The following is a 72,089-nucleotide window of genomic DNA, read 5'->3' as shown; positions in this document are numbered from 1 at the left end:
GCGGCCCTGATCGCACCATATCAGGAGTTCAACAGACAGAAAATACAACTGCTCAGGCATCGTTCAATAACACATTAAATCAGATGGTACAGCGGTTTCAAGACAATAATGTTCTTCGTTCACAGATACCACCAAATAATGTCGTTCAGCCCGCGTTGCCAGCATACAGCCATAAACAGCAAAGTCTTCAGCCGAATACGCAGAGTCTAACAGACGTACCTCGAGACCATTTCGCTAATAATGTTAGACACGTCAATAACAATACCGGTGTAGCCTTCTTCAAAAGGGTGACACAGCGTAAAATCTTTCAAATTAGTAACAGATTCAAAGCCTACCCTCGTTGTTACTGAAGCAACACGTACTTCGAACGGTCGACAGTGTTATTGAATTTGAATGGGGAGCGTCTTTCAAGCAACATAAAGATCGTCGATAACAAGCGTTTCATCAACAGCCATGTCCTTTATGACGCTACGTACCGTTTAGACGCATCGTCACGTGGGCAAGATTATATTATCTTCAACAGCCACGTACCACGCTGAAATCAATTTTAATGCGTATTGACTGAGTCAACGCTGAATAAAGCTTTTTGAAACACATGATTCGAACCCGGGCACAATGAGCGTGCATACGCAGTGTTAAGATAGAAACATAAGCTGGTTACGTTTTACATTGCTGACAGCGAGTTAAAATGTCCATTTCGACAGGTACGTTGAGACGCCGACAGCCATAACAGCTCAGATGAGCATTACGACACATTTGATAACACTGGCACAACACTGCAGCCAGGTTACGCCGAAGGTACCTTCAAAATCAGCGATCGTCATTCACCGATAGTGCGTTATTAGCTCAGAATGTCGTGGTGCCAGCATTCATGACGCACTATTTCGTCAATTATCAAACATCATGTTTTTTCAGCATGCTTATACCAGTTCAACATTGCTGGCTTAGATGTCGTTGCTCAATACTTCGCTGGCACGAGACGGTTTCGAGTTCGACCAAAATTTCGCCAGATAATATGGGTGATGATTATCAGCAGCATCTGGCGTGTTCATCACGCCGATGTTGCCTTACAATCGGTTGGGCATGAGCATCGAACACAGACGCCATGGAGAAAGCGAACACATTGTTCTTTCAGACTACGGCGAAGCGAATACAGCTATGGCGTATTAGCCCATTGTTATACCAGACAGGCGAAGCGAACACCAAAGGCACCAGACTACGGCGAGCGAACGACCGTTCGAGATTAAAAACACGACAGCTGGCGACCAGTCGTTCGCCGAATACATCGTTAGCCAGAAGTTTCGAACCGAAGTCCAGATTATTTCATGTTCATCACATCGATGGCGAATTTTTCCAGCAGCCGTTGTTAACCAGTCAATTATAAAATAAACAGCTTCGAAGGAGCCGATTACGAGGTAACCGAAGTTTTACGTATGATATTGGCATATATTTGCAGATTACGCCATAATGAATATCAATATCAACATTTATGCGTCCGAACGTTCAAAGTCCGAGCCAAATGTAGATTAGATATAAACCATTCTTACGATCGCGACGAAACAGCGACAACTATTATGTTTATACCCGCACCACGATACAGTCCGTTGTTATCGAACGATCACCTTTTAACGACGGAAGATTCCGCCCATTACCGCCGACCAATTCGTCCGCAGTTCACCGATAGCATATAACTGATGTTCCGACAATTGTTCGAGTATTCGTCGTCTGTTATACAGAAGTTCATCAGTGATTCGAGTTCATTGGTTAACCATCATCAAACAGAAACAGAAGTTAGGCGTTACTAATGAATATCCGTGATTTTCAGAGAGCAACCAACAATACGTTAATATGTTGGCGAAACTGCATCAGACATACACGAACAATAACGAACATACGAGAAACGCCATAATCAGCGGGAAGCTGATCATCAGCGAGTCGAACAAACCATATCACAAACATCGCACAGGTCAGAATGCTGAAAGAAGTCTGTTCTTATCAATAATCGTTATATGTTCAATATGAATGGAGTCATGCCCGACAGGCCGATTTGGTGAGCGTAATCTGCCACAACCATCGTAGCAATAAAGTTCAAAGTCAGAAGGCGGGATCAACCACCAGATTCCAGCCAAATCGCGCGAAGAAGCGCCGAACTTCATCAAAAGCCGACCGTACGCAGATCTTCCCGTTAAAGAAATATCTCAACCACCACCTTCAAATACCCTCCGAAATCGTCAATGACGATCGGCGATCGACTCGGCAAGTTGTCGACAGCCGACGGAGAAGTCGCAACCGCCAATACCGGTGAAATCGCAGCAAAAGTACGAAGCGTCGATAAATAATAAGATTTAGATCGTTGCCGCAAAGTCAACACAGAATGGACGCGGTGCTTTCGTACGCGAGAAGAATCGTTGCTGCAATAACTTCATTAGTAGTTGAACCCCAGCGAAGACGTCGATGAAGTCCTATAAACCGTCACGCCGTCAGGTTTCCGCGGGGCAGTCGCCGGGCGAAGATGCAGACGAGCTGCCAGCAAATGGTGCGATCGTTTATCTCGATTATCGATCGCAACCGCCACCAGATGCAGCGACAAGCAATAGCAACCGTCCGTGTTGGCTGATCATGAGTCATTTATTACCCGTGCCGCTGACGATCGATAAACGCCAGTTATTAGACGTATATTCGCCGTCGGCGGTAATATTAGACGCCATCGTCATTTCAGCGTCCGGCCCAGCCTAAAGTAAAGTTCAACAGTTCAACATCAAATATGAGCGTCGTTAAAAATTCCGTAGAAGTGTTCAAACACTGCGGAAATCAATACCGTTTGCAGCAGCCACCCATTTTCAGATTAAATATCAACCCGCCCCATGTACGCATCACTTCTGCATTGCCAACGCGCATTTAAGCGCAGTCGTTCGCTTCGGGAGTTCAACGTATCTTTGATTAAGCGCAAGCGGCGACTTCATTTCAAAACGTCCGGCGCTTTTGAACATACCACAATGTCAGCGGTTGTTTTTGGTTCGAAACAACATCTATTCATTTACCAAGACCGATTTAAATTATCAATTTCAGTTCCAGAAACGAAGTTGCAGTAAATATATATAGCAACGGCAACAAGTCAATTAAAGAAGCCGCGTCAAAGCACAAAATGTAGTTCGATTCGACGGTTTGTTCGGCAGTCAATCTATCAACCGGTCAGATGACGGAAATTGAAAAGAATGACCGCAAGATATTGAAGCGTTGTCATCAAATGTCCTCCGCCGCCGAGGGTAACCGGTCTTAAATAACGTAATGTCACATTAATGCCCATGTTGTCGTCTTCATAGCGATGGTAAATCGAATCGTCACAATGCCGAATACGCAAAGACCACCGAGGTCGTGAATTTTGTTAAAGATTCATCAACATTAATTAATACGTACCATTAAAATGTCGTAATATTTTCCGACCATCCGGTTAGAATTGACCAGCAACTCTTCGTCAAGAAGACTGGTCGGATCGGTAAACAGGTCACGATTGTCGAGCCTACGTCGCTTCAACGCGCAGATTGCGCCTGCCGTTGATCACCGATTGCTCAACCAGTTCCTCGATTAATACAAACTTCATCATAGCTTCGATGAAGAACAACAATCACATCACCGCTTCCATATTGAATACAACATTTTCACCTCGACTTTCGTATCACGTTTCTTCGTAGCATCGATGACCGGTCGCGTATGTATCATAATTTTTCATTGCCGATGTTAAAGATCACTGCGTTAATGCACGAATTAATGTAACTCAACATGATGCAATGTTAACTACGAATTAACTAAATATTACATCAGTACATCGGTCGCCTGGAAACAATAGCGTACAGCGTGGTATAGATGTGGATGTCGAAAACCGACAACTTATATACCCGTAGCATACCTTACATCATACGCCAGTCATATTCACGATTCAACGGAAGGCATGTCAATTATGACGTCATGTTGCGCTTCACGTCGCAAGAATGTAATAGTTCCGAACAGGTTGCGGAAGACGTTCAATCTGCTTCCGCGCGTTAGGGAGATACGTTGTCTCAGTTTCGTTCTGGCGGTTTAAGACGGGGAAACGAAACAGTTATTCATTGCGTCTTAAATCACAACCATAGCGAATCACAGCGTCTAAATCAATAAGAATAAAGTTTTGAACATAATGCGCCAAGGTCTATAGCATGTTTCGAAACCCGGAGCGGCGAGCAATTTAATAGTGCCAAGATATTCAGCAAAGCATCAGTTCAGCAATATGCCAGGAATGACCAATTTTATTTGTTTAACGTCATCAGTTCAATACCACCGACAAAGGCGCGAAGGAAATATTTTTCCGGCAACCGGTGCGCATCAATATGAACAGGTTAGATAATGAATAAAACAAAACGTTGCAATGGTGCCAACGTTTCGTTTCACAAAATTTCGTACCGAGCTAAATGCAATGAAAAACACATCACTTATCATGTTGGTCGATTGATTCGCACCAGACTTCCAAAGATAAAGTCGATGATCATCAAACAGCCAGTGAATATCCGTTAATGTTTCGGAATGAATAAGATCAGACATGTTTGTTTTAATCGTATCACTTAAATGGAAGCGGAAGCACACGTCGTATACGTGACCAGCAGCCGCCAGACCTGCGCTCAATGCCGGTTCGGAGAATGGCAGATAATGGTACCTTCGTGCTAAAAGAGAATCAGCCGCAAGACTGGAAACCTGATTATTTTTATAATCGAAATTTTCATCACTTCGAAGCCGAACGCTCAAGATGATCATCGAAAGCGTCGATGTACCGATTCCGATCTATCATACCGTATACAATGACAAAGTCCAGCGCTATGTAGTCATGCAGTAAAGGTTCGTAATAAATGCCGATCGCGTCAGTAATCAAGTTGATAGACAGACAGCATATGGCCGTACTTCGTAATTAATAAAGAGCTTTGTTTAGTTATCTATCGATTCTTTATCCTCGTCACAAAAACATAAACACCGGTTGGGCAAAATATTCTAGTTTCAGTCATTTCATGCACATGTGGCGTAAAGAGGTTCATATGCCTAGTATCGCGTACATGTTGTTTCAGATCGTTAGTTTGCGAGAATAAACGAGTTGAAGTTTGTCGGCTACAGCTCGAATAACAACTGGTCAGCCAGTCATCTCTGGCGTATCAGCATTGTTATCGTGTCGCGACGGAAGAATATCTCGCTTCGTACAATTTCATGCGATAAATCGAACGACAATGAAATAGCCGAAACAACACCTGCCGTAACAAAGCGTTCAACGTCAATATTCATATGATGATGGTGCGTATCGACATTTATGAAATATATGCGGAAGTAAACGGGTGATCTACATGACGACCAGCATATTAAAGTCAATATCGTGTTCGGTCGTTGAATACTTTCGTCTCGCATATGCCAGCAATAATTGTTGACTTATCATGTCAACAGCCCCCGCTTACGTTATTACCAGCACGTCATAACAATACTGGATGCCGTCAGTCAGCATCAATATCACTTGTTGCAGGAAACGACGATGCGGTGTTACCTTCCGTCAGCCCAATACGAGAAATTACGCCAATAATCACAGTTGGCGGCGGTTCGTCGAAGACGATCTTCGCGCAGTTAACCGACGAATACGCGTCAGGACGACAATCACGGTTAGCTGATGTCATTTCTACCGACACGCAGGCGTTCCAGATATCAACTTCAGAGCGAGAGCCAGTTCCCAGAACGAGCATTCTCACCGAAATGGTGACAAACTCACCATTCGCACAACATACTCATACGTGCGCAGGTTGGCTTCAATACGCAAAACAATACAACAAAGGTGTCAAATAGGTCGAAAGAATTATCGTCATTGCCATGTGAAATTCAAAGCCAGTTGGAGTACCTGAATATCAATAATAACCGTCGTATTTCTACTACGGAAAAATACAAATTCAGCCCGACAACATAGCGCTTCGTAATAGCATGGCTGGGCGTGCGGATATGCGCGCCATAGCACAACTTGGTCAAAAAAATTACCGGTTGGCCACCTGGCCGAAGTTACGCAGCAGCTTCATATTTCATTGAGGCCGTGCGTCAAGGAAAGATACTGCCGTGTCATACGAGCATGAAGGTGTCTCTCGATGCGATACCAGGCGCCACACCAAACCATTACATCATAAGGCACAACAGTGGAATCCCCGAGCAGTTTGTTCAACCATTATACAGAATACAAAGTTCAATGATGCCGCCAGATTTTCACAAATTACGTATACAGCTCATCGTTCAAGGTGCTAGAGAGAAGCTCGGTTGTTGCATGCATAACATTTTAATGGTGAGTTCGGTTGCGTGCATTTCGACTCTCGGTGACAATATTCGTTGCAGCTCAGCTGATGATTGCGCAGCCAATATTTTAACACGGTCAATTATCACACATGCTTGAGGTAAATATGAACAATATCTATATCGCTGGTGTCGCAAGAGTTCAGTACGAGTTTTAACATCGTTACGATCGTCTTCGTGGCGTATGGTTGATAGTCCATCGGGGATCGAAGGTCGACTTTGATCACCATGTACGCACCGACGAGCCGCCACGCGTCATCAGCGACCGGTCGACCGGGAGTCAGTATATTGTTCGAGCGGTGAATACCAGGTATCGATCACATCATAAAACCAACTTGGTGCCCGTTGGGCATAGCAGCCGCACATTAATATACACATCCACGCACGTCGTCATATGAGCGAAATATTTTCCATCCCAACTTCACCACCACCTTAACCGTCTTCACAATCTGCGCTTATCATGCACAGCAATCTAATCATTTCGCAGCAATACATTTAACGTAACATGGGTTTCGACGCGGGCGTCGGGTACGAAGCGAATGCCATCACCAAGTACGTACTGTAGAATGATGTACGATATCATTCAACCATTCAGGTATATGGTCATCAGCAGTTGTTGAGGTCACCGAGCGCACGCATCTCGATATATCAGCAGCAAAGAAGCTTCTACGCCAACATTGTACGATAACATATTCCAGTTGCTTCGGGTATCGATCGCGTATCGGTTCACGACATTTCAGCCCCCAGTATAAGTCGTTTCCAGCTGCGCATATTTCCTCCTCATTATGTAAGCCCAATCGGTTGGTCGTAAGGTATAATTAATATCACCAAGATAAACGTAAAATAAATTAAATTAACATTTCAGCAGAAAATCAGAATATGAACATGTCATGGGAAAGAATACCACGCTAAAGACAGCCGAATCGAAGCAGTAGTCAATACGACCACGTCTCGTGATCGTCAATTTCGGAGCAGACGTCAGTCATATCGGTTGTGGTGCCTTCCTCTAAATATGCGCTTTCGAAAGTCTTTCTTCAGCCTCCTTGCTGCGCCAGTAATTAAATTATACAGTTTATTACGTTCACGTTTCGTAATAAATACCGATAGCATAAAATATTTTTTCCCAAACAGCGGTTCGTCAGCCCGCTGAGAACGGTTTTCAGTCTTCTGTTCAACTACGGTCATTTCATGATCTGGTCACCGCAGACGGTTTCGCATTTATCATCACGAGAAATGATCGTTATTCCAGAGCCGTATGCGGCATATCGCTACTGTTAAGGCCATTACCGGTTTTTCAAGCAACAGCGAGTAGCGCTCGCACCCCATAGATCTCGCACGACTTCGACAGATTAACAAGATGAAATCAGTAAATTGTTGATATCCCAAGACACGCAGCCAGAACGTTGGTTAATACATTCGACAAAGTTCGCGATCGAAGCCACCGTGACAAAGTCACGACATATATATTGGTACGCGGTCATTAATTAACAACTGTGTCTTCGAGATTTAACACATTTTACAGATAAAACAAGTTCATATCAAACAAAACAAAATATAAAGAAAGGAGTTCGAGCATCTCTTCATTGCGAAAATCTAAACAATACTCTGCATTTCGTATGCCTGATGCATTTGAGTCACGCGTCATACAGTATCAATGCGTCGGGACGCCTGACCGTGATACCAATAAACGCCAAGTAAGAGCTGAGAAAGCGTTATAATTACCTTTCAATCATGAATGAATTGGGGATCTCCGACGGTTGTCAAAGGATAGCATATGCGGCAGCACGATTTGCTCGGGATTGCAGTCATTGATGACGTCGTTGTTCAACAACATTAAACAATTGGTCAACACCTGTAATTACCACGACAACACAATAAAGTTCCGTCAATAACGTCAACAAACACAATCACTGTTCCACCGGTCATTCGTTCAATACGGCCTATCAAGAATAAGTTGTGAATTGTAACTCCGAACATTCATGGTTCCAACGAACCAACGCCTCAAACAAAGTTCTTCAGTCTCCATCTAAATAATGGTTACCGATATTCAAATAAAACAGTCTCTGGTCGTCAGTTCACGTTCAACGTCAGATTCAACCTATCAACAAGTTATTCAACGATAACTTTGTTTGTTCAACAATTTGCCGCAATAACTACGCTCAACATACCCTCAACCAATCAATTCGTCACCATTACAAATCATTCGACATTCAACCGTCAATTGCTGTTCATTTCTAGCTGTTTAGACCATTCAACAGTCACCATCCTCAATAACTACGCCCATGGACGAGCTCAACCAATAATGTTATCTGCGTTCAACATAATAGCTCAAATCATCATATCCAAGCTCCGTCATGTCGATTCACTCGGTCAGTCGACAAATCATTCAACATAATGAAGATAACCAAATCGTCGTCACAATTCATGCCCAATAGCGGAATAGCTCAACGATGTATCATATCCACGCCGAATAGTAGAATTTCCGTCCGTCAGGTCACATGCTCAACAGCGTCGAGATTCACCCGAAGTCGCTGCTCATCCTCAACAGCGGTTTATTCATCATCCATACCATCATCATACTCAATGACTAACACGTTTATTTGTAACGTTATAATACGTACCAAAATAGATTGTCGGTCGGTTTATCAATGCCAAATGTTTCACGAAATTACGTTCATTCAACGAATCACAATCGTTGAATTACGTTCAACATGACGAAGATCAGCGACGAATTACCGTAAACCGTCAGGTTCAAATCACTTTCGCCCGCCACTGTCACGACACGACAACCCGTCGGTACCAGATGTTCAACGCATCGTACCGGTCAATATTGCCGAAAGCGCGACGATACAGCTCGCAAGATTTTATCGCAAGATAGCCATGTTACCGCGTAAACGTTGTTACAGCCGAAATAGTCTTCACTAATTCACCGATTTCGCGCGTGATGAATTGGCGCCCGCTTTGTCAACAGCCTGGTACCGCGTTTTCGGATCTCAAAAAGTCTACTGTTGTTCGTTGATATCTTCAGACGTCGTATGCAGGGAAGGTCGGCTCGCGACGATGCATTGAGACAAAGCTGGACAGGGAAGCGTACTAACATGGGTTCGCGTGCGAGCTCCGGTTACGACGGCAAAATATTGCCGACGACACCGTATGTCAGAGGGAGGGGTGTTATTGAATAGTCCGAAGGTACCGTTATCGTCGCATGCTCGTCTCTGCGAGAGCGCCAGACAGATTTTGAAATCAATGCCTGCGCTCCGTATTAAGCGCGCATGGACATCATTAACTTCACGCGTCAATACCACCTGGTACTGCCATTCGCGTCAATACGGTATACCGACATCTTCGGAGCTGAAGAAGCGAAACATACCAGCGCCAGCAATTCGCTCGATAATACAAATGAAGAAGCATGATGTCATGTCGCGGTTCGACAGTGAGGTTACATTGAAAGGTACCGGACCACCGCATCAATAGTTTTTGGTACAAAGATGCCAAGCAGCGCATACAGTATACAACAATTAAAACAAGCCCGCCGCGTGTGAGATCGGCGTAACGCCGTCGAGAGTTTCGTTACAATGTTAAAATATCAACATGCCGTATTTCATGCAATCGCGAAGTTTATGATAAATATTTCGAGGAAAGGTCAACGCATATTACGACGTCGAACGTTCGGCGGGCGTTCCGACGCAAGTACTGGCAAGATGCCTTAAACAACAACGAACAGACAGCGAATTGTCGAACAGTCCGTCAAACACAAGCAGTACCCGAAAGTCGAGTTATCACTTTCGAAGTTATAAGCGTCGAAAGATATTACACTTCGAATTTTTGATTGCCGCAACAGGTACTGTTGATTACATCGCGTCATACGGCATTGCCAAAACATCTGACCGTTTTCGTGATTTACTCAACTCACCGACATTGTTCGATACTTTTGCCAAATCACGTATGTTATCGAGAATAACACCGTTTTGACAGCCAGCATCAAAGATTAAGATATGATGATGAAATAATTTCACGGCGACTTCATTATTAACAAATGACGCATCATATATCGCCATTACTTCGAATGTCCGTTGCATACACAAAGAACCGCAGAAATATCGCCGATTGGCACACCCGACTACGTAGTAATGCAGTGTCTTCAATCACTGAAAACAGAATGCCAAATATGCAATATTGTCTTTGTCTTCGAAATAGCACGAATTTTAGCAATACAGTCCATAGACTTTCTGCCGATAGCTCATTCGTTTCTGGCATGAATAATATGCTCAACACAAACACGGGTCGTCTTCAGTGACAAACTCCAGCCATATTCTCGATAGTATATCATCAATCACCACATCATCACCAGTACCTACCAAGGTCACCCCACAGACCGTTCCGATATGTTGCCTCAATAACCTTCCGTTCAGCAGTTCAGTTCGGTCGACGTTCGTCAAATGTATGTTCAAACACCGAAGTACACCGTCATTGCAAACACGCCGGAAATCGCGACAGGCGAGGCGAAGCCAGCCAACGTTAGTTTCGTCATGGCGCATTCGATGCGCATGGGTGCGTATGAGGCTGTGTCAACCGAAGCCGTTTTATATGTTATTCACTGAGAGAAGAGCGTATGCAGCAGCGATGAAGTCATCCGCCCGCATTATACGACGAGTTTCACAGTTCCGTTGCGTTCATTACGACAGGCAGCCAACGTGTTCGACGACCGCAATCTTCCGTTTCTCCGGGCGATTTGCTCAATCATCGAAGGCGGCGGTCATAAACCATTTATCACATAGTTTCGGTTCGACGCAGCCAAAGCCGCCCAGCAAACACTATCCGTCATTCGTAGCCCAGTGCGGCTGTCGCGGGTGCTTCCAAAGAAACACTATAACAAAAATATCCACGTTGTTTCAGGTAGCCCAGCGTCAAAGACGTTTTCATGACCCCGTTGAATCCGTTAAAATATCTCCTGCAAAATTCATACTTCGTCAAAATCTCCAGTTCGCGATGTCGTTTATGCGCAAGCCGCGCATATATAAGCCAGAAAGTTCATTTCAACGCCGCAACAGTCAACGCAAGTATCAGCCAGACAAAGAAAAAATGCACGTCGCTCATCGCGCGTTTTGCAGTGCACAGTTGTTGTTCGGCGCAATATCGCCGCTTCTGGCGATAGCGACGGGGCCGTTAAAGCAGCATTACCGATGATGATTATCTCGCATGTAGACAGATCACATTTGTTTTCTACCGGTTAACCACGGTTTGCTGACGAAATTGGTCAATACCAATGCCCATTATAATTACCGCATAAGGCGATTGCGAATTGCTGAAGAAACGTGTCTGGAGAGCCGATTCGCTGCGCGAGCATGAAAGCGCAGTTGTTCTGGTTACCAGTAATAAACGCCGCACCAAAGCGGCATAATACATATACCAGGTACCGATGAAGGTAACCACATCGCTGCTTCGGAAACGCCCCGGCAAGATGATGCTCAAGACATCACTTCGAAAGATTAAAAAATTTCCGTACGAGATTTCAAATGCCTGAAATCACCACTTTTCTGGTACAGCAAACATACCAGTGATTGCCTTTCACCGCGCTATCGCCGGTGATGAAAACCGGAAAATAATCAAAGCACACTGAATTCCTTTATTTGTTTTCATACGATATGATCATGCAACACAATAAATATCAATCAACACCAACAGCGCATCCAGGTGTTGTCGGAATCATCCGAATCACGAAAGGCGAAATTCCGTCGTAACATTATCAGGGTATCAGGAAGTAACTATCGTAGTAACAGGAAGTAACGACAATCAATCACCGGTTCAGCTTCGTGGTCATCAATAATTTCGTTTCGACGTCGATTCCGTTGAATCCATAACGAACAGTTCCAGCAGTATCGTCGTTAATTTATATAGTTCGTAACAGAATATCGCTATCCCCTGATTATTGCGCAGTAATACCAAACACGTAAGCGAAAGAGAATCATAGATAGCCGTTCGCGTTGTTAATTTATCACGCGGTAGTTGGTTTTCATCATCGCGGCGATTTTACGTCGCGGCGATGACGCAAAGACGGTCGATATCTGTCGCAGGATGTCATGAATACCAACCGATATATCATTATCGGCATGAACTGGTCGTTATCGAACAGTCCACGTACCATCGTTCAGTTATTCACGAATCGCAGCAGGGTTTGCCGAACTTTTCATCAATTTGTTATCAATGGAACTCAACGGACAATGGAGACGACGACGTTTTACAGCGATAGCATAATACCAAACAAAATCTGTCGCGATCATGTTGTTACAAAACGATGCCGCTCGTTCGCGATCGGGGAATAATGAATTCGCCTAACGCCCAGCGCATCGTTAATATTGAATCCGGCGACAAGATCAATTCATAAAGCCGTTCGATGTTGGTATTGATTATCTGTCGCCAGCCGCATACGCATAAATACGCATCCGTTTCTCGATGAATATCAGTATTTTTACACCAACAATTATTATTTTCGCGAACACATTTATGAATTACAAATATAGCGTTCGGTATGATCGTTGATAACCGATATTCGCCGCACGACGGGGATTATCTGGTCATCATCACACGCCATTTCAGACACGAAAATGACGAAGCCCAGCTCGAGAAATACGTTCGTTCGTCTCAGTAGCGCATCTACTCGGTATTTATCATATCTTCAAGTTCGACCACGTTCAGCCTGGAGACCAGTCGTCATTGAAGATGGTGACAGTCTCCACGACAAAACGTCGCTTAGATATTTAACGGTTGTCCACCGACAGCGACGACATTTTAATGGGAATAATACGGCGCAATAAGTTGTCTGGTATCCAGTTCGTTAATCATGCGCCAATACTTCAATCAAAGAATACCGAAAACTTCAATACGCCGCAATTCATTGATGATCGTCACGAGTTTCATTGCGCCAGTAAACAAATATACGTTCATTCTTCGTAAAATATGATTCGTAAGAATTCGATGACCGATGTTCTGAAATGTCACGTAGTAACTCGGACATGAAAACGGAATAACATTGAAGGCACGGATATGAATAACGATCATATGTCGTTCGAAGAAGAACAGCGAACCAGATTTCGATCTGACGATCAATAGCATCTATTCATTGAGATTCGTCAGGCAGAACTGATATTTATGATTACGCCCAACAGTGTCGAAACACGTCAGAAAATGTCGGTTTCGTTGTTCAACATCCATTTAGCAATGTTTCCGTTCACAACAGGCACGTCGTCATATCGCTGCAGTTTCATGCGAACAAACATTCGCCACGCAGATTTCGCTCTTTTTATAATTTTAAGAATACCGAGATGTGACATGAATCAAAGGCATCATTCATAGCATAGAATTAAAAATTACACGCCTTTATCCCAACATACGACAACATACGGAAACACCGCTCATAATCTTCATGATCCGTTAGATATCTGAAATATTGCGTCCGTAAATCATTGAATCTTTCCGAAGGCAGTTCATGTTAATAAATTTATTCAGCCGTTTATAACATACAATGATTTGCCGAATACGTTATAGGTGTCGATAGCGACATCCGGCACTTCGTTTCGCGAAAGCCAGACATAACGTTGTTTGCTTTCAGATTATGTTCCAGTTTACGTGCGCCACGCATGGATACCCGCATTTACGCCGAGTTTTTACTGGGGAACACCAGAAATGGCCATTGTAGAATGAACCCGGCATCGTGAGGACGTTAATAGTTCACGATAGAAATGAATCGTTTTCAAGAAACTCCCGATGCGATTTACCAACAGTATATGAGTTCGAAGTTCGTACGTTTCTCGATTCCGCAGAGGTCGTGACGGTTTGAATAAACCAAAACATAACACCAGTCCGATTTAGTGAACACAACCAGCATGGTGAGAAGTTCACAACCGCGTTTATACGCAAAATTTTAATAGTATCCGTACTGGTCTGATAGTTCGTGATTTCGTGAATGGAAGTTGGCGACAGCCCGGCGACCGAACGATTGCAACATGTTGCCGAAATCGTTAACTGATGCGTCGCGACATGTTGTTTTGCTGTGTTGATGATCATTGAAGCGTACGGGATAAGTTACCGTTAGCTCGATGAAAGCGATTAAAGATGAAAGTGAAATTCGTGAAAGGTTGCCAGCAAAGAACATATAGAAGACAGCAGTTTATACCATAAATTGCTGCCGAATAACGTACCGATTACATGACATCAGGAGACTTATTCAGACCTGTGGTCGCTCGGTAACGATGGTTTGTTTGTTGATGCGTGATGAAATCAGCAGAACACCAACACTATTAAAGCCGGTATCGATGATCGCTGAATATCGGTACTCTGGCGATATTATCCGCATTCGAAGTTCAGCGGAAAGAACTATAATTTTGTGTAAAATACGTTCATTTCAGTGACTAGTTGTTAGTCCAGTCTAGATTTTGTGGCAAGTCTAGATTTCCACAGTTTAAGGGTCTGTACCAATCTGCTGAATTCACAAGCAATTTGTTTAGTCTCTGAAAATGAAGAAAGTCTCAGGGCTCCGTTTCCTTACATTTTTTTTATTATTATGAACTGTTTTAAAATATGTTCATTTCAGAGACTAGTTGTTAGTCTATCGCCATTTACAGCGTTATATACGTAATAATAGTATCGTGTAAACTCTCGTTTCCGTGAAATATGAAATACATGTATCTATGGGGCGGTATCATAATCTAGTGGTATTTGTCCATGAACACGACGGCCTGGGCTTGTACTTTGTACGAAAAAGTCGCTTTTGTCTCATTACAGTCATACCAGGTGGGGGAGAGAGTATTGGTTCATACTTGTATGGAATCGACCCCTGGGTCTTCGGCGCGATGGACAAACGGTTTAATTAGTAGACTAATTACACACGGGTGGTGACGGTTGTTATCAATGGTTTATTGCTAAAAGCCGGAAGGTATGGCACACACTGTTCCTTGTACTTATGTATCCGCGTTGAGTCTGACATGAGAAGGGTAATTACGTCTTGTTACTGTACTGAATTCAGTCTACGCCCCACACACACACACACACCCACCCCACACACACTCTCTCTCTCACACACACACACACACACACACACACATTTGCAATCTTGCATACATACGCACATATATATGGCGCACTGAGATGGTCTCAGATGGGTAGACTCTAAGCCCACCACGCCTTGTTTTATCCACATAAATCCGAGCGTCAGGCTAGGTAACGAACTAGCACTACCTACTCTATGACAGGTATGACGCAGACTGGGAAACGAAACGCCAAAGATCTGCTCCCCGGGCTGACGTTCTTTCCACTGGACCTCGGATGCGTTCTGAATATCATAGAATACATCTATTCAACAGTCATGGTGCAGAACCGGCTAAATAGTCATTGGTGTTCCTCTGGTTCATCACACGTAAACAAACAAACCACTCGTTGCAGACTGACCCTAGGTCTGAGGTCAGTCTCTGATTAATCATGCCGAGTCTATTTGGCAGGAACAGTACCAACACACAAGTCACCTAGATTGTTCAGCCTTGAACATGAACCTGCAGGACTTCAGCTGCAGATATTTTGTCTTCTATATGTTCTTACTTTGTAACTACTCACAGATTTCACTTTCAGTCTAATCCTTTTTCAATCAATTTCTTTGAACAACACTATCCGGCAAAGCTCTGTGTCCGTCTTGTAAAATGTATATCGCGACATCAGTTTAAACTTTGATTCTGGCAATTTATCAACTGACATATTTTAATGTTGATTCCATGAGTCGCCTCTTACAATTAGCATTGGACATTGAAGATTAATTTTAATCCGAATCTTCATAGCTCCATTCGCGAAGTCTGAATATCGGATAACTTGGATACAATTAAAATTTTGCGTATATAAACGCGAACGTAGACTTCTCACCATACTGGATTGTGTTTACTAAATCAAGTTTCGTGTATTCCATGTTTTGAGACAGCCTAGATACACAATGTCACGACACACCATATATTTTAGGTCTAGTCGAGAAGCGTATGTGTTTAAAACACCAGACAAAGCAAAACTCAGGCTCATACACTATTCACAATTTGAAGTAGAATCACGCACATCGAGGACAGAAAGGTTACGGAAAGGTTACGGTTCTGCATAATGACAAGTATTTCCTATACTAGATAGGGGCGGTGGGGTAGCCTAATGGTTAAAGCGTCCGCTCATCACGTTAAAAGCCCGGGTTCGATTCCCCACTGCAATGTGTACTTGTAAAGCCCATTTCTGGTGTCCCCCGCGGTGATATTGCTAAAAATGGCGTAAAACTGAACTCAATAACTCACTTTCTGCATTCCCATGTACCGGGGTATGTGCAGTAGCACTTACGTAGAAACAAAGGACTATATAATCTAAAGAAATTTATAAATAACGTTATATCTGAGCTTTTAGAAAGAACTTGAGAGCTATGAAGATTCCCGGATAATCATATCAGCCACCTATAGCCGTAATATTCAACCGTCATTTAGTATATTTATCAGCAACTGAGTCGGCTATTGAGAACACTAAAGTTTTGCCTTGGAGGTTCAATGATTGTTACAGAAGTTTATGGCTAATGGTTTCGTCATATATAACGGATATAGAGATTATGAACCTTGTGTGTTTCCATATCATTAATATCATATATTAGGAATAAAAATTGTATTAAACATAATTTTTAATTCCTAATATATGATATTAATGATACGGAAACACACGAGGTTCATAATCTCTTTATCACATAATGTTGTTCTTAAAATTACTCTAAAAAAAGAAGCAAATCGTACGTGAATTTAAATGACGAGAATCGAGCATTCGCGTAAGAATACTTAGCGGTACATCAAGGTGAAGGTCGTTCATGACGGCGGCATATGGTTGTGACTAGTTGCTAATACAGTGCAAACAAAACTCATGCTTAAAATGAGATCTTACTGTCTAAAAGGAACAACGAAACCGGGCAGGGTTTTCCTGGCAGTGTTTCTATTTTCATTGCGGGTAATCACCTCATCAATATCAGTTTCTGATACCTGACGGAATCTATTAGTCGTCTGTATTGTGATCGATAGATCGAAATCCTTGGTTCGTACCTTTCTTCTCAAGACGATTGCCTTTCAGTCGTGCCTCATAATCCGTACCTTCAATGTGAACGAAGTACTCCGTTTCATGTTTTCCAAAGTCAGCTACTGCAGTAACGACTCCAGAACCTCAGTCATCAATTCTTACAGAATCACCAATTTTGAGAATGGGGGCAGCCATGTTTGTTTACTAACAATGTAAACTCGTGACGACGTCATCAATGAAATGTTAAAACGTTTTAGGATTCGCATGGCGTGTATGGAGTTTTGTGAAAGTAGTTCTTTGATTGAAGTAATTGGCATAGTTATCAGATTTGGATACCAAGTTTATCAGATAGCTTTATTGCACCGATAACAACCCCCATTAGATGATAAATCTCCTTATCAGTTGGACAGCCGTTCATCTCATCCTAAGCTGACGTTTTGTCGACATGGGTTGTCGCCGTCTTGTGACATCACAAACTGAGTGCCAGAGCAGACGTGAAGTCAGGTACAGAGAGTATGATGTCAGCTTCACCAGGTATGACGTCACGCCGTCCAAAAGTGCACTACTTAGAGACAGACAAACAGTGGCTTTTCTCCTTGAGGCCTGTTCGGCTATGTGGGCTAGGCCTTTTTCCTGCTGTCGTTTTCTCGTGATGTGGAGCTGAATGAACGTGTGTGATTGTTGTGAATGAAAACGTTATCCCAGATCGATGTAACGTAGTGAATATCCAGTTACAGCGGGTCAACCCCGTACGACGCAGGTCAACGTGTGTCATACCAGTTTTGTATCTTGCCAAATTTCATATAAAATGTGTCACAGAAACAAATAATTGTTAATTATATACTCTGCCAAAAAGTAGCGATACTGGAAATGCCTGACATTTTGCTGATATTCATAAAAAATGAAAACGAGATGCATGTATGCATGCATCGGGAATAATTTGTGCGGGTAAAGTACGGCTAGAAAATACCGACAAATGTCATGGAAATGAAAAAATGCAACAACATGGGAACGTGGCTGTCAAACACACCAACATGAACTTGCAACATGAATTGATGGGCTTGTTGGAAGTGTAATGCTGTCCGCCGAGACCTCCCATGTCGCTGTACAACTGACTTGGTGTACGCCCAGGCATTAAACGCAAACGCACAACCCTAACAGAAATTCCACGTCCATACGTCCTTCCCATTATGCAACAAGCAAACGTCGTTTTGTAACACAACGCCCGATCTCTCACGACAAGACTGACAATTATTATACTATCTTCACTGCTTACAAGATTTTTAAACAATCGTCGACGTCATCCCATTGTTTGAGACGGGGAAAGTACTTACACTCAATCCCGTTGGGATCCGGGGATGACTTGAAATATACTCGTGGGGAGTGAAAAAGTTCAATTTAAACCCGATCCTGCGCATTCATGGTGCTTAGTATATACTTATGCATACTGGACAATCATGAAACATGGATATTGATAAACAAAACCTCATCGGCTTGTATTTAATATGGAACATGTCAATACTCGTCGTCAAGTAGTTTATACCCGTGCTGATATATCGGTTATTCTCTGTTGCCAACATCTCCTGCAACAGAATATTCATGGTTGTTGTCAGATGACACAGCTGCACATCACTCACCACGGTCTGGGTGAGAAATCACCACGGTAATTGAAAACCAACCTACCGCGCCAATCATGTTTATGTACAGGCAACAGCTGTCTATAGTTCTCTTTTCATACATCAAAGTGGAGTAGTGTTTGGGTAATATATACAATAATGGGGATGCATATTGCAGTGTATACTACCTGTTACAGATATATATCACGAACGTAAACATTTGCTCAAACTGACACGAACGGGAAACCCAACCATACTGCTGAAACTGATATGTTCGGCCATATTGGTGTATCAGCTTGGTGCAAAGAGGTACATGCACCACTGTTTGGTTTTGTTTGGTGTTACCCAGTAAAACACAAGTTATCCCTCCCCTCTCCCGACGTTCTAACCGACACTGAACCTGTATTTCCGAGTGTGCACGTCTCCGCTAACGTTTGTCTGCGCTGAAGTACACATACTTCCGGAGACAGGGTGTTCCTGACTGACTCTTGGCGCTCGTGGTGTAACGAGTGTATACCATGCACAAGCCTCAGTGGGTGTGCAGTTAGACTAACGCTTAGTCTCTGAATATATACTCAACAAGAAAAAGAGTTAAGGACCGCCCCAAGTTTCAATATTAAAGTATTTAATGGTACATATTATGATCCACATAATACTTAAATTGTGTGTGTGTGTGTGTGTGTGTGTGTGTGTGTGTGTGTGTGTGTGTGTGTGTGTGTGTGTGTGTGTGTGTGTGTGTGTGTGTGTGTGTGTGTGTGTGTGTGTGTGTGTGTGTGTGTGTGTTTGTTTAGCCTATTGGTTACAGCGTTTGTTCGTTACGCTGAAAACTCCGGTTCGACTTCCCACATAGGTACTTTGTGTGAAACCCATTTGTGGTGTCCTCCGCTGAAATATTGCTAAAAGCTCACTTAAGTGCTGGTCCTTGGGATATATTCCCAGACTCTGTAGAATATTGCCGAGCGCTCACAATTCATAAATACAAATATCAACATCAAAATACAAAAGTATTAGGACGAGTTTGAACATTCAAACCACAACTAAGCCAGTGAAGTAGTGATTGTGTTACTTCCCTGTTACTACAATAGTTACTTCCCTGTTACTACAATAGTTACTTCCCTGTTACGACAATAGCATCCCGGCTAGAGACACCAGTTAGGGACACACACATTATACTCATGGGGAACCGGGATGTTCCGACTCATGTCCACTAACCTGGATGCATAATTTTGAATGATTGTGCTATTGTATTGCATCACGGGTTTGTGAGTATTATATGTATACCGAGAAAAACAAATAAAGGAATTCAAGTGTACTTTTATTATTTTCCAGTTTTCATCACCAGCTTTGAATAGCGCGGTGGAAGGCAATCTGAGAATAAATAAAGGAACACTGGTATGACATATACACAAGAAAAAAAATGGTGATTTCCAAAAATTTCCAATTTGGAAATCTCATATTTCCAAAATTGGAAATTTTTGGAAACATCATCTTTCCAAAATTGGAAATGTCTTGGAAACATCATCTTTCCAAGACATTTCCAAGCTTGTAAATGTGGATTTTTTTTCCAGTGATATTTGTATGTTACTGGTATATGTAGTATACCACTGGTGCAGCGTTGTACAGAATTAGCCGACGAAATAACTGCACTTAATGGTATACTCGTATGTTTTTATCAAATGAATGACAGTCAACTTCCAAAGATACGTTTTCTTCCAACATTCAACAATCACTATATACAGTAATTATAATAGGCATTGAGTTATTTACACATGGCGGTTATTGAATACGTCAACCGTGGTTATTTGAGTTTAACCGGTAGAAAGTAAATGCCGTTTTCCTGATCTAATTACATGCAGATGAAATCATCTGTATCCAATTGTACTGCTTTATAAACAACAGCCCCATCACGTATATCCATAAACGGTATTTCAGTACGCCAGACAACAAGCTGTTACACTGCAAAATAGACACTTTATTCATTTCCGTCGCGTTCTTCAGTGACTGAGAGTAAATGAATATGACACGTCACAACTATGGTCTATAAGTGCTATTTGACATTTTTTGTATCACAAATATTGAGTGAGTGAGTTTAGTTTTACGTTGATATTTGCAACATTCCAGAAATGGGCTTTCACACTTTGTGCCCAACTACTCTCTCTATAACCCCACACCTCGGCTGTTTCATTGTATCCGTAGGTACGTGCATAATTCTGCCTTGACTTTGGAAGTTTTGGCAAGTATAAGTTTTGTCATGTAGATGTTTTGGGAGATAACCTTGGGATTCAAACCGGGGTCTTCGGCATGAAGAGCGAATGCTTTAACCACTAGGCTACCCCACAAATGTGGATGATGGCGAGATAACTGGATAATTTTTGTGTATAAGTGTTTGCTAGAACACCCCACAGCTTTAACCACTAGGCTACCCCACAAATGTGGATGATGGCGAGATAACTGGGTAATGTTTTTGTATAAGTGTTTGCTAGAAGACCCCACAGCTTTAACCACGTTGATGTCTCTAAGTCTTGGCAAACGAGATAGGGAATATGTGTTGTCATGGATGTTTATGACCACCACCGTGTTGTAGTGGTTAGACCGTCCGCCCGGAGAGCGGAAGGTTGCGGGGTCGATCCCCGACCGCGTCATACCAAAAGACGTTAAAATATGGTACTTGTTGGTCCCTGCCTGGCGCTCGGCATTAATGGGTACAACAAGGACTGGTAGGCTCGGAGTCAGTATAATGTGTCTGAGCGGGGTATTCATGCTTCACTGCGCCATGGTATCTCAGTGGGCTAGCACTATAAAACCAGCTTCAGACTGGGCTAGTACAAGCAGCCGCACATACACATACACACCCATGCACGTCGTCATATGAGCGAAATATTCTCAAGCACGACGTTAAACCCAATTTCACCTCACCTCACCTAATGGCTGTTTATGTCCACGGGCTTCCAGCGGACATGTTGCTGTGACGGGTTATCTCCCAATTGACAGACACCCATTTGACAGACAGTCGATTGACAGACACTGAACTGGAAGGTTAATTAGGGTAACACCTTATTATAATGGTATAATGGAACAGTCCCCTGTCTTGTGAGTAGAGTAGGGTGACCTTGAAACAGGTTCGTTACTGAGAAATTTGATTGAGTGTAAATAGAACTTTGTAGTGATTAAATGATAATCTGTCTTCTCTTCTCGAAATAATTTTCACTATCAATTACTATCGAATATAAAACAGGTTTGTCACTGAGAGGTTTGATTGTGTTTATTGATTGAAACATATTGTATTCATACCAGAAACAGATGGGCACAAGTTATCCAACTTAGAAAAGTCCTATAAAGGATATGTACACTAAAAGTTCATTGAAAAAAACGTTTTGTTTCAGAGATAAAGATATGTACATATTTGAAAGCATTCTGGTTTTCAGTGATTGAGAGACCTGCATTGCCATGTAAGATCAGATTAATACCAATCAGTGTTCTATATTTGACGATATTTTCTACAGAGTTTAACAGTTTATGTCTTTGAATAGTATACAACGGACATTCAAGGAAGTAATGAAAACATTCTCAAATCCATGGCCACATTGACATGATGCGTCATTTATTTAATAATAAATCATAATGAAGTGTACTCATCATATATCTTAATCTTGTGTGCAAAACATTAAAAAAATAATAAAAAGATGGTGTTGACTACCTCAGTCTTATACATGGTTGGCTAAAATTATCGGAGTTTCTTAACTCATAGCTTGTCCGGTTGCCTACTACAGGTTGGAGTAAATCCTGAAGAAAAACGGGTGTTGTACTATTTAGTAGGAACTTTAATTTCTGAAATACTCCTTTTTAGATGTCTTTTTGACAATGTATTCAATATGATGACGCCAACTCTCGTTAGACAAGAAGGTTAAACTGAAATGTTGATGTAAATCAACTGTTTTTATATTGCAGCAATCAAAATTCAAATTAATATCTTTTCGGCCATCTTTCAAAGTGAATAATACAGCTTCAGATTTTTCTTGTGTTTTAATTTGGACTATTCCATTATAATGAGTAGGTAACAGGTAGTAGCTTATCTGTTCGTTGAACCGCAAATGTTGTTGGTTTAAGGCGTCTGCGAACTGCCTTGCGTAATGGGAGGACACCCTGTGACGTTTTGCAGACCATTCTGACGTCATGTGTCACGTTGACCTTTCAGTCAAATGACATCATAAACTACTGGTGCATGAAATTGCAACATGAACTGTTGGAATGGTTGGGAGTGTAATGTTGTGGTCTGAGATCTCCCATGTCGGTAGATCAGACTTTGTCCACGACAAGTGTAAACGCTAACGTACAACGCTAACAGAAACTCCTCGGCCACATGTCCTTCCCATAATGCAACAAGTAAACGCCATTTGCAACACAACGCCCGATCTCACACGGCAAGACTGACAATTGTATATACTATATGCACTGCTTAACAGATCTATCTTTATTTTTAAAAATCATATTGTTACGGGGAAAGTACTTAGACTCAATCCTGCTGAGATCCGAGGCTGAGTTGAATATACTCGTGGGAGGGGGTAATTTCAAATATAACCTCCTCCTGCACGTCATGTGTTACTTTGACTTTTCAATCAAATGACATCATAAAATAATTCCTCTACTACTGCGTCTCTATTTTTTATGACAAACAAAGTCTCATTTTAATATATTGTTGATATATTATATATATCAAAGACACTCAGATAAGATTCTCTATGTATGTAGTATACCATTGGTTAATTGGAGAATATATGTATGATTTCCTTCTCTTCTAAGCTCAAAGATATCAGGAACAATGGAAGAAAACATCATCGGCAAGTCTTGCATATGTGTAACACTATCATCTCGTTTTGATATATTTGATCTTTGCAGACACTGGAGTGAGATTGTGTACGAGAACTGCAAGTTAATGAATAATCCATGCACCTTTCTTACAGACGCAAGGCGATGAGGTATTGAGTTTCAAAATCTCTATCTGGGTATCTCACTAGAGGGACGAGCATGCAGCCCGATGAGACACAACACGGACACACCAATCAGATTCAGTTTAATGTGTAAGCAGATGCTTCCTTCTGCACCCCACCCCAACACACACACCTCCCCTCCCTCTGACATACAGTGTCAGTCAGGGTAACAACATGTACCATCATATAAATACTTGACTCACACACCGAGACCCATGTGGAACTATCAGTATAACGTTCCATTATTTACGCCTGTTTACGGCGGCTGTGCGAGAGTGAATGCTGTTCCCCTGTCAAAGCCTTTATCTCAAATACATCATCGCTGTACATGTTCGAGTCTGGACCAGGCAAACCAGCGTCGACACTCCCCTACCTTGACGTACGACGTCACGCAAGGAATCAACTTTGGATTATTTAGTATAGTAGTAAGGCCACGGGATCAAGAAAACACAGTACAGGTTTGTTGCTGGACGGTTGACAAAAAGCCAGATAATTCGATTTCGAAACGCTTTGATGTTGACACGAATTCCCCTTATACAGAAATCAGGGAATGGATTAAGGGTGAATTAAAATAAGCATAGGATTTTGAAAGATAATCTTTCAGCTGCTCTGCTGAATACATTAACAACGTTTACACGCATTAACGTAATATCTTACAGTCTTTAAGATCACACGGAAATTGTATCGTGCCTTGTCTTTTCAGCAATGTTATTGAGTACGAATGATTACGATACGTTGGGACTGTCTGGGTACTGGTAGGTTGTCAGTGTCGTTGACTGGGGCTGACTGGTTGAAGTGATTGGTTGGGGCTGGTTGGTTTGTGGTGGGTTGTAAGGGGATTGTTGGGTTGGAGCTCGTTATGTTGAGTATGGGTTGTGATTGTTGGTTGGATCTCGTTATGTTGGGCATGGGTGTGATTGTTGGTTGGAGCTCGTTGGGATGGACATGGGTTGTGATTGTTGGTTGGAGCTCGTTATGTTGGGCATGGTTGTGATTGTTGGTTGGGGAACGTTATTTTTGGCATTGGTCGTGATTGTTGGCTGGATCTCTTTATTTTGGGCATGTATTGTGATTGTTGGTTCGAGCTCGCTATGTTGGGCGTGGGTTGTGATTGTTAGTTGGAGCTCGTTATGTTGGGCATGGATTGTGATTGTTGAGTGGATCTCATTATGTTGGGGATGGGTTGTGATTGTTGGGTGGATCTCGATATGTTGGGCATGGATTGTGATTGTTGGTTGGAGCTCGTTATGTTGGGCATGGATTGTGATTGTTGGTTGGAGCTCGTTATATGTTCGGCGTGGATTATGATTGTCAGTTGGAGCTCGTTATGTTGGGCATGGATTGTGATTGTTGGTTGGATCTCATTATGTTGGGGATGGTTTGTGATTGTTGGGTGGATCTCGATATGTTGGGCTTGGATTGTGATTGTTGGTTGGAGCTCGTTATGTTGGGCACGGGATGTGATTGTTAGTTGGAGCTCGTTATGCTGGGCATGGATTGTGATTGTTGGGTGGATCTCATTATGTTGGGGATGGGTTGTGATGGTTGGGTGGATCTCGTTAGCTCGGGGATGGATTGTAGTTGTTGGTTGGATCTAGTTATGTTGGGCATGGTTTGTAATGGTTGTGATTGTTGGTTGGGGATCGTTATGTTGGGCATGGATTGTGACTGTTGGTTGCAGCTCGTTAGTTTGGGCATGGGTAAAGTTGTCGGTTGGATATGTGTTGGGCATGGGTTGTGATTGTCGGTTGGATATGTGTTGGGCATGGGTTGTGATAGAATTAGAGACTGTTTTGGCTGATGTGTTAGTATTGGCTAGATGGGGACTGAAGGGGCTGTTTAGGATGGTGACTGGTTGTGGTCGTTGGTTATGGATGTTCGGGTTACAGATCAATTGTGATTCCTAGCTGGTCTGCTTTTGTCGGCCATGTGAAGATAGTGATGGGTTGTGGAGGATGGATGAAGCCGGTTAGGTTGGTGATGTGTTTGTTGGCGCGGAATAGGTTGGTGATGGGTTGGGTTTGGCGAGTGTTTGATCGTGAAGGTGGGTGGGGTGAATTTTAAGGTGTTGTGATGATTGCTTAGGACTGGCTAGACCGTGTTGTTTAAGGCTGCTTTCAGCGGCGAGTATAAGTAATGAGCTGCAATGCTACGTTGGAGCCATCGTACTTTACACGGTAGTAACGGGCTGCTGCTGTGCTGTGTTGTGTCCCTTTGATGTGTCAGGGTCCCCTGCCTAGGGGTTCGATTCCTTGATTGAAACCGAATTATATCTTGCTTCTCAAGTCTTACTTTGGCGTTTGGTCATGAAACATCTACAGTTAGGCGTCCCCAGAAGACACGCGGTGATGGTATACTGTATATGGCCGTATAGTCCAAATACATCCAAAAAGGCCCATGCAAGTCTAGAATATGTGGAAAGTTTAGATTTTCACGACAATGAAGAAAGTCTCAGGGCTCCTTTTCTTTATATTTTATTTTGTTTATTATGAACTGTTTTATCTGTAAAATATGTTCATCTCAGAGACTAGTTGTTAGTCTAATGGCCACGTATATTATATATATCATGACTTTTAATCACAGTTATTTCGATCCATAGACTGTCGTCTATTATTAACGTTCCCAAATTATAGCTGCACATTGTCGGGATGTCAACAATTTACTTGGTTTCATCTTGTTAATCACAATAAGTCGGCTATGATGCCCGCAGATCACAATACGCGTTGAGCTGGGGTACGAACGCTTCTCCGCGCTGTTTAGCCCCAGGGAAAACCAGTCTTACAATAACATAACTGGTGCCGGTATGCCACGCCAGGTCTGGAGTGCGGTCATTTCTCGGTAGGTGGTCATGCGAAGGCCGAGTCCCCTATAAACACTGTACGAGTGTGATAGATCCCAGGTGCACTACACTGAAGTGGAAATGGCCATGAGGGATTCTGGATAAGAAGGGCCCTGAAAACCACGTTCTCAGCAGATTGATTTGGGATGTATGTTTAGGATGAAAAAAAAATGTACAGAGTGAACCGACCTTATCGGACATTTATTGCAAGAAACAGTGACAATATTATATAAACTATATAAACAGATACACAATAAATCATAAGAATGCACACACTAATCCAAATATATCGAATGATCCAGGATTATATAAAGATATTTCAGATGTGTTTGAAATCGTTTATATGATAGACTAGTTTCTTGCTTCCCGGGTTGTCGTTTGTAAAAGGGAGGCTACTTGATGAGAAGGCTTTCAAAGTACTTATATTTAGAGGAAAGGGAAATACACAAAGAGTGCCTAACATCTGCATATACGCTGTAATATAATTTGACATCTAGAGGTCTTTTTCATCTTCAAGAATTGAGCATTGATCACAGAGACGTTCCTCCAAAGGTGTAGTCAGTATTGTTCTACTTCTCAGTTCAATGTTTAGTCTTTGCTCCTCTAGTCTTTGCTTTGTGAATTGGGCAGGATGATTGTTCTTTTCCCATGATGCAGTGTTCTGGGTATGGTTCACGTGAAATTTCTGATTTTTTTCTATAAGTGTGTTGAATTTAATTTATTTGGTTTATCTTGAAGTGATGTGAATTGTCTATACATTATGATTGGAGGCCCTTAAGTAAGGAGGGGGAAAATGTTAGATCACTTTAATAGATTTGTAAACCCTAAAAGGGCACGTTTATAGGCTGCTAGAGTCGAGGAGGGCGTGGGAATGTCATGGGTGTTGATACAGAATACCTCGAGATGGATACACCCTGAATGTAACGGTCATGCATCACCCGGAAGGCTCACGTCAGAGATGAGGGTGGACAGTGTCTAACTTGGAGATATGGTATCGACACAATGGTTGTTGGTGGCATGCTTTCTACAGGACATGAGGAAATGCTGCCATAACGGTTAACGGCGTCTTTGTTGTCTGTAACGGCGTTTCAAGGATGCTTCTTGTCCCGTTATCGGGTGAATACTCAATAACTGTATTGAGTTAATATATAGATGGACGGACGTCGACCAGGGCTGAACGGGTCGTTATCGGCACATGTTCTACAGATACGTACCCCAGGTACGTTGGAAATAAATGCACCCTAAACAAAATCTAAATACAGAAACGTACCCGGCACCCTAAACGACGCACGAGTCCATATTCCGCAATCCAAAACCGAAACCGTATGTTGTTCCCGTTCAACCGATTGCAAGTGGTGTTGTGTATTGCGAAATATTCGTTACTGTGCATGGTCGTTTAGTACATACACGCAAACAAATGGATTTAATACAACAGTATTGTGAGGTGAGTTAAGGTGAGGTGAGGTGAGATTGGGTTTACGTCGTGCTGGAGAATATTTCGCTCATATGACGACGTGCATGGGTGTGTATGTGTATGTGCGGCTGCTTGTACTAGCCTAGACTTAAGTTGGTTTTATAGTGCTAGTCCACTGAATTACCATGCCGTAGTGAAGCATGAATACCCCACTCAGACACATTATACTGACTCCGAGTCGACCAGTCCTTGTTGTACCCATTAATGCCGAGCGCCAGGCAGGGACCAACAAGTACCATATTTTAACGTCTTTTGGTATGACGCGGTCGGGGATCGAACCCGCGACCTTCCGGTCCCCGGGCGGACGCTCTAACCACTACACCACAGAGGCGGTCTAATACAACGGTCTTTATATATGTTCGACTCGGTACTGGATGCCGACACAAGCTTGACGGGCATCCTCATCTTGTCTGTCGTGTGACTCATGGTACCTCAAACATGTGTGTGATAGTTGTGCAACATATGTGTTATCGATATTCGAAATGTGTACGCAGTCACGTCAAACTGAATACAGCGAGATGTTGTCACGGGAATCGAAGTACACAATGAACTCTGTCATCTACACAATTATGCATACAATAATAGGCTTTCTCTCTAAGCATGTATAGATTTGATGGAAACGTATACATTAATTTATATTGAAAAATCTAGAAGACTGGCATCATTTAGGGCTTTTGTGTTCTGGGGAAATGAAATATAATGGTTAAGGGACTCTAAAACAGGTAAACTGAACTCCGGGGTTCCACTGTGCAGACATATTGTGAACGCCTATGTTCAAGTGTATGTATGAGTTTTAGTGAGCTTAGTTTCATGGCGCCTTTAGTCGTATTCCAGCAATATCACATCGGGGGACACCAGGTATGTACCCATGTGGGTAATCGAACCCGGGTCTTCAGTATGACGAGCGAACGCTTTAACCATTAGGCTACCCCACAGCCTCGTCCTGTTATCATGCAAGCGGGGAATATGTGGTAAAATCTAGATTGATGTACACCAATATACCGTCAACACTGTAACAACTGTAAACATTGTGGGTTATTATTATTATCATTTTTTGATAGGATATTTATATAGCGCACATATCCACGCACTAGTGCATGCTATTGCGCAATGAAGGTCTACAGGTATACTATGTTGTCCGGAACGGATCAAGATTTGTATTTTTCCGTAACATTGGTAAATTCTCTTGACTTTGGGACATTGTGATCTTCAAGACACTCCAACTGAAACTGGTTCACATGTGAGTATTGATAATTCTTTTCCATTATATGTTTGATTTTATCTTGTTGTATTGATTGTTTTGCGTTTGTATTGATTTCGTTTCAGAAAAGAATATACTTTTGCTTGTGTGAAAGGAAATAGGTGAGAGTGTGTTCATTGTTTCATTTTATTATAAGTATATTGTACTGAATGGGGAGTGAGTTTATCCTAGGATCATTTCAGTTGAGAGTGTATCGTTCTAGGATAACCTCACTCTAGAGTTATTCTGTCCTAGGACATACCCGTGAAGGTCCGAGTTAGAATGTGCCTCCAGTAACCCATGATTGTCGTAAGAGGCGACTAACGGGATCGGGTGGTCAGGCTGGCTGGCTTGGTTGACACATGTCATCGGTTCCCAATAACGCAGATCGATGCTCATGCTGTTGATCACTGTATTATACAGACCGCCGCCATATAGCTGGAATATTGCTGAGTGTGGCGTAAAACTAAACTCGCTCACTCACTCACTCACTGTCCTAGGACAAGATCATTCAATATTGGAATTTAGTGGGGAGGGGGTGATTTAACCCCCACCACATCGGTTGACAACCAGATCACGTTTCATACAACAAAGTGAGTGAGTGATCTGTTTGACAGCATCCAGTGCTGGTGACATGATAGTGACACATCGTTGGTGTAATTAATAACATAGAAAACAGGGGCTGGTGACACATGTGCAAGTCAATGAATTGTAAATAACGCATATGAATATTACTGGCATATACAGGACAAAGTGTAACAGCCAGGTTTTGGATGGTGAACGCAATGCTGTGAGGGTTTACTGAAGTCGCTCTACCATCTTCAAACAAATGTAGAATCACCCGTTTTTCCCTTGCTCTCTCCCTCGTCATCCCGACACACACCATCCATCATACTCTGGAGTAATTGTGTTGGAGGAGACGAAAGTGATTCCTCGTCAGACGGCTTTGTGTTTACGAGTAGGTTAATTTGTGTTTCAATTATTTCATTGTGTTCAGTAAGTGGCAAGTTTCTCATTCCGGAAATACGGACAAGTCGCTAAAGGTTTTCCCCCTCATGTTCTCACATGAGGAATTGTAAACGGATCCTAGTCTCGCGTCTAGCATTTTGTCTCTGAAATATGAATACATAAGGATATTTGTATTAAGTTGTTATTCAATTTTAGATATAGCCGACCGGAAACTTCAAACTCGTTTAATTCTCACAAACTAAACAATCTAAAAAACAACATGTACTGATGACGATCTACTAGGTAATTTGACACGAGGTCTCCTCGGTTATCTCCTACACCACATGGCCATGGTGTATAAACAAATTAATAAAAGAAATGACTAAATTCGAATATTTACTAACCGAGTGTTTATGTGTTTTACGACGTGACGAGAGTCAGAATCGATGCGTGCTTCGTAGAAGTGCTTTGATACAATTACAAATTTTATTATATGCTTTAATCTATCAATCTAGCACCACGTTTCTGATTAACTGATTACTGACACGATCGAAGACCCCCAAATTACACAGACCGCTGCACCTGCGTATGAATACATAGCACTCGCTGTCATTTGTATACGAACATGTCGTCAGAATCGGACATCGACGCTTTTCACTTAACACTCGTGTCATGTAGGCGTTGAAGCTAGAGAAATTGTTAAAATTTCCGGTCATAAAAATAATCAAAGTTTCCAGTCTTACAGCCCTGATTCATCTTTAGCACAGAGATTACATTGCTCTGCCATTCTCCAGACCGGCAGTGGAAACACAAATCCTAACCTTTCACCTTTGGTCCGTACTGCGACGTCAGTAGAAACCCCTCCACTTCTACATTTAAAGTGTCCCAGATTAAAACCGACATGTCTGGTCTATTCCAAATTGGAAACAGCGGTGTTGTGATCAATAAGTACTTCCAAGAGCAGAAGTTAGTAAGTTCACTGAAGCGGTTTGACAGTCATCCGACGTCTGGAATCACAGGCGAGTCAATCATTAATATGTCGTAGTGATGTGTTTTTCGATTGCATTTAAATGGTACAAATTGATTTAGGTCTTGTATTTTCATTTTTATTAAAAACAGAAAACGTTGCTTCAGTACAACGTTTTGTTTTATTCATTATCTAACCTGTTCATAATTGATCGATTTCACACCGAATTCTGGAAAAATGTCCCTTCACGCCTTTGTGCTCTTGCGCGGGTGGGGCGGTGGGGTAGCCTTGTGGTTAAAGCGTTCGCTCGTCACGCCGAGAACCCCGGTTCGATTCCTAACATGAGTACAATGTGTGAAGCCCATATCTGCTGTCCCCAGGCCTGTTAGCGCTGGAATATTGCTTAAAGCGGCGCAAAACTAAATTCACTCACTCCCTCCGATTTCAAACGCGTAACTATCGTGCCAGCATTATGATAAAACTATTCTGTGTTCATTTATGTGGTCATATAGGTTGTGATTTAAGACCTGTGAATGTTTATGTTTCGTTTCCCCGTCTTAAACCACAACTTAAGGACCAAACTACAGAATAGCTGTATCTCCTAACAATTACGCACAGGTAGTTAGTGGAGCGTCTTCCATAACCCTGTCCAGATGCTAATTACCGGCTGATTCACACGACGTAGAAATTACACAACATGACGTCATATCTGTACCAAGGTGGCGCTTCTTCCCGTGTTAAGTGTGGAGCTCTATAACTGGCATATGTTGCCAAAATTGCCAGTGCGAAAGATTATATAAGTTATCCCAGTTTCCGACATCCATGCTATACCTTACTCTACACTGTACACTTCTTAAACCAGGTAACCGTGTCTGCAACGAAGTTATGTGAAGTTATGTGAAGTCGCCATGTACAAGTTAATTCATGGATGTAGCCACGTCATGACAAGTTACATTAATTCGACATTAGCACGGTAGATCTTAACATCAGGAAACTGAGTGAAAAGATATGAAGTATACACGTTAATTCATGTCTACAGAAATGTGATACAAAGTCAAGTGAAATCGACATATTCAATATGGAAGCGAGTGAATTTTGGTTGATGTGTTGTTGTTTAACGCCACACTCAGTAATATCCCAGAGCTATAGTGGCAGTTTGTAAATAATCGAGACTGGACAAAACAATCCAGTGATCAACAGCAAGAGCCTTAATCTACGCAATTTGGAAACGACATGCGTCAACCAAGTCAGCGAGCCTGACCACCCGATCCCGTTAGTCGCCTCTTACGACAAGCATGGGTTGCTGAAGATCAATTCTAACCCGGATCTTCAAAGGTCAGCGAGAGAAGAAATGTGAAGTTAAATTACGACAACAATGAAGCATGTGAAGGAATGTGAAGTCGACATATGAACGGTAAATCACCTTTCATAAATTCTGACCTCAATGAACAGGAAGTGAAGTCTTGCATGTACTGTCATCAGTACGTTGTAGTGATTCAGTTTGAACGGCAAAAACGTTATCATTTTCCATCCTTGTAGAGACTGGCCAACATAAAAATACAGGTTGATGGTATGCAGGAACTGATTGACATTAAATATGTAACAGCTACATTTAAGGCCGGATTTGACCCTCGGCAGCATGTAGGGCGGTTGGTTGACTAACGCCTTCAATATGCTGCGGGTCATTTCTTTTCAATTTCCATCATCTAGTTAGTTGTATTCGTTAACTGCCGAACAAAGCCATCGAATACAGTCCATCAGACTTCTATTTTATTCTATATCAGCAGTAGTAGGTTGCTTCAGCACGGTAATTTAGAATTGTACTTGGCTTCTTTTGAATTATTTATTTACCGTTTTCTATATATATTTTCACAACTTCGTTTCTGGAACTAAATTGTCATTTTAAAATCCCAGACAACAGTGTTGTGGGCCCAAATAGACTCTCGTGGTTGACCAGACCAAAATAGCCACCTGGCTGTATGTGAACTGTGACTAAAGCGCCAGGACGTTTTTTAAGTAAGTCACCCCACTTGCACTTAAATCAAAGATACGTTGAACTCCCAGAAATACCGGAAGAACTGACTCACACTTAAATACGCATTTAATGGCAATACAGAAGTGTGCATACATGCGGGCGGGTTGTGGCCTGTTCCAAATCTAAAATAGATTAGCTGCTGCAAACATTGTGAAGGACCCAGCCCGCAGATGGAAAACTGACACTTCTACAAGGAGTACACATTTAAACGACATACTCATGGCCCCGATGTTAAGATTTATTAGACTTTACTTTTAAGTTTGTTGGACGCAAAATGGCCCGTGCGTCTAATAGCCACCACCGGCCAACGAATGCCATCCCTAATAGCTAGCCGGTTTATCCGCAATCAGTCCTAGAATCGGTCAAAAGATGCTAACACGGAAAATGAGAGTAATAAATGAGCGCTCCTTGGAAAATCAATAACACAGACGAGTTGCTGTGCTTGTCCATACATCTGGTGGCGCGTGGTAGATGGAGGGTTGCGGTCGTCGTCAGAAGTCGTGTCCCGCCCTCTGACGCTGTGACATCGTCACCATCCTCCACCCAACGACTACCACCCCACGCGAGAGCACCAGCACCACAGCGGCGTTCGACGTTACCAGATGGCAACAACGTGAGCGGTGGGCCCTGTCAGTCTGCCGCCCAGCTGTTCGTGAAGAGACTGTATCGGCGTGCCAGTACTGTAGGGTTCAACACCTAATGGAACAACTATAGCAACAGTTCTTCTCTCACTGTACAAGCACCACGTGCATTCTGTGATTGGCTGCTGCAGCCAACAGTCTACATCTGTGCTACCTCGACACTTCATAATCACTTTCTGCACAGTTTCTACCAGTAATATTATACACAGGACGGACACACGTATACAGGGGGCTTCTCCGTCCAGCTGTCAATCAACAACGCAGGGGGTTGATCGCCAGTCATTCATTGGCTGTTTCAGGAGGAGTAACAAGGAATTTGGGTAGTTGAGATCTTCTTCTCACGTCCCACCAAGAACTAGCAGGAAGGTCTACCATTCTCTGTAGGAGTACCTGTGTCTTTCCCTCGTGGTACGGATTAATACGAGTCGGCACAATGAAAGTTCCAGCACTCTTCACCTTGGTTGTCGTCCTAGGTAAGTTTGGAATCCCGCCTTCACAACTTTGGAACTTGTTGCTTGCATTGCCTTGGGGAATCTGTGAAGCTGATGAAGTTATTGGCAAAGTTACATAGCTCTACCGGCATCAGCAATACAATGTCCAGACGTAATCCACATTCATAATTGGACCTATAAGCAGTTATTGATAGAACAGGACTTCGCGTTTCGAAAAGCGTTGACATATATCGAAACTGTTACTTTGACCTAGTACGTGGTTTTGTATTGTGAAATAGCATAATGCAGTTTGTTACATCCTTGACTCGTAATTGTTAGCTTCCACTGATTCATAGCTGTAACAAAGACCTCCTCGTAAGTGTTCATTAATTGTTCATGTAAAGAATATGTCCCGGGTATAGTTTCACTAATACTGTACTTATGTGTATGTGTTGAGGAGTTAGCTCTCACAATCAAATCTCAACAGTAGAAAAATCGGATATTCATTGCTAACGCCTAACTTCTGTTTCTGGTTTGATGTGGGTTAACCAATGAAATGAAATCCTTGTGTTGAATTCAGGGGCAGGGCGGTGTATAATGCTTGGAACAGGCCGGAGTGTAATGTCGTGGTCTCAGATTCCACAGATTGTCGGGAGGCGGGGGTTATGTAGGTTATATATATATCTAGTGGAGGCATAACCCACGGGAGGGGGAGGATGGCTTGGGGTGGAGTTGGCAGGAAGTGGAGGATTGAGGGCCAGTGGAGGGAAGAGGCGGGAGGTGAAAGGGGTCTACTCCGTGTTAAAAAGAACAATATTTCAGATATCAGTCTCATTCAGTGTAAGCGGATAGCATCAGTGGTGCAGGATACACCTTGCGACATCACTGATAGTAATTCATAAACACATAATAAGTTGGATTCGTACGTTCGATGTAAATAGCTTTCAGTCTCATGATCATAGAATGGTTTATATCTAATCTATACATTTGGCTCGAGGACAAGCTTTGGAAGACTGACATGGTCTAGGACTAGTTTTAGGACACAGTGTCTATAAATATGTTAAATATATTGTGGTATTTCATTACCCAACATGAGCTCATGATCAATGAGTGAAATCTGTAAATATGCCGCCAATATCGCTACATACACCTACAAGAAACTTCAGTTACACCTCTGATAATCAAGGCTCCTTCAGGAAATATTTTATTTTATAGTGAGCTGGGTTGGCATGGCAGCCTACTTTGGAAAGAAACCCGGAAGTGATGTAGGTCTTACATGTTCACCACTTCAGTGAAAACCACGATCTGAGTATTTTGGTGACATACCCAGAAAAATAATCTGGGCAACCGGGTTCGAACTCGCAACTGTAAATTTCTTGTGTGCCAGAAGTAGGCGAATTTCGGCGCTTTAGACGACTGGTCACCTGTGTCCCCTCATGTTTTAATGAAGACACATAAACCATCGCCATGAAGATCTGGGGTATAATTGGTGTTCAGCTCGCCATGAAGATCTGGGGTATAACTGGTGTTCAGCTCGCCATGAAGATCTGGGGTATAACTGGTGTTCAGCTCGCCATGAAGATCTGGGGTATAATTGGTGTTCAGCTCGCCATGAAGATCTGGGGTATAATTGGTGTTCAGCTCGCCATGAAGATCTGGGGTATAACTGGTGTTCAGGTCGCCATGCTTGTAGTTGTAGGCAACATCGAGAATTTGATGGACTTGGTTGATGCACGTTATCGGATCCCAATACGTAGATCGATACTCTTGATGTCAATCACTATATTATCTGGCCCAGGGTGTTTTAGTTACAGACTCAGAGCCGTCGTGTAACGGAAGTATTGCGGAGTGTAAATTGAAACAGCAAACATGCAAACAAATACATGATGTTGTAAGACTAATTGTCAGCACATGCTCTAGGAAAGAAACATAGATGTTTGATAAGCATTTAGAAGTTGGTAGGGTAATACAAGACACTTGATATGGATGCGCAACTTATTTATTATTTACACACGACGTTTCTGGGCTAATGCTTGCCCCTTCATCAGGTGAATGACAGTCAATAGTTACAGAGGTATATATATAGTATGTACAAACACAGTGTTGATATAGTGTATCAAATGTGTGTGTCAGTGAAATATGCCTATCCCCGAACTGTTATGAAAATATCGGCGTCTCCTACAACGGTGTACTATATCGAAATGGGACCAATTTTGTCATGCTGTTAGCAAATATAAAAACCCGTCCAGAAGAGAAGCACATTAATGTAAATAATACTCTGTCACACAGTACGGTAACTGTCTTATGTTTCCTATCGCCCAACCCTTACTGTTATGCACACTCCCTAAATAGAACAGGTCTATATATTGCCCAGGTTCTGAATCGCCCATCCCACTAGGGCTCCTTTTCAATGTTAGATGTGGATGCTTGTTTCTAAAAAAGCTTTGGTATTTTTAGCGTTAATGTCAATATGTGCAACGGCTGCATTGTGTAGTCTAATTACATTAAAAGGTGTTCTTGTGGGGAATCCGTGTCGGACTGAAACATGTGTGGGGTGGTCTGGATCGTCGTACCCCGATGGCGTTGGTCGTCGTTCATGATATCTGTCTCTGGTCTGATCCCTAAACAGAACATGTATCATAAAAGGACATGAAACATTTGATAGAAGTCGTATTCTGCTGTTATCGATGATCTTTATGTTCGCCCAGAGGGACCTTCCCCATTCACAGGGTCGTGTGTACAATCGATTAAGACCAGAGTACGTGACACTTCAATTAACAATAACGGGAGTGGGTTTAGGGATCTGTTACCTAGTTTGGAAAAGACTTACACATATATAACACGTTGGTAGTTGTGTCACCCTTTCGGCTGAAGACCACACGGAACATTTGATTTAATTGGCAGTGATGATGTATTGTTAGCAAATGAAGTAGTCTCAAGTGCAATCTGTTAGATCTCGTGTATTGATGGCCCCGGAGGAGCACTGTTTATAAGCTGTATACGTAACGCGAAGAACAAGACGGCATTATTTGGGTGAAGTATCTGTGGAACAGAACGTGGTGAAGATCTTGTCTTGGAAATTACGCCACTGGCCATCTTGATTTAGAATAATGATGTAAACAGTGCCAGACAAAGGAACTGATTCTCTGAATGAGTTGTGTACTCACAATCTGTGAACTCCTGGTGTATTTACGTGTTCAGTCTTACATTCAAGGGCCGTAGATAAATGTCTTAACGGACACTCCAAAGCTTCCCACAAGCGAGGTAGTTATTGAATGGTATCGCCATCCAAATGACATAGGAGCATAATGAAATGGATTCCACATTCAACAATTCCCGTGTCCTTTCTGGGATTGTGCTGTGCCCTTCTAGAACACAGTTTCTTCTCAATTGTGAGTGAGTGAGTTGGGGTTTACACCGCTTTTAGCAATATCCCAGCAATATCCCAGCAATATCAAGGCGGGGGAACACCAGAAATGGGCTTCACACATTGTACCAATGTGGGGCATCGAACCCGGCTCTTCGGCGTGACGAGCGAACGCTTTAACCACTAGTCTACCCCACCGCCCCTCTTCTCAATAGACGATAAGCTGCGAGTTAAGTGTCAAGTGACACTTTAACGATATTTGTTACAATATCAACCCTCACTCTCCGAGGGAATCATGCTCCAGCAAACTCTAAATATTCCATCCCAATCCTCTTTAAGAAAATCCCAGAAATGACGGAGTGACATATTTCACCATTCAGATGGCTTCTCCTTTTGAGGGGACTCCTGTTCCGTTAAACTAACGGTTGTGATTCAGGTGATTGAATCAATGTTAATATTGTTTTTAATTCGTGTCTACGGGCCCCTGTTATGTTAGTTGAGCAGTGAAGCCACCCCTGGCTGATGGGTTGATAGACGAAAAGGCCATGTGCATAATTTAAATGCCCAAAATGCATTCATGAGGGACAGATAACTTATCTCAATGTTTCACCAATTCTGGCAACCATTTGATATTTACTTATCGCTCTTATCTGAAATACGTTCATAACGTCGTGTCTTGTGTTTGCAGCTGATGGTTTTGATGTTCTAGCTATGTCTGTTTATAGAAGGGAGATATAGATTTACCGCCCTTATATCACCCTCCTCCCCACCCACTATCCTCACCCCTACCCCTCTCGCTCGCTCTCCCCTCCACCCATTTTCCTCAACAGACCATCGTCTAGCTGATCCGCGTTTATTGGTCGAGATGCATGCATGTATGTACGCCTGATGCTGCAAATATGATACATCTGTGTAATACAATCGTTATGTACAGGTCAATATGTAAAGGGCGGTGATAAATACTGATGGAACTGTAAGGACCTGACGGAAAAGAAAGGTTTGTAGAGCAATGTAATGCTTCGGGTGATTATGATGATGGCTCAAAATGTAGGTGACCTGTACATATAATGTGTGGAGATGATGATGATGATGATGATGATGATGATGATGAATGTATCGATAGTTGTAGTGGTGATTTAATCCTGACGGTATAGAGGATTCTGACGGTGATGGTGGTGGTAGGGATAGAAATATTAATGGTAATGATGATGATGATGATGATGATGATGATGATGATGATGGAGATGATGGTGGTGGTGGTGGTGGTGGTGATCTGTGGTGCTGATGGTGAATGTATCGGTAGTTGGTCTGGTGATTTAATCCTGACGGCGGAGAGGATGCTGACGGTGATGGTGGTAGGGTAGAGATAGAAATATTAATGATGATGATGATGATGATGATGATCTTCAGTACAACCTCGGAGGATTGATGGTCGTACGTGTGACATTATCATGCTGTAAGTAACAGTGACAGTGATTATCTGTCTGACATGTTAGACCGTGTCACTTGACTAGGCAACTCAACAACGACTATTCTCATCTCAACACTACTTAATCACCTGCTCGTTGCCTTTCAAGTTGCCAGTCTTGTAAAGCCGATGTCGACATCAACGAGCCGATATGATTAAGCAACGACGATTCGTAGGCTGCAATTCCGTATAATATGCTTTGTCGTTACTGATTCAGTTAAGATGTTGAATCGTGACTTGCATTAATATGATGCTTAGGATTCATCCAAGCTGAAGATTGTTGATAAATATATGTCGGAAGCAACTTTTTTATATCTTTCAAGTAAAAAAATATTCAGAATATTGTCGTCGTATGGAAAATGATGACTAATAGGCGCACATTATAAAATCATTGATCATATTAGTGTAACATTATAAATCATGTATCATATTAATGTAACATTATAAATCATCGATCATATTAATGTAACATTTTAAATCATGGATCATATTAATGTTACATTATAAATCATGGATCATATTAATGTAACATTATAAATCATGGATCACATTAATGTAACATTATCAATGGCATTTTTGCATTCAATTTAGATTGTTTCGTTATCTTTGTTTGTTTGTTGTTTAAAGCCGCACTCATCAGTGTTAAAGTTTTATACGACGGTGGTCTGTAAAGAATCGAATCTGGGCGTACTTGACAATCCCGTGATTGACATCATGAGCATCGATCTAGGATACGATGACATTCATCGAGCAAATCGGCGAGAATAACAACCCGATTCCGTTTGTCGCCCGGTGGTAATCAGGATACTAAATGTAGAAGTCAATGACAATATGTGTATGTTGAACCATACAGATGCAATGTAAGCTATATGTGAAACATGCGTTATCGAGAATACAGAATACGTTAATTGAATATGCCTGCTCGTTTGGCATACCTCTGTATACAACATATCTGTAAATAAGAAAGTAGTGACGATGGTAGGGTTTTAAACTGACTGACTGAGTTTGGTTTTACGCCGCTTTTAGCAATATTCCAGCAACATCACGGCGGGGGACACCAGAAATGGGCTTCACACATTGTACCCATGTGGGGATTCGAACCCGGGTCTTCGGCGTGACGAGCCAACGCTTTAACCACTAGGCTACCCCACCGCCCAGGGTTTTAAAAATAATAGTAGCACGACATTGTGTGATACTGGATCCTGAAAGCGTTCGGTTTTTAAATTACATTTAGCGGTCTTAAATCAACGATAAAGGACCTCAAAATTGAAAACAGAATAGCTATATCTTCTAATTAACACATGCAGTTGCTTCCCACAATTGTCAAACGTTCTGAAGGATGTGGATTGACACGTACCAACTGCAGCAGTGTTAGTGCTAAGTTAAGTTATATCCGGAACAAAGCTGATGATACGTTGGTATAGAAGAAGCACAAGGGTTCGTCCTGTGCAACACGCCCATGCAGTTGGTACCAGCCTGTCTCGCTGCACTTGTTAAATTTAACAGGACGGAAACAACACTAATTGCTTTCACCATGTACAGTACAGCTATGTGTGAACTGTGGCAACGTATTGTCACAAGCATATCGTTTTTCATACCAAACCACGGCTTACTTTCTTCACTTGACAGAGAACAGAGGCAATGACTGATTGGCCGTGACGGCTCTGCTACGCCGATTGTCCATGTGCTGACGTTGTTCAGCGCCATTAAGCATTGTCGACCAACACACGTAATTAATTACACGCATCTTTTGAAGTCTGTGGTGGGTTTGACTTTACGAGTTCAGTATCCCCCGGGGGGTCAAGCTGGTGGTTGTGTGGGTGATTTACCACCATTGAACGCCGTATTACAATCTGGAATCAGAGTAAAGTGTACGTAATTGGTCCTTAAACGGACCATACTTGTCCAAAGAACAATTATTGATTATATATTCAAAGGGAGAAAGCTGCTTATCAATAACATTTGACATTTAAATGGGCCAGAGAAGTGAAACCGAACACGCTTCATCAGGCATTGGTGTCTGGTTTTGTTTAGATGAGGAAATAAAGAAACGAGGCAAAATGTCTTTCCAGATAACCTTGGATAGTATTAGGTTTCTCTTCATAATTTATAAGAACGGCATCCGTGGGTTAAAATCTATTAACCGAGTTTATCATTAGTATACATGTCATATTTTCCAGGACAAATACTCTTTTAAGATGCCCCTCTCTCATTAGATTGTAGATTTCCGATATTTCACAATTTGACCGCTTGATTATAAGGAAAAAACAACGTACACATGTGTTTATAGAGAGTCCCGCATGGTACTATCATGAACGTTTCACAATCTCTTCCTTCCTCTCCCGTCCCATCCCCATCCCCAACCAACCCTTTCTCCCGTCCCATCCCCATCCCCAACCAACCTCCTCTCCCGTCCCAACTCTATCCCCAACCAACCTCCAGTCTCGTCCCATCCCATCCTCAACCAATCTCCTCTCCTGTCCCATCCCACCCCTATCCCCAACCAACCTCCTCTGCCGTCCCATCCCCACATCACCAACCAACCTCCCTCCCGTCCAATCCCCAACCCCATCTCCAACCAACCTCCTCCCCGTCCCGACCCCACCCCATCCCCAACCAACCTCCTCTCCTGTCCCATCCCACCCCTATCCCCAACCAACCTCCTCTACCGTCCCATCCCCACCATCACAAACCAACCTCCCTCCTGTCCCATCCCCTTCCCATCCCCAACCAACCTCCTCTACCGTCCCATCCCCACCCAATCACCAACCTACCTCCTCTCCCGTCCCACCCCCATCTTGAATTTTCAAGAAAGGATGTTGAATTTTCAAGATGTTAAGTTGAATTGTCAAGATAGGATGTAGAATTATCAAGATACTAAGTTGAATTTTCAAGAAAGGATGTTGAATTTTCAAGATAGCAAGTTGAATTTTAAAGATAAAAGATGCTGAATAATAGCGTAGCGTGGCCCTATTATGCTTCCGTGTAAATGCGAATCACCAGTAAACATAGTACGACGCCAATGTCTGACAGTCAGACCCTTGAGTTGCAAGGTCCATGTTAGTTGTTGGTGCTCGTGATGTTGTCACGACGTTCAAGAGACGCTTCGCTTTCATACTTGCCTCATAGACTGTTTACAAATGTTGATGCTGAAATAAGTCTTCCCGACGTGGTACAAAACGCCTTTTTGTTTTGAGGGACAAATTTGAATCAGCTGATGGCTGCTAACGTGAGTCAATATAATGAGACGCTCAAGATCCAGGGCTGCCACGCACAGGACTGATTTCAATTTCCCCGATGTGACGATACTGGTTACACGTGCGAATAGACGCTTCAGGGTTTGAGGGCATCAGTGCGACCTGTGATACTGACGCCCCGCACTCTAGTTCCCCATTAATTCATAATTTGGTCTTCTGGTCGAGATATTGTCTAACAGACAATTCTTCTCGTTTGCGGACATGAGTTGCATGTGAGAATGTGACTGACTGAGTTTAGTTTTACGCCGCTTTAAGCACTAGGCTACCCAACCGCCCCTGTGAGAATGTGAAGAACATGACGTTAATACTCATTTTGGCCCGCGCGCATACACGTGCGGCATGCTGTTCGTACATCAAAAAGATTGATGTAAGTCAGGTGTCACGTTAGTATGCTACATGCTTGTTTTACACCTGTTTATATCATTTACGCACATAGTAGAATATTTAGTTCCCTTACTTTTTGTCGCTAGTATATATTTCAACTGGGAACACATTTTTGTGGAACAATACAAAAACCCAATACATGTGTTTTCCTCTTGTTCTCTACGCGTTTCTATATCTGAAGACTGCATGGCATATGTTAGCGTGACCGTATATAAACATCACACATGTTACTGTGACCTATTGTTCTCTACGCGTATCTATATCTGAAGACTGCATGCGTCACTATAGTCTGTCATACAGACCCTGAAACAAACATATCCAAGAAAGCCCATGTAAGTCTAGATTATGCGGCAAGTCTATATTTTCAGTCTGAAAATGAAGAAAGTCTCAGGGCTCCTTTTCGTTATATTTTATGCTTATTTATTATGAACTGTTTTTTCTGTAAAATATGTTTATTTCAGAGACTAGTTGTCAGTCTAGCGCCACTACTATGTCATCCGGTCGGTTGTTGCTGCTCGTGTTGCTGAAATCATGACATTGAACCGCTTCCTCACCAGGCTGTGCTTTGGGCGTGGCATGCTACCATGTAGACAATATATCCAGTCGTTTAGCTTCCGAGTGGATATTGATACTTGACTCTGGCGCTGTCAGGCATAATAACTGGCTGGCTTCAATGGATGTTGCTCTCAACAGTTCTCTTTTGATGTCGTAAAACGACTTCATAATACTCCGAATTACGTCGTTCTGATTTGTTTATGAGAAGATATGTACATTTGTTTTCAGAATATATTTGAGATCGGGTTCCGTTCTGAAAAGTCACATGTATTTTTCATATTTTTCAAAGATACGTGTTTGTATAAGATTGACTCGAACAAAATCGATTTTAACAAGGTGTGGCATGGCGATTAGAAACTCGTCTTCAAACGCTGCATAGAGGTATAGATGATACAAGTTGAGTAGGTGAACGGCCTGATATTGTAGAGGACACAAGAGGTGTAGTCGAACAACGGAATGAGTGTGTGGGGTAACTGCTTTCAGTAATATTCCAACAATATCGCGACGAAGGCACCAACAATGGCGGTCAGATGTGGCGTACCAATGCTTTTCGACCACCAACCTGTCACACCGTCAGATGATACAGTCGACTGTGTACTGGAGGGCAGTGGGTAGTGCACCAACCACGACTAGTTTGATTCCCATTCATTTCGAGTTAGTCGAATCACCGCCCTGATTTCGACCCTTGAAAACCATCTTGGGTTTGGGAAACGCATTTTTAAAGCACAGTGATAATGACATCAGACTAATTAACATTGCTAGTTTGTGTACTATATGCAGTTCCAGTTGTATGAGTGAGTGAGTGAGTGTGTTTAGTTTTACGCCGCTTTTAGCAACATTCCAGCAATATCACGGCTGGGGACACCAGATTTGGGCTTCACACATTGTCCAATCGTATGAGTATACGAAGATCCGATTAGAACGGTCCATATAAAAGTGGAATATTAAGGACCATAGTGGTTAGAGCGTTAGTTGGAACAACGAATATCATGTTCGATTCTCGAGTATAAACGAAACATTTTGGATAAGATAAATGGTACATTCGTCTGGTGTTTTGCCCGTCTTGTAATCAGATGTTACTATAGTTACTCAACATCACTATATTAAAAAAGAAGTTCCATTGAATAGTGAGTATCGGTTGTGAATGTGACTTGCGATCAAAGTTAACCTGCGACGTTGGAAATGAATATGAAACGTTAGGACATAAAACGACCTAAGATGTCCACCAAATTTTCAAAAAGCCTACATTGCCTTTATTCCAAGTGATCCGCTCATGCACAGATAAAACACAAAAAACACCCAAGGAATCGTTTTTACGCTTTGATTTATGGGTATTTGCCCTGCTCCTTTGTGTAAGTGGAGATGCTGCTGCATTCTCTCCATGATATAGGCAACATGGGCAGCACGAGTTACAACAATAGCTACTGAGGTGGTGCTAGAGTAGGGCGCTTCCGCTAAATCTACACACCCGCCACATATATATACCGTTCTTACTTCCTTGTGGTATGCACACGCACCTCTATTAACGGTAATGTTCAATAAATATTCATATCGCGTTATCTGGCACGTGAAAAATGCAGCACCGTGAACTGGAATAAATCGGCTGCAGCTATACACCGAATTCCGAAATATGATAATACCAGATGTTTGCGACGTGGCCGAGTGTCTGATTGAGGTCGTTAGTTTAGTTTAAAGCGGCTTGGAATTAGGCATCAGATGTAGGAGGTCAACAAAGGAGGTCACCTGCAGGTCCTTGGCAAAGTCGGGGTTGGGCTTGGTGCTGACAGACTAAGGGTTAGACTAACCCTTAGTCTCTGAATATATATACTAGTCATTTTTATGGTAACAAACAAATCCATTTATATTGAAAAGGAGCCCCACGGAGACTAGAGATTCAGAACATGAGGAAATCTAGACTTGCTTCATTTAGGGCTTTAGCATTACATGGAGGGTTAGTCAATAGGGAAAATAATGTGGTTCAGGGACTGTGAGATAGACATACCAAGGGTGGATTTTGGTACGAATTTACATTTCGAAAACACGACCAGCTGCGCCTGACGGGGGTAAGGGACGCAACTCATTATCGCAAATTTCTGGTGCTGGAGTTTGTCGTTAGTTTGCTCTTGGTGATATGTAAACTCAAACGCACTAATTGTTAACATTTTGGAAACAAATAAAGTCTGAAACACAGTGGTAGTTACAGTGGAAACTCATTACTGTAACCACGTAAATAGTCCTAGTGCAGAGTCAGGGAGGACAACGCAATTACTGTACTAGGTGATGCTTTTCTGCCCCAAATTGCTCTCATTAAGTGGGTGGGGCTTAAGAGAGTATAGTGACACTCCTGGTGCAAGTTATATTTGTCTTGACCTTATACAAATAAAATCGTTAGTGTTCTGTACCATGATGTTAGAGTAGATCAGACAAGACCAGGCTGTCTTCAGACACAAGAAACACTTGGAATGCTAATGAACTTGTTATATGCACGTGTACACTGATATAATTGTTGCTACTTAGCTTTATTAATGATACTCGAGTATATGTCTTGTTGTCGTGGAAGCAGAGCGGATCGATTGATTGGGTGGTGTATGGCTGCACTTCTCGCGAGATCAAACACGCACGGTAGACACCATATGCTACCTGTTAAATGTTGGTGATAATGAGGCTGATCATACGGTATTCTATAGATAATGCCCGATATCTGTAAGGGATAAATGACATTCAAAGACTTTTTACAATAACATAGAGATGGCATGTGTAATGTTTGAAAAGGTCGAGTGAACAGTGCACTCTGTAAGGAACCTGGCGACAGACTGTATTAGGTAGAATCTGGACCCTGCTCTCCTCTCTCTCTCTCTCTCTCTCTCTCTCTCTCTCTCTCTCTCTCTCTCTCTCTCTCTCTCTCTCTCTCTCTCTCTCTCTCCCACCTCTGCATCTCTCTCTCTCTCTCTCTCCAGCTCCTCTCTCTCCCTCTCTCTTTCTCTCTCTCTCTCTCTCTCTCTCTCTCTCTCTCTCTCTCTCTCTCTCTCTCTCTCTCTCTCTCTGTCTCTCTCTCTCCACTCTCTCTCTCAACTCTCTCTCTCTCTCCACCTCTCTCTCTCTCCACTCTCTCTCAGCTCTCTCTCCTCTGTCTCTCTCTCTCTCCACCTCTCTCTCTCAGCTCTCTCTCACTTTCTCTGTCTCTCTCTCTCTCTCTCTCTCTCTCTCTCTCTCCTCCTCTGCATGACTCCCCATCATTTCCCCTCTCCCTACCTCTCTCCAGCTCCCTCTCCCTCCCTCTCTCCTATCCTCTCTCTTCTCTCTGCCTCTTTCCTTTCTCCCTCCAGTCCCTCTCTCTCACCCCTTCTTTCTGTTCTTCTCTGTCTTCGTCCTCTCTCTGCCCTTCTCTCTCTCTGTCTCCTTATCTGCCCCCGCTCCCTCTCTCACCACTTCACCCCATCTCTCTATTTCCCCTCTGCTTCTCCACTCTCTCCATCCGTCTGTCTGTCACCCCGCCCCCTCTCCCCTCTCTCTCCCGTCTTCCCTGTCTCTTCCTTGCTCTGCCCCCCCCTCCACTCTACCCTCTCTGCGTCCCTCTCTCTCCATCTATTTGTCTTCCCTCTCTCCATGTCTCTGTCCCCTCTCTACCTTCTATGTGTGTCTCCCCTCCCTCCAGAACCTCTTCTCCCCTTCTCTCCCACACCCACTCATCTCCTCACCCACACACCCGCTCACCCACGCTCACACAAACCTGAGCACGGGGGTAGACCAACACCACAGCAGGGGCCATAATGACATTAGATAGCTATGTGTACATGTACATATTCCCCACAAGTCATCACAAATCACACAATAGTGACCCATTTTCCCGGATGATCCCCTAGTGAAGTATTACTGAGTCAGAGTCCTGCAGACATCGTAGCTACGGGGGCAACGCTAATCTTTGTACATCCTAATTACCTTATCTACCCATCTAATAGGGTTGTATAAATACAGCGTTACGAGAGCAGTGGTATTTATGTAATATGTCATACCCAGCATGCAGGGTTTAATTAATACGTAAATGGGAAAAGAATTTATAATTGCTCTCTGTAATGACTAGCACCCCCACTACTATCTATTAACAGACAGGTCGATTAAGTCTGAGTATGCCTCAACGGTAATAAACTTATCGAATGCCTTCTGAAAGCCACATCCTTCAATCAATGAAGTGAATATAAAAATGATCATTTAGTTTAAAACATATCATTTTATGAAGCCAGTATGCTCCTTGTTATCGTCATATTGATTAAAGTGTCATATTTTCTAACGACACAGTTCGTTTTACTGATTACCAGCTATTCCATGTATATCGAATCCATATTTTACAACATGGAATTACGACTTTCCATTATAGAAAGGTACTAAGTATTCCTTGTCAGACATGAGGTCAGGAGGTCCGTCTGGATACGTAAGATGACCTCTGTATCGGGTTGGTTGTTGCAAGTGACGTACCCACGAAGTCAGCTCCACATATGGTTGCTATTAAACCGTGTCTGGCATATCCTGCAAAGCGTGTTATGATTCCGCTGTTATATTAGCCTGGTTCTTCTCAAAGACTGCAAAACATGGAATATGTTGTCGGTTTCCACAAAAACAACTTGGTTTACGGCGGAACTATCGTCATAGACTTTATTGGAGACATCCAGGAGGGCCATGGAAACAGGATCCGGGCCTTGTATCAATCATATGAACATGGGCACTGTTATTGGTTAATGGCTGCATACTCAGCAGAGATTCCTATCAAGTAGCTTTGAGATACCGTGTTTTATATGATATATTATTGGCATAAAAGAAACTCGTTGCGTTTTGCAGTTCAGAGTGACATGGAGTTTGTACTTGTACACAGAATGAAGCCTTTCCTTCATAAAACTAAAGTAAAAATAGGTGTAATCTCTGTTCCGAATCAACTGTAAAATAATATTTACGAATTTGTTAACAGTTGAGTAATTAATAATATTAATATAGGATATTTATATAGCGCACATATTCAGGCAACTAGTGCATGCTCAAGGCGCTGGTATTTTTCCCTCGAACATTGGATGTCAATCTCAACGGCACATCGCATTATCAAATCTTAACTCCCTGGGGATATACAACTCTTGCAGCCACTAGCCGCACCGAGTTATTGTGGCTTTCACATTCTAACGAGGTACCCAATCACAGCTGGGTGGACTGGGACACATAGTCACAGTACTTTGTCCAAGTTCACTGCACGTTGCTGTACCCGCAACTAGGTGTTTGCACGTATTCATGTGGCCACCATCTGGTCATATACCAACGGATTCGTGGGTTCTTTTAAGTGCACAGGGTTGTGTACTGTACACTAGGGGTTGTGACAACACTGAAAGGGTCTGCACACAAAGTTGTCTCCAAGGTTTTTACACCCGGTCACAGGTGGGCTCGATCACGACACCTCAACCTCGCTGGATCACTAGCCTGGCGCCTTAGCCAGCTCGCCCACCGCGAGTAGTTTTATATCACAATGGCCTGCCCCGATCCGACTCGATTATTTACAGACCGCCAAGTACTGTTGATTACAGCTATAAACAACATCCCTTCACGCACATCTCTGTTAAAAGGCAATGAACGTCGAGGATGATTCCCAAACCTGTGACCCAAAGATACACCCTTTGAACTCATTCTTTGATCTAGTGATAACGCCTTTGTTTTACCTATCAGCATGTGTTAACATGTCTTCAAGAACACTCTAAGCCTTGTTCCAAACACCTCCAGAAAAACCCTTTAGCCCCCAAATAGATTTTAAGGAAACAACTAACCGATGAGCTGAAATTGTCTCAGCGAAGTCAGCCATACCCTGGTGCAAAAGAAGTGTTTTTTGCGCCAAAGCTAGCCACTCATTAATCTTTGTAAATGCCAAATACTGCAAGATCAATGGAGTTTGCCACAGGCTTGATTGTTACAATAGACCAAAATGATCACTAGGCAAACGTAAATAAAGGAATCAATAGGATGCCTGTGTAAGCAAATCAAACACCGGCTTAAGGCTGTATAGCGCTGGCTAAACACGGGACTCACAAGACGGGACTTGGACGTCACTCAGAGAGATGCTAGTGCTCATAGCCTCATCAAAGATTGGTCTGGTCATGTTAAACGCTTAGTTACTTTGCACAGTCGTCTGTACAATATACACTACGTTTGTAGTGCTTATCTTCAATTGGGTGAAGTAGAATGTGCGTGTTGGTGAGGATCTGTGTTGTCGGTGTATATAATCTTTGTCATAGCTGAATAATTTTTCAATTATATCTTTTGTTCGGTGAAAGAGAATCAAATGTGCTAATCAATACTGTAACGGATGAAAGGCTGGGGGAGTGTACGTGAGGGCAATGTTGAGATTGAGGCTGCAGGGATTTGGACGTGAGATGAAGCTAAGAGGGCTGGTAGGGGACGAGATAGTAGACTGGGGTAAACATTCTTACTTCTTCAACCGTACGGAATGCAACTCGTCATTCCGGTCCAATGGGGGTGATTGTGAGGTGGAGATAAAATGGGTGTACAATATATTTAAATCGCCTTATATTCTAACACCTCTACAACCGAACGGAAAGCAACTCGTCATTTCTATTCAGAGTAGATGGTTGTGAGATGGGGATAAATTGAAGGTATATATCTTCTGGTTTAATTCTTCCTGCAAGCGTGCGTTGTGCAAGACATCGTTTCTATCTGAAGTAAAGATATAAAGATATATAGAGATATATCTTCTACTGTTCTAACTCCTTCCACAAGCGGCTGATGTTCAACTTGTCATTTCTGTTCGAAGAAGGTGGTTGTGAAGTGGACATAAATTGAATGAACATATAAATCTTCCACTATCCTCCTTTTGTAAGTGGGTGTTGTTCAACTCGTCATTTCTGCCCGAAGTAGATGGTTGTCAGGGAAGATAAAATGAGAGTGAACATGCGTCTTCAATCACTCCACCTCAGTGGAATTCTATGTTAATGTGGTGCCGGGCACACGTAGTCTAATATTCATGAAATGCAGAACCGTCCTCCCTGCTGATCCAGTTCAACACGACCTCATCTGGCAAACACGACCCCATACACAGTTGACCTTTACACCTTTACCCTTCACCAAGTGTGGTCAGTAATAGTTACAAACAGTGTGTTGTAAGCAACATATTTTGTACTCCTCGCATGTTTGATTCTCAATAATAAATTATGTAATACTTCTGAAGAAATTCGAGAAAAAATAACTTCCCTGAGGTACATCTGACTGCCGCTGTTAATAGCTGAAGACGAAGCTAATTTTCATGACCTGTTTGGCCCTGACGTTGGTAAGGTTGTATTATATCGACAATTGTAGTGAGTGAATGAGTTTAGTTTTACGCCGCGTTTAGCAATATTCCAGAAATATCGCGTCGGGGGACATCAGAAATGAGCTTCGCACATTGTACCCAATGGGGGAATAGAACCCGGGTCTTCAGCGTGGCAAGCGAAAGCTTTAACCACTTGGGTAACCCGACCACCATATCGACCATTGTAATGGGTTATCGGCATCCATTGTTATATGTATCGATATGTGCTATCGATATATCGGAGATTCCATAGGTTATTGTATGTCAGTATTGACATTAATATATAACATGGAATTAGACGCCTAATAAACTCATTTGGACCAACGAGAATCAAGCATTCTTCAATGTTGTACCTTGAGAAGTCTATCCCTAATGGCTTGTGAGTCTGAGTGAGGTCCTGGGTGTACAGTGAATATCTTCTGTGGTAGAGCCTGATTCACTCAGTTGTGTTCACGCTTCAGTTTAAGCTTATGTTGGAGAGCAAGGTTTTGGACTCACTGGCGTCTTGTCATCATCCAAGCAGGCCGCTAAATGTGAACGGGCGTCGTTTCAGATTTATGTTCTCATTAAGGAGGTTATTATGGAGATTGGCCTCATTCTGTTCCTGGTATTATTACATCAGGCTGTGCAGATTATGCCTTGCTTGCTTTAATTCATTATGATTACAGGCTGTGTTTGACTTTTTATTATTCTTATTATTCCATCAAAGGGCGCGGGAGGAAACGTGTATTTTTGCTGGAATCTTTTCTCTAAACATTACCATGACAAAGTTGAGTGTGACTGGACTGCGAATATGAAGCTGAAATTCCTCTCCAAGTGAAATATGCTATCATTCACAGAAAGAAGAGTAAATGTTCTTTAAAACATGACGCCAATCGCTCTCGTATAAAGTACAGTTATGTTGGTAAGATTATGGCGATGTTATCTACATAATTAATTGAATGATACTTCAATCCTTTTTCCAATTCCTCTTGGACGTGAAGATTGAAGGTAATATCCTGATTTCCATGTCTAATCGTATAAAATGGTCTGTAATGAAATAGCCATTTATCAATACCCTTGTTTGATCCTTGTCAAAGAATCCAGGCGTTTCTTACAGAACGATTCCATTAATTCAACCCACATCTACACAGATTTACATTACACGTAGACGTATCGGTGCTGTTACTTCGTGTTAGTATAAACACTGTCTATGACAACAATCGTGTCTGGGAAATATTCATACACAATCGGTTTTAAATCATATTTAGAATCGTGAGATGTCGCCACATGCTCGTTTATCTAGGAATACGTGGAAGGGACTCGTATCTTATCGACAAAATGCTCAAAATTAAAGGTACTTTTTTAGATTGTGAAACGAAAATATTTTGTATGCCACACAATGTAAGGTCATAGTTTTTATTTTCATTTATATCCACACACGCACGCACACAGGCGCGCACGCACGCACGCAAACACACTCCCAGCCCCAGACATCCATCCGTTACCGCCAAGGATTTCATTCCATTTGAAGCAGTAGTTTTCTGTTGTTGAGAACATTTTTCTGATAAACAGTTATCCAAACTACAAAACTATTGTTAAAATTACGCTACCGACAGCAACGCAAAATCAGATTCATTTAGATGCACTAATACCAGAAAATCAACAGTCGCAGTGTATAGTTCTCATGTTGTCTCCCCGCGGTAAAATCCAAATCTCATTAGACCCCTGATGAAACTGAAGGCGACCCAGGCCACCCAGGGGCACGTGATCACTTTACGCGAAGATATCCCGCCTCAGCATATCTTATACTTCTTACTTTGTAATTATATTTGGGCGTGTTATATTTGCTCATGCTGGTTTCATTCGGCCTTCCCTACCAGAGACTCCAATAACACCACTCCATTAATGAAATTTCAGAAAATATAAATGGAGTTTGAAAATCGAAAAAAAACCCGAGTGTTAGTTTAGCCAGGGTTAGTAGATACATGAATTAGAAAGAAAATGAGATTTTAATTATTTACCGTAATGTTCCCTCCCTGGAATTATTTCTATCTTGGAATGCAGTTAACAAGTGTTCTGTCTGACAGGAGGACTAGGAATCTCAGACGGGTCTGATCTCATTGCATATTATTGTTCATAAGGCTGCTGAAGATGGTATTTGGTAATTCCACACAATGGTTGCATGGAGAACTGGAACAATTGAAAGTCTATCAGGCCCACTTATCCTGAAGGTACTTCTTAGGATCGCATTATTTACAAGGTAGCTCTGATTGAAATTTAAGCACAATATGGCAGTGACTTTCTTATTTGATGAGGAATATTACGTATGTCATTTGACTGGAGTTCACATAAATATGATCAAAAAAGAATGAATGATACATACTCTGTTTTGTAAAATCCACACCCAATGCATGACGGTCACTCGGGGATTATCAAATCCAAACTGTTTTAATGAAATCTATCCATCTCTCCGTTTAGTATATCAAACCCAAACTTCTATAGGCGTTCGCCTGAATGTTGTCGATTACAACAAGTACTTTGAACCGAGGTTGTGAGGTCGCTTTGACCTTCATTACACTTCTACCAGTCAGGAATAAATGGACTTTTCATAGTGTTCGCCCAACACTGAGGTATCAAGCCACTGTTTAATGTCAATGCCCAAATCAATGCATTTGTACTACAAACTGTGAGTCGATCGGTTGACCCGTGAAGATCAGGGCCTAGATTTTCGAAGCTCTCTTAGCGCTAAGATAGTCGTAAGTTAATGTTAATGGCACTTACGACTATCTTAGCGCCAAGAGAGCTTCGAAAATCTAGCCCCTGGGTTGTGCCGACTAACGTGATCGAGTGGTCCGCCTCGCTGACTTGGTTGTCACATGTTATCGTATCCCAGTTGCGTAGATCGATGCTAATGTTGTTGATCACTGGGTTGTCTGATTCAGACTAGATTATTTACAGACCGCCGCCATACGGCTAGCATATTGCTGGGTGCGGCGTTAAACAACAACCATCCAACCATCGATCGGGTGAACCACTACGCCAGAGAGGAGACTTCAATTGGGTCAAGACTGCGTAACCCATATCATATGAGATCTCTTTTGATATTCATGCACATCACTGACATAAATGATGCATGCCTTTAGATTGCTGTATGTTGGATTTAGACCGACTTGGGGTTAATCAGTATTTGGAACTGTGGCATTTTTTAGCACTGTTCTTATTGTAAAAACTGTCGACACAAGTGAGTGAGATCATGTCCTTGGGTAAACTTGACCAAACACAGATGCTGCTTTAACTTTCTGGAGTATGAGGTAGCCTTGCTCCAAGGAGGAAATCTGTTATTACATTTTTGGGAAATTTTAATTGAAACTATTAATTATTACCTTAGACACTTATGAACATGACTTTAGACCAACGCTGGCTCTGTCTCACGTTCCCTGAACGGCATTATTTTTTTCTTCTGACCAGCCCTTTCTGCAATGCTAAAGCCCTAAATGAAGCAAGTGTAGATTACCTCAGCTTCTGAATCTGCCAACTCACTTGGGCTCCTTTTCAATTTAAATGGGTTTATTTGTTACTATCAAAATTATACATATTCAGGGACTAAACGTGAGCCTAACACATGGTGTGTGTGCCCCATCTGCAGCATATGTATATCGTGCAAGATCACACAAATATGTATGACTCAATGTTCTACACTAAAACGACCTCAAGGAATTGTTGAGTTGTCGCCATGGCAACTGACATTTGACACTCGACACATTCACAAAACTTTTAACATATGTAGTTCTGAAAATGCATCCAGATGTTCAAGAAGAGAACGGCGTGGATCCACAGGCTTTATGTAAGGTCTGCCCCCTTTATGAGTGCACGCAATTCCCCTGGATATGGCTTACTAATGGAACACAATCGCACATGCCTGCTATCAAAACACACCGTCAAATATTGCCTCTTTATTACATGTGCAAGTAGGGCTTGCGGCACCATAAAGGCTCACTAGTTCTGGTTCTAAGGATTATCTTCTTGATACAGTGGACCCTGATTAATCAGGACATTATCATCCTGACATCGTCTCGAATATAGGAGTAACGTCCCAGAGGAAGAGACAGAGGGGCGAGCGTGAGGGGGAAGCTAGGAGAGAGAGAGAGGGGGGGAGAAGCGAGAGAGTGAGGGGAAGCTAGGGGGAGAGAGGGGGGAGCTAGGGGAGAGAGGGGAGAGAGAGGGAACAAGAGTCAGGGGGAAGCTAGGGGAGAGGGAGAGAGAGAGGCTGAGAGAGGGGAGCGAGAGTGAGGGGGAAACTAGTGTAGAGAGACAGAGAAGGGAGGGAGGGAGGGGGAGGGCTGAGCGAGACAAAGAGAGAAACAGTGAGAGAGACACACACAGAAAGAGAGAGGGGGGAGGGGAGAGAGAGACTTGCGACACCCCTCGCCGTCCATCCTGCTCACATAAATTACGCTTGATACAAACTTGCGACCCTTGCTCTGATGATCGATCTCTTTGACCAGAATAACGAACGAATGCTCCAGATAGTCATACGTGACTCTTTAGTGCAGAGCAAATTTGCAATTCAAGCTGGAAGTGGTCGAACGGTCCAGGAGGGTGTTAACAGTCACAGGAATACCATACTATTCATCCAAACCCGCACAATCCAAATATCGGCTGTAAAGACGTGACGTGCCCTCGCATTGCGCAAAGGCTTGATGCTAACATTGCCACAGGAACTTACTGGTTCTACAGCTGAATATATATGAAAGAAATATTTGAGTGTGATTATAGGATAACGTGATGACAGAATGAGAAGTGCTAACATTCCCTCTTCCATGCATGTGTTAGGACGTCTTCAGCGATCTCAAAAACTGAATTGAGCTAGGGCATGCCCCCCTATTTCTTATATTATTTACATTACAAAGTCGTTAACTTTACAAACATCCGTCCACATACAAAGGTTGTTTGTGGTGAATGCATGTGGTGACTCAAATCTAAACGTTTTACATTAGAGTGAGTTAGTTGGGTTTTACCCCGCTTTTAGCAACATTCCCGCAACACCAGTAAGAGACTTCACACATTGTACCCATGGGAGTGTTTCATTAGAGATAAAAATCAATATGTAGTGTATGGAAATATATACATATGTTACACGCATTCCTTTGTGCATTTGACACGTTCCCCGTGCCTCGATCGCCATTTAGATATCGTACTAGCCAGGTCGTTAAAAACAGAAATATGTAAATGATAATTTCAGGCGTACTGCTATTGTGTTGTCGTTCCACCAATTACCTTATTGCTGACAAGAACAATGTAATTATGAGTACCCCTAATCTGGTGATGGTTTTAATTAACGTAGTCTGACATCAAGTCAAGATGTCATCTCACGACATGTAGTGGACCCATTAACCGACGGCAGATAGTGTTATTACCGTGGCTTGTATAGTCAGGCAAAATGACACGACAATTTCCTTTTTTTGTTCTCTGACAATTGAGGGTATTTTGGTTGGAGGGCTTCAATCATGCTAATCTAAAATGTTCCCTGATACAAAGTCGGACTCGGTATCCACAATGCTGGACTTGGTTTTTTATAATTGATGTGAGGAAACTTGACATTACGAACGTGCTCGTTCCGGAGAATTAATACACTTACATTTCCCATTGAAGCACTGAAGACCTTTTCACACAGTTACGTTCAAATATCCACTGCAGCGTAGCGCAATTCTATTTTAATAGTATACCTTGGGCCCTGGACTTCTCCTTTGATATCTCTGTCTGTCTTCATTCCAATCAACACAGAATGCGAATAATCTTATTCTACTTGTTCGCTTTGTTTGTTTGTTTAACGCCGCACTCAGCAACATCCCAACCATATGGCGACAGTCTGTTAATAATCGAGTCTGGACCAGACAATCCAGTGATCAACATCATGAGCGTCGATGAGTTGGGATACGATGACATGTGTCAACCACGTCAGCGGGCCTGACCACTCGATCCCGTAAATCGCCTCTTATGCCAAGCATGGGTTCATAAAGACCAATTCTAACCTAGATCTTCACGGGTCTACTTGCTTATTTAAATCAGCAAAGACTAAGTTATGTAGCGAATGGGTCCAATGTAACTGTCATAATAGCTTGGATATTTAGTACAAACTTTCTCGAAGATGATTTCATTATCATGATATTTCACAAGAAACTGAATGGTAAAGGGAACAATAGAATTGTCAATCAAGTTCAATCTGAGCCAAACCTTAGAAGCGTTAAATCGCCGAAAGACTAAGCAGTGCCAAAACAGAAATATGATACCCGTTTCAAATACACCAACATCAACTCGTCATTACTTCAGTCATCTTCCGTCATCATCAAGCATGTTTGTGTATGTTCTTTGACATGGCAGTGTGTTGTCTTTGGCCACCTAAGTAAAGTGTGTTTTGGTTTCAGGATACCACACGTCCAGTGCCTGTCCACAACCGAATCAGTTGGTCAAGGACGTACAGAAATGCCTCGGGAGTATGATGACGTTCGTCAACGCAGACAAGGACGATAGGTGGTCAAAATGCCCGTAGGTATTTCCGTTTGTAAAGTTATAGCGTTAGGTGGGGGGTAGATAGAGTAGGATTGGCGTGTCTTTGAATCACATACAAAATGAGAATTTATGAATGTCAGCTTCTTTATTATGAGGAACACACTGTTTCTGTGTATATTCTTACTGATGAAGGAGTATGTTTTTACTCGGAAACACCGTTTTCTTCATGATAAAAAAGTGGATATCCCTACATTCTGACCTGTTATTGCAGGATTGTTGAGAGTCTCGTTGGAAGGGTGTGGCTTGCCTTGGAACAGATTGTCTGCAACCTGTGTAGTGTGAGCATGTTGTAGGGTGTGTTGTGCCACAGGTGGTGAGGGTGTTGTAGGGTGTGTTGTGTGTGTCACAGGTGGTGTGAGAGTTGTGGGGTGTGTTGTGTCACAGGTAATGTGGGTGTTGTAGGGTGTGTTGTGTCACAGGTAATGTGGGTGTTGTAGGGTGTGTTGTGTCACAGGTGTTGTGGGTGTTGTAGGGTGTGTTGTGTCACAGGTGTTGTGGGTGTTGTAGGGTGTGTTGTGTCACAGGTGGTGTGGGTGTTGTAGGGTGTGTTGTGTCACAGGTGATGTGGGTGTTGTGGGGTGTGTTGTGTCACAGGTGGTAATGTGGTTGTTGTAGGGGTGATGTGTGTTGTGTCACAGGTGATGTGGGTGTTGTGTTGGTCACAGGTGTGTGGGTGTTGTGGGTGTGTGTTGTGTCACAGGTGGTGTGGGTGTTGTAGGGTGTGTTGTGTCACAGGTAATGTGGGTGTTGTGTGTGGGTGTTGTGGGGTGTGTTGTGTCACAGGTGGTGTGGGTGTTGTAGGGTGTGTTGTGTCACAGGTGGTGTGGGTGTTTGTTGTGGGGTGTGTTGTTGTCACAGGTGGTGTGGGTGTTGTAGGGTGTGTTGTGTCACAGGTGGTGTGGGTGTTGTGGGGTGTGTTGTGTCACAGGGTGTTGTGGGGTGTGTTGTGTCACAGGTAATGTGGGTGTTGTAGGGTGTGTTGTGTCACAGAGTGTGTGGGTGTTGTAGGGTGTGTTGTGTCACAGGTGTGTGTTGTGTGTGTTGTGTCACACAGGTGGTGTGGGTGTTGTAGGGTGTGTTGTGTCACAGGTGTTGTGGGTGTTGGTGATGTGGGTGTTGTGGGTTGTGTTGGTGTGGGTGTTGTAGGGTGTGGGTGTTGTGTGTGGGTGGGTGTGGTCAGGTGTGTGGTGTAGGGTGTGTGGTGTGTTGTGTCACAGGTAATGTGGGTGTTGTAGGGTGTGTTGTTGTGTCACAGGTAGGGTGTGGGTGTTGTGGGGTTTGTTGTGTCACGGGTAGAGTGGGTGTTGTGGGGTGTGTTGTGTCACAGGTGGTGTAGGCGATGTTGGTTTGTCTTTTTTCTGTTGTGCCGCATGTGGTGTATCTCTTGGCGTGTGTTGTGCCACAGGTTGTGTTGGTATTGCCACACTCCCCAATATTCCAGCTATATGGCGGCAGTCTGTAAATATTATGGTGTCTGGGTAGTGTCTGGCATCCAATGTTCAACAGCATGAGCATCGATCTACGCAAAGGGCATACGATGACATGTTTCATCGAGCCTGACCTCCCGATCGCGACAAGCACGGGTTGCTGAAGACTAATTCTAAGGCGGATCTACACGGTCGTGAGACAGAAAGGACGTGTTTTTGCAGGATATATTGCGATCGTAGAGCGGTGTGTTATAAGGTGGATTGTGATGAAGATTGTTACATGGATGCCGCCGTCTGTACTGTGACTGTATGTTTGGTTATCGGATCTAATGAGAAGGTGTGAGAGTGTATGATGCGCATTAGCTAACATTTTCCATCGACAACATGGCTGCTGCACTGTACGGTTAAGATGTGAGAAATCTGTCTTGTTTTGTCTCCTCCCCAACAACAGGGCGTAATTTACGGAATTGCCCAATCCGCGAATTACGCATGATATTTGCGTAATCCGCGAGAATGGGCGAAGCTCTGTCCAAACCCTCTCATTACGCAATAAGTAGTGCTCATTCCCGTGGATTGAGCAATTAACTAATCTGCGTAATCCCATAGATTGAGCAAGCTGAGTTTGTATACATGTATTAAAGGAGAATACTAACGAATCCAAAACTTTTCATAGGGTAAAGGCATTCTAAAAGTCACCTTCCCTGATTAAAATTGAACAAAAAGTTTGGGTTCTAGGGGGTGACATCTGATTATCAAAACCTTTTGGGCTCATTCCAAGGGATTACGCAGTGAGGCGTGCCCAATCCGCAGATTAAGCAAGCAAGGTCGCGGTTGACGGGAATGGGGCAATACCTTTGCGTAGTTCGCGGTTTGGGCAATTGCGTATATTACGCACGAGACATACATCCTGCACCGAGGATACACTCATTGTATAGGTGTGGTTACTGATGCTGCATGTTTATTATTCTATCCATCCCTAGTTGAGTGTAATCTTAATGTGGCATCTCAAGGTGCTCGGATGTCTTAAAAACATATGTATTTTTTGTGCTTATATGAACATTCGAATTTACATCACCACCATTTTCTGCGCTGTATTCCACCGTGGGCGGCGACAAATGTCGACTGCAGCTGTTGGTATCAGATGACTCAAACAAAACCCCTTTTATACAATTAGAGCTAGCACGCGAATATTCCATTACGGTTGTGAAAAACTACAGACTTGTTTCATAATTCCAGATCAGGAAATTTATTCATTAATTGCATTCATAGCCATATTTGGTTCCTAATGCGTTATAGACTTGAAGTGTGGCCTCGTCCTAGCTGGCACGAGTGTATTCTTCCCCATGAATGTTTGGCTCATATTCTCATTTTCACGTACAGAAGGGATATTTAGAAAGAAAACACCATTAGTAATTAAATTCACATATTATTTTTCCTGAAATCGGGAAAGCGTGGCAAATCGGAGAAAATCTTCACATTACCAGTTTTATTGCTTTTTCTTTTTCCCTTTGCTGATGTGCTAAAGTGTTCCCATTCGTTACACTGACTTTACTCATGCAGGCCAAAACGTATTTTCACATTATGCAGCAATAACACTCCTCAAGCATCATCTGGCGCCAGAAACAATGTTTTGATTTTCTACTGAACGCATTGCCTGATGATGGTTTCCTGAGGCCTGATGATGGTTTCCTGATACCTGATGAAGGTTTGCTGATGCCTGACGAAGGTTTCCAATGTTAAATATCTGAAGAAGGATAGGCAATATTCTGCATCAGTCAAAGTTGATAAACAAGTTACTGACTGAACGTCACAATATGTTGATGCAGGTTCCATTAAACTAGTGTGAGATGAGCTTAATGAAGAAAACTTCCGAAACTGTGAAAGCTGTGAAAATAACCTTGTATTGACCACCAGCCATTTTCATCAGTTGCTTTAAATTTTTATTTTTATTTATTACTAAACGGAGGGTTATGTTTGCTTTGTCATATTCAGCATACTCGCCTGGGCATGACGACGGTCTAAAAATAATGGAACAGACAATCCAATGATTAACATCATTACGATTAACAACGGTTGACGCAATTTGGACACTATGATTTGATACGAACCAATCGGATAACCAACGGTGACCCCTTAGATCGCCTCTAGTGACAAGGATAGGTTACAGGGAACCTATATTTTACCCGATTCCCCCACTCAGTGTTTACGACAGGTAGCCAGTGGTATAAGGTAGATCTGTAGTTGCCATATATGGTCCGGATCGAGTGGTCAGGCTCGCTGATTTGGTTGACACATGTCATCGTATCCCTGTTGTGTAGATCAATGTTCATGCTGTTGATACCTGGATTGTCTGGTCCAGATCCTATTCTTTACAGACAGCCGCCATATAGCTGGAATATTGCTGAGTGCGGCGTAAAGCTAAACTCACTCACTCACTCCCATATATGGTTGTGGTCATTTTCTAGAAAATACGGCGCAACCCATGGTCCAAAATGGTCTCTCAGCACAAGAGATTGGCAGCTTCCGTAGGCCCACGGGAATTATATATGGCTTTTACAAGCTAACGGGTTTCATAGGCTCACGGGTTTCACGGGTGTTGCTGGCTTGAAGGTTTGACAGCCTCATAGATTTTACAGGGTTTCACCAAACTTGGATACCATTCCTCATTTTTCTTACTACACTTGCCTTTCAGTGAATACCTTAGCCATGACATCCACCTTACTTCACTGAAAGCTTCGATCATACTTTGTTATTCACGGTGTCACTCAGTTACATCTCCCGGTAGGATCAACAAGACCTCTTTACATAATACACCATCAGATCTCTTTACATAATACACCATCAGATAACAATGTGAGAGTCGACCCAGTGTAGTTTCCCGACAAAGGCGTCAGTTTCTCAGTGATCAATGTTCAATCCTTCCCTTATGTCTCTGCTACACCCCGGAGGAAACGTAAAGCATCCAACCTTCAAAACACTGGAACAGGTTTCCGCAGTTAACATTTAAAAAGACACACGCAATTATTGACAAAACACCAGAAACCCCCGGTATCCATTATCTTTAGCGTGTTTGGATAAATATCCGTTTTCATTAAACCGGCGTTTGTAGCCTTTGTCCTATTGACGTTTGACCGTGTGATCTGCTCCGACGTGGGTATATTGTAGGGACGCACTTCATGATCAATAACGGGACGGTGCCACCATCTCAGCAAATGAAAGAGGAAGAATGTCATGTTTTTAAACGAAGTCGATAGCTTGTGATGAAGTTTTAAGGACGCCTTCAAGCAGATTGACAGCTTCAACAGATCTTTCAGCAGCAGGTGGTCCTTGCCGTGTTAAACTATTGAGGAGGCGCTGACATTGTTATTGTGGCATGTCCACTTATCAGGAATAATGCAATCTGGCATTAAGACATCAGATCAACTAATAGCAATGTTATAATTAAATCTGCAAATTTCATTCAAATGCCGCATCATCTCTGGGGAAAGGAATGAAGGTTTCATGATATTTGATGATATTGAAATGCACTATTATCGAAATGAAATTAAGTCCTCAAAACCACTGGATGCATTCATACTTCGGTTAACCTACAATGATGATATAACGTATTATGGTTGGCATTTATAAAAGTTAGTACCCTTTAGACTGACATCTATTCTCTGAAATGAACATATTTTACAGGAAAAAACGTGTTTCTCTAGGAGCCCTTCGTTTTGTGGTAATCTAGACTTGCCACATATTTTCGACTTGCATGGCTTGCACTGGGTATATTGGTCTGTATGACAGTTACCCTTTGTGTTTGATGAAAACAAAGTTCGGTACACTGTGTGTTCAAACCCTTTTCTCGACACGGTTTACAGTGATTGGTGATTGGTGCGAATCTCATTCTGTGGATGCCCCACGTCCCATCACGCACGCGCACGCACGCACACGCACACACACACACACACACACACACACACACACACACATTAGGGCACAAACAACATTACACGCACGCGGTCATAGCTGCTACTACAAGAGTGCTCTCCCTACTCACGCCAAAACTTTGCCTTTGTGTCAGGTACAAATCCGTTGTTTACAACAATTCACATCAAAGCATGTACTTTGGTTTAGAACAAAGCCAAAGGTGGAGCAGCTAAAGCAAAGAAAATCCCTTGTCTACGTTAAGACAGTGATTGTTCTCGTAAACACAAAACACATCACCTATCACGTATTAAACACTGTTAGTCGGAGCATTTAATGATCTCAGCTTAAAGCTGGTGACACAGACACTATACCCTAGGTCAGTAGAGTATAGTTCAATAGTCTTCCAGACTAATATCCTCTGACTTGGTAAGACTACCTCTTGGGAAGGGAAGCTAGTCTAGCCCTTTCATGACAGAATGTTGTGCTTGGTTCTCCAGAAATCTGAAGGATGGCATCGACTGTGTGGACGACATCCTGGACGCCTGCAAGGATAACCCCGCTCTCCGGGGACAGTACGACATGCTGAAAGACAGGATGGCACAGAGTCGGAAGGACTTCGAATTATACTGTAAGTATACTCAGTGTAAGATGTTCGTTTCAGCTACAATCCTACATTTGATAATAATGGTTCGTTAGATTTAACCTGTACAAGTTTTGGGAACCACGCATGCGCAGTGTATATGTATCCATGCGGTTATGCCGCCGAAAGTGGATTTCACCTGACGAAGGGGCAAGGAATAGACCAGAAACGTTGTGATATACAATAAAGAAGAAGTTGTCATCCATAATATTTGCGTTTTAGTGGAATACAGTTGAGAGGAGCCCACCATCGTGTCTTGTACATGCCCACGCAATACAAAACACTCAGGGTTTGAGTTTGTGACAAATAACGAAAGTACGTTTACTGACTGCCTGTAATGAGGAATTATTGTCTCTTCCTCGATAATGTGTAGAGAATTCAAAACGAATGAGTATTAGCTTATGTTATCACTTTCCAGCCTCCACGAAACGAGCGATTGTAAAACTGAAACGAGCGATTGTAAAACTGTAACCGTTTCCAAAGGAAATGAAATCCGTTTTAGAACAAAACCTCTTTGTTTTCTGACGCACACTGACAAAAGTATATCTTATTCAATGCCATTTGAGATATAATACCCAGGATGTGGACATTGTAATGTGGCATCAAATTACAAAATGGTTTTCATAGGAAAGTCTACACCAAGCTGAAATAGAAACGAATTAGTTCCTCGTCAAATCGTCAAAAACAGATATGATCACATCCATACTAGGAGCTTAATATTGTTTAATGCAATGCGTTTAAAGTAATAATTGTTTGAAATGTAGTGGCAGAATATCTAATATTTTTTCGACAGTCTGAAGTATAATTAGTTTATTCATCAAAAGAATATCAAGTGGTCGATCTCTTAGATCGTGTTCGTAATTTCATCTTTCTTTTGGGGGTCATTACAAAATCTTATAAGTCTTCCAGTTAAGTTGGATTCACAGTATACAGATCTTACAACAAAGTAAAAGATAATTGCGATTGAAGATGAGGGCTGATGCGTGAATAGGGATGAGTTTTGACATCAGCATCAATTCAATGAATAGACATGTGTCTGCAATGCTCTATTTAGTTGCAAATCAATCTTACTTTAGTGTAAAAGAGGAAAACTGTTTCAATCTATAGAGTGCTCGAAGGTTACTACGACCCATGGTCAAGCTGCATCTCCATCAAATTAGCCTGAAGAGAACCCACTCCCATGGGAACACCATTTGTCAATCTGACACAGAATCAAGGGCAGCAATAGCCGCCGCTGTAGTTCAGCTGACCAGTCCATCTATCTGAGCTGCATGTTATTTCATTCTCCACACCATTAACTTGATTATAATTTATAAGTAGTCAAGTTGGCCATTTTATACACTTGGAGAAAGCAGAACTACTGTGTGACTTATATATTTACCCAATTCCCGTGTTCGAATATTTCTATATAAACAGTCACACCTTTCCTGGTGATGTTACAAGGATGGCACAATGGGAAGATGTATTTGATTACACACACTATCGTACATATTTATATACATTTTCAAACTAAAAAACATATATATGTTTTGATCATTATTCACCATATCGGGATGTGTTGAAATGTCCTACCCGTGAAGTCATCAGTGATATATAAAGCCACACCTTTCTAAATGATTTGTTTGTTAGTGTGTTGTGTAACGCCGCACCCAGCAGTATTCCAGCTATATGGCGGCAGTAAAATAATCGAGTCTGGACCAGACAATCCAGTGAACATCTGTATTGATTTGTTTCAGGTGGCAGCGTTGGAATCGCCTCAAGTATGTTCCTGATAGTTTTCGCTTGTTTATCGTCACTGTGGTTTAGCAACACCCACATGTGAACAGTGCCTGACAAAACAGCATCTCTTGAATGCCTTAACCACGAAACCTTCAGGGATAATACAGTCCAATCACCTACCATGTTCGCACCGGAAGATTTGTCTTCCACTTCGCCTGAATGCTTTGGCTTGTATGGCAATGTCCCGGACTGAGATATGTCTTAACTCACTCCGGGGCAATGCTCAAATGATATCTGATTGACATCTTTGCTTAACTTTATCACGCATTTCATTGCACCATCTTTCGTCTTACTTGTTCTGACCCTTAGATTTAGACAATGGATCCTGTTTTCTTTCTCTTCAGTTAGAGTTTTGTCAGGAGGTTCAATGGTTTAGGTTTTGTTACTGTGCAGCATTATACCGTTAGGTTCATATCCCGCACTCTTATTGGTTAATCAACACCTGGCCTGTGTTCGGGTGTTTCACCAAAATTGGAAACGTGTTCTTTATGCGTAACTCTGTGTTTCGCTGTCTCATTCATCTGACACGTCACAGCTGAACATGGTCCATGACGACTACTTCTAACACGTACATCGGAGTGTTGGGACGCCCGACGCAAACCACATTGATGTTGGATTTCAAACCATAGAATTAACTCCATACTTGTACATAAGTACATACCCGTGTGTTGAATAAGATAGCGCTTTATGTCAAAAGTAAGGACAGTATTTATGTGCATGTCTTTTTATATTGGTAAGTGTTACGATTGCAGAGACTGGTTAAAAAGCAACAGGAATATTAGATGAGTTCAACTTAGTCGAATGCCAATCCAAAAAGATAACGGGTCAAGAGCAAGGGTGTCTTGCTTGATGTAAGACCAACGTTGTAGGCTTCTGTACAACAAGCTCCATTTACCCATCGCCACGAACATGCGTGTCACAAAATGAATAATGAAAGTATTGTCAGAGCACAGTATTCTTCGTAAGGACATTATTGTGATCAAATACTCAAGCGACTATGCACATATGTGTTGTCATGATAAAGAACTGATGTACGCCTCTTAATCATGTGACGAAACCTTGATGACGTGACTCGCTAGGCTGACTAGATATATGTGCTCGGGTTGATATAAGGATAGATGGTTCCTATGTCTGTCTGTGTCAGTTCCTTATACAGCTTCAAACATGTACAGGAAGCATCGCTTTATTAGAAGTGTTATAACAGGAACCACGGACATTTAAATATTGGGTATGATTAGGACTGGCATTGGATATGGATGGTTCCATGCATGTCAAAATGGTCGCCAAAAGTTATTATAACAATAACTAGAGGGTTGTGGGTGGGGTGCATAAAAAAATAATTTTGATTTTTTTTCAGGGACTGGTCAATTTTTACGAAGGTGGGTGGCTGGAGCATCATGGCATTTTGTTACATTATGTTTTTCTTTTGGGAGGGGTCACATGGGATTTTTTAACATCAATTGGAGGGAAAAAACAAAATAATATAAAATCCCCCACCAGTAAAAACTTACCAGTCCTTCTGTTCTGTAAGCAATGAGATTTCATTGCAAGACTAACGTTTTGGTCAAACCTATCTCTATGTTATGGTTTGACTATGATGTGAATTATGTTACCTTTTATACAATCGTGTACCATAGCCCATAGATGTTACATCGTCGTTGCAACTGGCATGTGATAATCGTCTTCCAAGTGTTCAATGGGTTTCTTTATACAATGTAAGTGTATATGTGTGTTCCAATAAAGACCTTTAATATTCGTAATTTAGCTTTTATCTTTGCAAGTTGATGTTTAAGAGTTGCTGCTTAAGATGAGCGAACCTGAACTTGTGTCTGACCTAACGACATGACCTTATTCTTGTGCACCCGCTTTCAACCCACTGTCCACTGTAGTATGACCACTGTCTGTTGGGTAGATACGCTATATATTTGCGATTACATTTCAAAAGGTGGTCAGAAAATGAATGAAATTGTCACTAATGTTAAATGATTGTCACAATCTGTGGATTAAGGTTTTTATATCTTGCCAAAACAGACATTTCCCAGAATTACCTTCGACCCATATTGTCACGGGCATATATGTATTACATATACATATACGTACATATACATGTATACATTATGTTAAATAACCTGGACCAAGCTGCATACATAATGTGACAACTCCATTGCCATTTTCTCATAGGGATGTCAACGAAGTTACAATTGGGAGGTCTGGTGGTAGTTGGGGGCCTTTTGAAGATCTATTCCCTGTGGAAAATCAGAAACCTGGCTTACAAGATACATGTCCTGTGTGTGTACCCCCAGAGGGCGCCATGTACTGCAAAGAGCCACGCAATACCGACATAAAACTTATTTGAATTAAAAGTTGCTTCCATAGGACTTTTGTACCTTAAAAACAGCTTCTATTTTGAATTATTGCTTTTTCTGCAAAATCCGCGTCTGGGTAGAATTGCACCTCATTATTTCAAAAGTGTGCCATTGGCTGAGGATGTCGCGGTAACCAGACACATCTCTCCACGCCCTGCGTGTCTTCAGAGAGACATTCTAAGTTTAACCTGCTTCGTATTACACAATCGTTTCATTCTAAGTATTGAAAAGCATTAACATCATGTGGGAGTGGATTCGAAACATCCTTTCAGCGCTAAGGACAGTGGTTCAAGAATCAGGACCACCAGGGTCAAGCTGGTTCTCTATCCAATTACCCTAAAGCGTACTCCCAATGGGATGATCCTTCCTACAACCTGACCTTGACCTAAAGATCCAAATTGAGTGACTATTTCCCTCAGTAGACTCATCTATCTGCCCAAACTTAATTGGCTCCGTTTTGTGAGCCGTACATCATTTCCCATGCTATGAATGGGCCCGGAAAATGCTTTGAACTATTTCAGTGCATCTTGATAGCTAGTTTGGGCGTTAATATTCTCAGCAAGACGAGGCACAACGTCCTCTGCCATTCCTCGTTCACGTGCTGGCATCCCTGTCGCAGATTCAGCTGTGCCACATCTTTAAGACAAATCGAACCTAAGAGTTGACTCACGGAACATCGATATAATTATCCCCCAGAACAAAACTGCACATGACTCGGGAGTTTTTTTCCAATACGTACGTGGATGTTACTGATTATTCTAGCAAAGATCGTCGTGACACATCAGGTTTCTTCTTTCAAGGCAGGACTTTTTCGGCCGTTAATCACGTTAATGATCAAGTAATGTGATCGCATTTGTATCTTCTTGGATAGCCACGTTCTTATTTCATCAATACTCAATGTCCCTTTTCTTGTGGATTGCCCAAAGTAGGACAATGCCAGGTAAAGCCATGAGCACGGAAATCTAAACATGAAACATATTGGGAGAAATAAGATTTCCTGTACGTGTCACCTTATTCAAAACACACATACACAGATCAGACAGGCTACGTTAAGATATACATCTAGTCAATTACCACAGCACTGAAGAGATGTTGATTTCTAACTGAAGCCATATTTATGTTGCAGGCGGAAGGACCTCCAGTATGTTCCTGATTGGTTTCGCTTGCTTACCGTCACTGTGGTTAAGAAACATCCACATGTGAACAGTGCCGACAAAACAGCTTCCTTTCCCTGTTGAATGCCTTAACTATCAAACCTTCAGGGATAAGACAGTCCAATAAGTACCATCTTATCTTGGAAGGTCTACCTTCCGTTCCACGTGAATACTTTTGTTAACCTTTACATCATCCTATTTCATGCCAGTTTTTTCATTCACGTATTCTGCCAAACTGGTTAGACAAAGACCATGTATAGGTGTTCATGTATATGTAGAGCTTCAATATGTAGGGCAGTGACCTTCGTGTACATCTATACATGGACAGCAAATGTATATACAAATTAATATACACACGCATACCAACATTCATAACCTATTTCAGGTCTGGGTATTAAAATGGCACTGTATTTGGCTGAGCTATAATGGTTGATTGTGTTGGTATCGCTGACTTTGTGAAATAAATGAAGCTATTGACATACCTCCGCATCATTCAAAGACATGTAAGAAGAAGCATCATAATTGAAGAAGGTGTGAAATAATGATTGGCTAAGATTAACATTACGGACGCCATGATCTGAGCGGAACTCAATGAGTGTGTTGAAGAATAAAGAATAAGTTACATCTGGACCAACAACTGAGGTAGTTCTATAAGTATACACGTGGACATTATATCGTATCAAATGCTGACTATGCACAAATGTCTTGTTAAGAGAGGATGTTCGCTCTTGTCGAACTGTAACGTTTCTAGATATATAGATACTAATGTGTGATGTGGTAAATTGTGAGTGGATGGTCATAGTGTATACTGTAGTCAGTATGTTTGCAGCTTTAAATTTGTACAGGAAGGGTAGCTTGCTGAAACTGAAGAAACTTGAGAACATATGGTTGAAAGTATTTTTCATTGCAATGTTGATATGTGAACATCTCGATGTTATTGTCTGACTATGATGTATATTCCCGACCTTTTATACAACCATGTATCATTTTTGTTAGGTCGATAATTGTCTTCCAGTTGTTAAATGTGATTCTGTAAATGTAAACAATGTTAGTACATATGTCTGTTCCAATAAAAATCATTAATATTCGTAAACCATCTCAATGTTTGCAAGTTGTCATGATATGGAGACTAGCCTTTTGATTCACGACGAAACTGACAATTTATAAACGACATTTGTTTACATGGAACTGATCTGATTATTTAAACTCGAGTGCTGTAACTTGGTATGAAATACACGACGTTCACATGGGATTCAGGCTGTAGTGTCGTAGATGGAAGTCGGCATTGTATACATGACGTTCACGTGGGATTCAAGCTGCAGTGTCGTAGATGGAAGTCGGCCTTCTATACATGGCGCTCACGTGGGATTCAGGCTGTAGTGTCGTAGATGGAAGTTGGCATTGTATGCATGACGTTCACGTGAAATTCAGGCTGTAGTGTCGTTGATAGAAGTTGGCATTGTATGCATGACGTTCACATCAGATTTAGGCTGCAGTGTCGTAGATAGAAGTCGGCTTTGAATCCATAACGTTTAGGTGGGGATTCAAACACTCGTCCTGAAGATAGAAGTAGATAATATATGTACAGCTTCACTGTCAAGGTACCCGTAAAGATCCGGATTGGAATTGATCTTCAGTAACCCATGCTTGTCGTAAGAGGCGACCAACGGTGGCCCAGCATTTCGGTAGCCGAAAACGAGGACGATAAAGTTATTATATATACTTTTCTCGGGACAGCAGCTTTATAGCAGTACAAGTGAGTGAGTTTGGTTTAACGCCGATGAAAGCAATATGTCAGCAGTATCAAGGCGGGGACACCTGAAACGGGCTTCACGGAATATATTTTGGTCGGTGTTCAGTGTGACGAGCGTACGCTTAAACCGCTACGTTTAACAAATGCCCTGTCTTAAACAGAAGTCGGTATTGTATACATGACGTTCGTGCGTGATTCATACTATAGAGTCGTAGACAGAACTCGGTATTGTATACATGAGGTTCGTGCGTGATTCATGCTACAGAGTCGTAGACAGAAGTCAGTATTGTATACATGACGTTCGTGAGTGATTCGTGCTATAGAGACACAGACGAAGTCTGTATTGTATACATGACGTTCATGAGTGATTCATGCTATAGAGACACAGACAGAAGTCTGTATTGTATACATGAGGTTCGTGAGTGATTCGTGCTATAGAGACACAGACGAAGTCTGTATTGTATACATGACGTTCGTGAGTGATTCATGCTATAGAGACACAGACGAAGTCTGTATTGTATACATGACGTTCGTGAGTGATTCATGCTGTAGAGACACAGACGAAGTCTGTATTGTATACATGACGTTCGTGAGTGATTCGTGCTATAGAGACACAGACGAAGTCTGTATTGTATACATGACGTTCGTGGGTGATTCATGCTGTAGAGACACAGACAGAAGTCTGTATTGTATACATGACGTTCGTGCGTGATTCATACTACAGAGTCGTAGACAGAACTCGGTATTGTATACATGACGTTCTTGAGTGATTCGTGCTACAGAGACACAGACAGAACTCGGTATTGTATACATGACGTTCGTGAGTGATTCGTGCTACAGAGACACAGAGAGAACTCGGTATTGTATACATGACGTTCGTGAGTGATTCGTGCTACAGAGACACAGAGAGAACTCGGTATTGTATACATGACGTTCGTGAGTGATTCGTGCTACAGAGACACAGACAGAACTCGGTATTGTATACATGACGTTCGTGAGTGATTCATGCTACAGAGACACAGATAGAAGTCGGTATTGTATATATGACGTTGGTGAGTGATTCGTGCTACAGAGACACAGACAGAACTCGGTATTGTATACATGACGTTCGTGAGAGATTCGTGCTACAGAGACACAGACAGAACTCGGTATTGTATACATGACGTTCATGAGTGATTTTGTGCTATAGAGACACAGACAGAACTCGGTATTGTATACATGACGTTCGTGAGTGATTCATGCTACAGAGACACAGAGAGAACTCGGTATTGTATACATGACGTTCGTGAGTGATTCGTGCTACAGAGACATAGACAGAACTCGGTATTGTATACATGACGTTCGGGAGTGATTCATGCTACAGAGACACAGACAGAACTCGGTATTGTATACATGACGTTCGTGAGTGATTCGTGCTACAGAGACACAGACAGAAGTCGGTATTGTATACATGACGTTCGTGAGTGATTCGTGCTACAGAGTCGTAGACAGAACTCGGTATTGTAAGCATGACGTTCGTGAGTGATTCATGCTACAGAGTCGTAGACACATTCGTATTCTACA

The 72,089-nt window shown here is 42.3% G+C and overlaps 1 protein-coding gene across 1 annotated transcript; it reads left to right on the top strand.

Annotated features, from left to right (window-relative positions):
* Window positions 1-34,008: 34,008 nt before the first annotated feature.
* LOC124262445 lies at window positions 34,009-69,866 on the top strand. The gene is made up of 5 exons (XM_046696933.1): window positions 34,009-34,624; window positions 57,354-57,474; window positions 63,332-63,462; window positions 65,211-65,234; window positions 68,746-69,866. Exons 1-5 carry the CDS (start codon window positions 34,585-34,587, stop codon window positions 68,820-68,822), a joined length of 393 nt encoding a protein of 130 aa, XP_046552889.1. The 5' UTR covers window positions 34,009-34,584; the 3' UTR covers window positions 68,823-69,866.
* Window positions 69,867-72,089: the final 2,223 nt, after the last annotated feature.

The sequence above is a fragment of the Haliotis rubra genome, unplaced genomic scaffold (genome assembly GCF_003918875.1).
Source record: "Haliotis rubra isolate DU_JTF1 unplaced genomic scaffold, ASM391887v1 Scf84, whole genome shotgun sequence".
Taxonomy (NCBI): domain Eukaryota; kingdom Metazoa; phylum Mollusca; class Gastropoda; order Lepetellida; family Haliotidae; genus Haliotis; species Haliotis rubra.
The sequence above is the reverse complement of the archived record's forward strand: the minus strand, read 5'-3'. Positions and strand labels throughout refer to the sequence as shown.

Coding starts and splice junctions, on each gene's coding strand:
- LOC124262445 (XM_046696933.1), top strand. CDS start 34,585: ATGAAAGTTCCAGCACTCTTCACCTTGGTTGTCGTCCTAG. Junction 57,475..63,331: donor GATAGGTGGTCAAAATGCCC/GTAGGTATTTCC, acceptor TTGGTTCTCCAG/AAATCTGAAGGATGGCATCG. Junction 63,463..65,210: donor GAAGGACTTCGAATTATACT/GTAAGTATACTC, acceptor GATTTGTTTCAG/GTGGCAGCGTTGGAATCGCC.